Source organism: Coffea arabica, chromosome 7c, assembly GCF_036785885.1.
Source record: "Coffea arabica cultivar ET-39 chromosome 7c, Coffea Arabica ET-39 HiFi, whole genome shotgun sequence".
Lineage (NCBI taxonomy): Eukaryota > Viridiplantae > Streptophyta > Magnoliopsida > Gentianales > Rubiaceae > Coffea > Coffea arabica.
In genome coordinates this window covers 36,611,188-36,683,276 of record NC_092322.1, presented here as the reverse complement: position 1 = coordinate 36,683,276, position 72,089 = coordinate 36,611,188, and the positions used below count along the sequence as shown (strand labels likewise).

At 36.6% G+C, this 72,089-nt stretch overlaps 1 protein-coding gene and 1 long non-coding RNA gene across 12 annotated transcripts; both read left to right on the top strand.

Annotated features, from left to right (window-relative positions):
* Nucleotides 1–30,232: 30,232 nt before the first annotated feature.
* Nucleotides 30,233–61,392, top strand: LOC113698963 (uncharacterized). 11 transcript variants are annotated; one of them, XR_011817516.1, is made up of 11 exons: nt 30,233–30,616; nt 31,628–33,053; nt 38,117–40,061; nt 40,393–40,568; nt 42,588–42,648; nt 42,738–42,836; nt 43,436–43,564; nt 44,296–44,406; nt 45,363–45,641; nt 60,515–60,575; nt 60,868–61,392. XR_011817516.1 is itself a non-coding variant. In XM_072056765.1 (7 exons), the coding sequence occupies exons 3-7, from the start codon at nt 40,386–40,388 to the stop codon at nt 44,313–44,315; spliced, it is 492 nt and encodes a 163-aa protein (XP_071912866.1). In that variant the 5' UTR covers nt 30,234–30,616; nt 31,628–33,053; nt 38,117–40,385; the 3' UTR covers nt 44,316–44,912. The 11 variants fall into 11 exon arrangements, 1 of the variants encoding a protein (XP_071912866.1); XR_011817517.1 differs by having other exon boundaries at nt 30,234–30,616; nt 38,117–38,842; XR_011817510.1 differs by having other exon boundaries at nt 30,234–30,616; nt 38,117–39,855; nt 39,953–40,568.
* A 6,091-nt stretch (nt 61,393–67,483) lies between these two features.
* On the top strand, nt 67,484–69,204 carry LOC140010223 (uncharacterized). The gene is made up of 3 exons (XR_011817518.1): nt 67,484–67,638; nt 68,272–68,509; nt 68,982–69,204. It is a non-coding gene; the product is annotated as an uncharacterized lncRNA (long non-coding RNA).
* The last annotated feature ends 2,885 nt before the right edge of the window (nt 69,205–72,089 follow it).

The following is a 72,089-nucleotide window of genomic DNA, read 5'->3' as shown; positions in this document are numbered from 1 at the left end:
AATGCCACCATTGATATTACTCTCCACTTGACGTCTTCCCAATGCGTTTCCTATCCGAGAACACCGACTTCTTCGTCACCGGTAAGGTACATGATTCCCACTTGCTGTGGTTCAATCTCAACATAAAGATAAATATGCACGGCATGCCTCCCATCTCTTCTGCCCGAAAATACATTCCGCCAAAAAGACATGGCCAGACTAAAGTTCGAGTGGGGAGTATTGGAATTCATGAAGTCACGAATGAAACCGACCATTCGTCTCCAGAATGGTAATGTTTATCCAAATACTATTCCAGTCTCCCATCAAGTTTTCGTCGAAAGAATCGGAGAAGGAAAAAAATAGGGAGATGGAGCGATTGTCTTTTTCAGGCGACAAAGGACTTGGTCGGCAGAAAAAAAAGAGAGGGAGTATGGGTTTGTTTTGCGTGTCGAACTTGAAGAGTTTTTTCGTTTGTAAAGGGATTTCAAATAGGTAATGACAATTCAGGACAACACAGGAATTAGAATCTTTCGAGAAAAAAAAACTATATGTAAAAAAGAATAGAAAGTTGTTCCTGTGAATGGAATTTTTGAAACCTATTCCAAGTTTAAAAAAAACTAATAGCATATTTTAAGATTGTATCGATCACAATCTGCTGTATTTAGCCAGGGATCTAATATGCGTGAGTCTCACCGCAAATGCAAACAATGGCCCTGCAAGCTACTTTCTCAAAAAAATGGCTGGACACATTTGTAAAGTATGCATCCCACACATCTTATCATCCTTGCTTTTTCTTTCTGCCACTCAATCGAGTAATGCACGGAAGGGGTAGCGTTGGGATTTAGACCAAAATTCGACACTGTTGAAAAGAAACTCAAGACCCGAAGCGCGACATTCATTTCGGGACGGAGGGAAAAGTATTTTGGAAAAAATGTTAATGGAGTGTCAGCGAAAGTCTGATCAAATTGGTTGAATATGCTCTTGAATGCCCCGTATCTTTTTATATGGCAATGTAAATTCTTAATTGTCGAGTACCTACCCAATGTGAACTTGCATTATGGTTGTGAACTATGGTTATGTCGCATGAATATGATATTATTGTTGAATGACTTTCTTGGAACCTCATGGGACAAAAGCTCACCGTTTAGATTTGTTTTCCTTATAGAGGCGAGTACCTGGGCAAGTGAATAGGAAGGGCCGGGTCTTGTCGGAATCTTTTGCTGTAATTTAGCTGTACCAACTTTTAGTTTTGCTTTTGTAAGTTGGGAACTCAACTTTTGTAAGTTGAACTAGTAGTGAAAAATTATGGACACAATGGAAATAAAATCTTGAAAATTCTGGTCCTAAAAATCGGGAAAACTCTAAACATTCAGCCCCTGACTAAAGATTCGGTAGTGCTTCTCGCCAATCAAACGGTACGTCATGAGAAAGTGATGCCCACCAATATTAGCTAGTTGCAGTAAATTAGTTATCAAGACATTAACATTGGGGATGTCATTTCTGGCCATGCGACCCACGTGAATTCTGTTCGGCTGTCCAAGGGGACTACTGTTCCGTGTCAACTCTGCCCGAATCACTGCATATCTGAATAATTCCGGAGGAGGTAGCGTCCTACATATTCGTAACAAACAGCTCAGGGGAAATGCCACCATTGATATTACTCTCCACTTGACGTCTTCCCAATGCGTTTTCGATCCGAAAACACTAACTTTTTCATCACCGGTAAGGTACATGATTCCCACTTGCTGTGGTTGAATCTCAACATAAAGATAAACATCCACGGCAAGCCTCCCATCTCTTCTGCCCGGAAATACATTCCGCCAAAAAGACATGGCCAGACTAAAGTTCGAGTGGGGAGTGTTGGAATTCATCAAGTCATGAATGAAACCGACCATTCGTCTCCAGAATGGTAATGTTTATCCAAATAGTATTCCAATCTCCCATCAAGTTTTCGTTGAAAGAGTCGGAGGAGGAAGAAAATAGGGAGAATGAGCGATTGTCTTTTTCATGCGGCAAAGGGCTTGGTCGGCAGAAAAGAGAAGAGAGGGAGTATGGGTTAGTTTTGCGTGTCGAACATGAAGAGTTTTTTCGTTTGTAGAGGGATTTCAAATAGGCAATGACAATTCAAGACAACACAGGAATTAGAATCTTTCGAGAAAAAAAAAACTATATGTAAAAAAGAAGAGAAAGTTAGTCCTGTGAATGAAATTTTTAAAACCTATTCCAAGTTTAAAAAAAAATTAATAGCATATTTCAAGATTGTATCGATCACAATCTGCTGTATTTAGCCAGGAATATAATATGCGTGAATCTCACCGCAAATGCAAACAGTGGTCGTGCAAGCTACTATCTCAAAAAAATGGCTGGACACATTTGTAAAGTATGCGTCCCACACATCTTGCCATCCTTGCTTTTTCTTTCTGCCACTCAACGGAGTAATGCACCAAAGGGGTAGCGCTGGAACTTAGACCAAAATGCGATACTGTTGAAAAGAAACTCAAGACCCGAAGTGCGACATTCATTTCGGGACGGAGGGAGTAGTATTTTGGAAAAAATGTGGATGGAGTGTCAGCGAAATTCTGATCAAATTGGTTGAATATGCTCTTGAACGCCCCGTATCCTTTTATATGGCAATGTAAATTCTTAATTGTCGAGTACCCAATGTGAACTTGCATTATGGTTGTGAACTATGGTTATGTCGCATGAATATGATATTATTGTTGCATGACTTTCTTGGAACCTCATGGGACGAAAGCTCACCGTTTAGATTTATTTTCCTTATAGAGGCGAGTACCTGGGCAAGTGAATAGGAAGGGCCGGGTCTTGTCGGAATCATTTGCTATAGTTTAGTTGTACCAACTTTTAATTTTGCTTTTGTAAGTTGGGAACTCAACTTTTGTAAGTTGAACTAGTAGTGAAAAATTATGGACACAATGAAAATAAAATCTTGAAAATTCTGGTCCTAAAAATCGTGAAAACTATGAACATTCGGCCCCTAACTAAAGATTCGGTAGTGCTCCTCGCCAATCAAACGGTACGTCATGAGAAAATGATGCCCACCAATGTTAGTTAGCTGCAGCAAATTATTTAGCAAGACATTAACATTGGAGATGTCATTTCTGGCCATGCGACCCACGTGAATTCTGTTCGGCTGTCCAAGGGGACTGCTGTTCCGTGTCAACTCTGCCCGAATCACTACATATCTGAATAATTCCGGAGGAGGTAGCGTCCTACATATTCGTAACAAACAGCTCAGAGGAAATGCCACCATTGATATTACTCTCCACTTGACGTCTTCCCAATGCGTTTCCTATCCGAGAACACCAACTTCTTCGTCACCTGTAAGGTACATGATTCCCACTTGCTGTGGTTCAATCTCAACATAAAAATAAACATCCACGGCATGCCTCCCATCTCTTCTGCCCGAAAATACATTCCGCCAAAAAGACATGGTCAGACTAAAGTTCGAGTGGGGAGTATTGAAATTCATGAAGTCACGAATGAAACCGACCATTCGTCTCCAGAATGGTAATGTTTATCCAAATAGTATTCCAGTCTCCCATCAAGTTTTCGTCGAAAGAGTCGGAGGAGGAAAAAAATAGGGGGAGGGAGCGATTGTCTTTTTCAGGCGACAAAGGACTTGGTCGGCAGAAAAGAGAAGAGAGGGAGTATGGGTTTGTTTTGCGTGTCAAACTTGAAGAGTTTTTTCGTTTGTAGAGGGATTTCAAATAGGCAATGACAATTCAGGACAACACAGGAATTAGAATCTTTCGAGAAAAAAAAACTATATGTAAAAAAGAAGAGAAAGTTGTTCCTGTGAATGGAATTTTTGAAACCTATTCCAAGTTAAAAAAAAAACTAATAGCATATTTTAAGATTGTATCGATCACAATCTGCTGTATTTACCCAGGGATCTAATATGCGTGAGTCTCACCGCAAATGCAAACAATGGCCGTGCAAGCTACTTTCTCAAAAAAATGGCTGGACACATTTGTAAAGTATGCATCCCACACATCTTGTCATCCTTGTTTTTTCTTTCTGCCACTCAACGGAGTAATGCACCGAAGGGGTAGCGCTAGAATTTAGACCAAAATGCGATACTGTTGAAAAGAAACTCAAGACCCGAAGTGCGACATTCATTTCGGGACGGAGGGAGTAGTATTTTGGAATAAATGTGGATGGAGTGTCAGCGAAATTTTGATCAAATTGGTTGAATATGCTCTTGAACGCCCCGTATCCTTTTATATGGCAATGTAAATTCTTAATTGTCGAGTACCCAATGTGAACTTGCATTATGGTTGTGAACTATGGTTATGTCGCATGAATATGATATTATTGTTGCATGACTTTCTTGGAACCTCATGGGACGAAAGCTCACCGTTTAGATTTGTTTTCTTTACAGAGGCGAGTACCTGGGCAAGTGAATAGAAAGGGCCGGGTCTTGTCGGAATCTTTTGCTGTTGTTTAGCTATACCAACTTTTAATTTTGCTTTTGTAAGTTGGGAACTCAACTTTTGTAAGTTGAACTAGTAGTGAAAAATTATGGACACAATGGAAATAAAATCTTGAAAATTCTGGTCCTAAAAATCGGGAAAACTCTAAACATTCAGCCCCTGACTAAAGATTCGGTAGTGCTTCTCGCCAATCAAACGGTACGTCATGAGAAAGTGATGCCCACCAATATTAGCTAGTTGCAGTAAATTAGTTATCAAGACATTAACATTGGGGATGTCATTTCTGGCCATGCGACCCACGCGAATTCTGTTCGGCTGTCCAAGAGGACTGCTGTTCCGTGTCAACTCTGCCCGAATCACTGCATATCTGAATAATTCCGGAGGAGGTAGCGTCCTACATATTCGTAACAAACAGCTCAGGGGAAATGCCACCATTGATATTACTCTCCACTTGACGTCTTCCCAATGCGTTTTCGATCCGAAAACATCAACTTTTTCATCACCGGTAAGGTACATGATTCCCACTTGCTGTGGTTGAATCTCAACATAAAGATAAACATCCACGGCAAGCCTCCCATATCTTCTGCCCGAAAATACATTCCGCCAAAAAGACATGGCCAGACTAAAGTTCGAGTGGGGAGTGTTGGAATTCATCAAGTCATGAATGAAACCGACCATTCGTCTCCAAAATGGTAATGTTTATCCAAATAGTATTCCAATCTCCTATCAAGTTTTCGTTGAAAGAGTCGGAGGAGGAAGAAAATAGGGAGAAGGAGCGATTGTCTTTTTCATGCGGCAAAGGGTTGGTCGGCAGAAAAGAGAAGAGAGGGAGTATGGGTTAGTTTTGCGTGTCGAACATGAAGAGTTTTTTCGTTTGTAGAGGGATTTCAAATAGGCAATGACAATTCAAGACAACACAGGAATTAGAATCTTTCGAGAAAAAAAAAACTATATGTAAAAAAGAAGAGAAAGTTAGTCCTGTGAATGAAATTTTTAAAACCTATTCCAAGTTTAAAAAAAAATTAATAGCATATTTCAAGATTGTATCGATCACAATCTGCTGTATTTAGCCAGGAATATAATATGCGTGAATCTCACCGCAAATGCAAACAGTGGTCGTGCAAGCTACTATCTCAAAAAAATGGCTGGACACATTTGTAAAGTATGCGTCCCACACATCTTGCCATCCTTGCTTTTTCTTTCTGCCACTCAACGGAGTAATGCACCAAAGGGGTAGCGCTGGAACTTAGACCAAAATGCGATACTGTTGAAAAGAAACTCAAGACCCGAAGTGCGACATTCATTTCGGGACGGAGGGAGTAGTATTTTGGAAAAAATGTGGATGGAGTGTCAGCGAAATTCTGATCAAATTGGTTGAATATGCTCTTGAACGCCCCGTATCCTTTTATATGGCAATGTAAATTCTTAATTGTCGAGTACCCAATGTGAACTTGCATTATGGTTGTGAACTATGGTTATGTCGCATGAATATGATATTATTGTTGCATGACTTTCTTGGAACCTCATGGGACGAAAGCTCACCGTTTAGATTTATTTTCCTTATAGAGGCGAGTACCTGGGCAAGTGAATAGGAAGGGCCGGGTCTTGTCGGAATCATTTGCTATAGTTTAGTTGTACCAACTTTTAATTTTGCTTTTGTAAGTTGGGAACTCAACTTTTGTAAGTTGAACTAGTAGTGAAAAATTATGGACACAATGAAAATAAAATCTTGAAAATTCTGGTCCTAAAAATCGTGAAAACTATGAACATTCGGCCCCTAACTAAAGATTCGGTAGTGCTCCTCGCCAATCAAACGGTACGTCATGAGAAAGTGATGCCCACCAATGTTAGTTAGCTGCAGCAAATTATTTAGCAAGACATTAACATTGGAGATGTCATTTCTGGCCATGCGACCCACGTGAATTCTGTTCGGCTGTCCAAGTGGACTGCTGTTCCGTGTCAACTCTGCCCGAATCACTACATATCTGAATAATTCCGGAGGAGGTAGCGTCCTACATATTCCTAACAAACAGCTCAGAGGAAATGCCACCATTCATATTACTCTCCACTTGACGTCTTCCCAATGCGTTTCCTATCCGAGAACACCAACTTCTTCGTCACCTGTAAGGTACATGATTCCCACTTGCTGTGGTTCAATTTCAACATAAAAATAAACATCCACGGCATGCCTCCCATCTCTTCTGCCCGAAAATACATTCCGCCAAAAAGACATGGCCAGACTAAAGTTCGAGTGGGGAGTATTGAAATTCATGAAGTCACGAATGAAACCGACCATTCGTCTCCAGAATGGTAATGTTTATCCAAATAGTATTCCAGTCTCCCATCAAGTTTTCGTCGAAAGAGTCGGAGGAGGAAAAAAATAGGGGGAGGTAGCGAATGTCTTTTTCAGGCGACAAAGGACTTGGTCGGCAGAAAAGAGAAGAGAGGGAGTATGGGTTTGTTTTGCGTGTCAAACTTGAAGAGTTTTTTCGTTTGTAGAGGGATTTCAAATAGGCAATGACAATTCAGGACAACACAGGAATTAGAATCTTTCGAGAAAAAAAAACTATATGTAAAAAAGAAGAGAAAGTTGTTCCTGTGAATGGAATTTTTGAAACCTATTCCAAGTTAAAAAAAAAACTAATAGCATATTTTAAGATTGTATCGATCACAATCTGCTGTATTTAGCCAGGGATCTAATATGCGTGAGTCTCACCGCAAATGCAAACAATGGCCGTGCAAGCTAATTTCTCAAAAAAATGGCTGGACACATTTGTAAAGTATGCATCCCACATATCTTATCATCCTTGCTTTTTCTTTCTGCCACTCAATGGAGTAATGCACGGAAGGGGTAGCGTTGAGATTTAGACCAAAATGCGACACTGTTGAAAAGAAACTCAATACCCGAAGTGCGACATTCATTTCGGGACAGAGGGAGTAGTATTTTGGAAGAAATGTTGATGGAGTGTCAGCGAAATTCTGAACAAATTGGTTGAATATGCTCTTGAACGCCCCGTATCCTTTTATATGGCAATGTAAATTCTTAATTGTCGAGTACCCAATGTGAACTTGCATTATGGTATGAACTATGGTTATGTCGCATGAATATGATATTATTGTTGCATGACTTTCTTGGAACCTCATGGGATGAAAGCTCACCGTTTAGATTTGTTTTCTTTACAGAGGCGAGTACCTGGGCAAGTGAATAGAAAGGGCCGGGTCTTGTCGGAATCTTTTGCTGTTGTTTAGCTGTACCAACTTTTAATTTTGCTTTTGTAAGTTGGGAACTCAACTTTTGTAAGTTGAACTAGTAGTGAAAAATTATGGACACAATGGAAATAAAATCTTGAAAATTCTGGTCCTAAAAATCGGGAAAACTCTAAACATTCAGCCCCTGACTAAAGATTCGGTAGTGCTTCTCGCCAATCAAACGGTACGTCATGAGAAAGTGATGCCCACCAATATTAGCTAGTTGCAGTAAATTAGTTATCAAGACATTAACATTGGGGATGTCATTTCTGGCCATGCGACCCACGTGAATTCTGTTCGGCTGTCCAAGAGGACTGCTGTTCCGTGTCAACTCTGCCCGAATCACTGCATATCTGAATAATTCCGGAGGAGGTAGCGTCCTACATATTCGTAACAAACAGCTCAGGGGAAATGCCACCATTGATATTACTCTCCACTTGACGTCTTCCCAATGCGTTTTCGATCCGAAAACATCAACTTTTTCATCACCGGTAAGGTACATGATTCCCACTTGCTGTGGTTGAATCTCAACATAAAGATAAACATCCACGGCAAGCCTCCCATATCTTCTGCCCGAAAATACATTCCGCCAAAAAGACATGGCCAGACTAAAGTTCGAGTGGGGAGTGTTGGAATTCATCAAGTCATGAATGAAACCGACCATTCGTCTCCAAAATGGTAATGTTTATCCAAATAGTATTCCAATCTCCCATCAAGTTTTCGTTGAAAGAGTCGGAGGAGGAAGAAAATAGGGAGAAGGAGCGATTGTCTTTTTCATGCGGCAAAGGGTTGGTCGGCAGAAAAGAGAAGAGAGGGAGTATGGGTTAGTTTTGCGTGTCGAACATGAAGAGTTTTTTCGTTTGTAGAGGGATTTCAAATAGGCAATGACAATTCAAGACAACACAGGAATTAGAATCTTTCGAGAAAAAAAAACTATATGTAAAAAAGAAGAGAAAGTTGGTCCTGTGAATGAAATTTTTAAAACCTATTCCAAGTTTTAAAAAAAATTAATAGCATATTTCAAGATTGTATCGATCACAATCTGCTGTATTTAGCCAGGGATATAATATGCGTGAATCTCACCGCAAATGCAAACAGTGGCCGTGCAAGCTACTATCTCAAAAAAATGGCCCACACATCTTGTCATCCTTGCTTTTTCTTTCTGCCACTCAACGGAGTAATGCACCAAAGGGGTAGCGCTGGAACTTAGACCAAAATGCGATACTGTTGAAAAGAAACTCAAGACCCGAAGTGCGACAATCATTTCGGGACGGAGGGAGTAGTATTTTGGAAAAAATGTGGATGGAGTGTCAGCGGAAATCTGATCAAATTGGTTGAATATGCTCTTGAACGCCCCGTATCCTTTTATATGGCAATGTAAATTCTTAATTGTCGAGTACCCAATGTGAACTTGCATTATGGTTGTGAACTATGGTTATGTCGCATGAATATGATATTATTGTTGCATGACTTTCTTGGAACCTCATGTGACGAAAGCTCACCGTTTAGATTTGTTTTCCTTACAGAGGCGAGTACCTGGGCAAGTGAATAGGAAGGGTTGGGTCTTGTCGGAATCTTTTGCTATAGTTTAGTTGTACCAACTTTTAATTTTGCTTTTGTAAGTTGGGAACTCAACTTTTGTAAGTTGAACTAGTAGTGAAAAATTATGGACACAATGAAAATAAAATCTTGAAAATTCTGGTCCTAAAAATCGTGAAAACTATGAACATTCGGCCCCTAACTAAAGATTCGGTAGTGCTCCTCGCCAATCAAACGATACGTCATGAGAAAGTGATGCCCACCAATGTTAGCTAGATGCAACAAATTATTTATCAAGACATTAACATTGGGGATGTCATTTCTGGCCATGCGACCCACGTGAATTCTGTTCGGCTGTCCAAGGGGACTGCTGTTCCGTGTCAACTCTGCCCGAATCACTACATATCTGAATAATTCCGGAGGAGGTAGCGTCCTACATATTCGTAACAAACAGCTCAGAGGAAATGCCACCATTGATATTACTCTCCACTTGACGTCTTCCCAATGCGTTTCCTATCCGAGAACACCGACTTCTTCGTCACCGGTAAGGTACATGATTCCCACTTGCTGTGGTTCAATCTCAACATAAAGATAAATATCCACGGCATGCCTCCCATCTCTTCTGCCCGAAAATACATTCCGCCAAAAAGACATGGCCAGACTAAAGTTCGAGTGGGGAGTATTGGAATTCATGAAGTCACGAATGAAACCGACCATTCGTCTCTAGAATGGTAATGTTTATCCAAATAGTATTCCAGTCTCCCATCAAATTTTCGTCGAAAGAATCGGAGAAGGAAAAAAATAGGGAGATGGAGCGATTGTCTTTTTCAGGCGACAAAGGACTTGGTCGGCAGAAAAAAAAGAGAGGGAGTATGGGTTTGTTTTGCGTGTCGAACTTGAAGAGTTTTTTCGTTTGTAAAGGGATTTCAAATAGGCAATGACAATTCAGGACAACACAGGAATTAGAATCTTTCGAGAAAAAAAAACTATATGTAAAAAAGAATAGAAAGTTGTTCCTGTGAATGGAATTTTTGAAACCTATTCCAAGTTAAAAAAAAAACTAATAGCATATTTTAAGATTGTATCGATCACAATCTGCTGTATTTAGCCAGGGATCTAATATGCGTGAGTCTCACCGCAAATGCAAACAATGGCCCTGCAAGCTACTTTCTCAAAAAAATGGCTGGACACATTTGTAAAGTATGCATCCCACACATCTTATCATCCTTGCTTTTTCTTTCTGCCACTCAATCGAGTAATGCACGGAAGGGGTAGCGTTGGGATTTAGACCAAAATGCGACACTGTTGAAAAGAAACTCAAGACCCGAAGCGCGACATTCATTTCGGGACGGAGGGAAAAGTATTTTGGAAAAAATGTTAATGGAGTGTCAGCGGAAGTCTGATCAAATTGGTTGAATATGCTCTTGAATGCCCCGTATCTTTTTATATGGCAATGTAAATTCTTAATTGTCGAGTACCTACCCAATGTGAACTTGCATTATGGTTGTGAACTATGGTTATGTCGCATGAATATGATATTATTGTTGAATGACTTTCTTGGAACCTCATGGGACAAAAGCTCACCGTTTAGATTTGTTTTCCTTATAGAGGCGAGTACCTGGGCAAGTGAATAGGAAGGGCCGGGTCTTGTCGGAATCTTTTGCTGTAATTTAGCTGTACCAACTTTTAGTTTTGCTTTTGTAAGTTGGGAACTCAACTTTTGTAAGTTGAACTAGTAGTGAAAAATTATGGACACAATGGAAATAAAATCTTGAAAATTCTGGTCCTAAAAATCGGGAAAACTCTAAACATTCAGCCCCTGACTAAAGATTCGGTAGTGCTTCTCGCCAATCAAACGGTACGTCATGAGAAAGTGATGCCCACCAATATTAGCTAGTTGCAGTAAATTAGTTATCAAGACATTAACATTGGGGATGTCATTTCTGGCCATGCGACCCACGTGAATTCTGTTCGGCTGTCCAAGAGGACTGCTGTTCCGTGTCAACTCTGCCCGAATCACTGCATATCTGAATAATTCCGGAGGAGGTAGCGTCCTACATATTCGTAACAAACAGCTCAGGGGAAATGCCACCATTGATATTACTCTCCACTTGACGTCTTCCCAATGCGTTTTCGATCCGAAAACATCAACTTTTTCATCACCGGTAAGGTACATGATTCCCACTTGCTGTGGTTGAATCTCAACATAAAGATAAACATCCACGGCAAGCCTCCCATATCTTCTGCCCGAAAATACATTCCGCCAAAAAGACATGGCCAGACTAAAGTTCGAGTGGGGAGTGTTGGAATTCATCAAGTCATGAATGAAACCGACCATTCGTCTCCAAAATGGTAATGTTTATCCAAATAGTATTCCAATCTCCCATCAAGTTTTCGTTGAAAGAGTCGGAGGAGGAAGAAAATAGGGAGAAGGAGCGATTGTCTTTTTCATGCGGCAAAGGGTTGGTCGGCAGAAAAGAGAAGAGAGGGAGTATGGGTTAGTTTTGCGTGTCGAACATGAAGAGTTTTTTCGTTTGTAGAGGGATTTCAAATAGGCAATGACAATTCAAGACAACACAGGAATTAGAATCTTTCGAGAAAAAAAAACTATATGTAAAAAAGAAGAGAAAGTTGGTCCTGTGAATGAAATTTTTAAAACCTATTCCAAGTTTTAAAAAAAATTAATAGCATATTTCAAGATTGTATCGATCACAATCTGCTGTATTTAGCCAGGGATATAATATGCGTGAATCTCACCGCAAATGCAAACAGTGGCCGTGCAAGCTACTATCTCAAAAAAATGGCCCACACATCTTGTCATCCTTGCTTTTTCTTTCTGCCACTCAACGGAGTAATGCACCAAAGGGGTAGCGCTGGAACTTAGACCAAAATGCGATACTGTTGAAAAGAAACTCAAGACCCGAAGTGCGACAATCATTTCGGGACGGAGGGAGTAGTATTTTGGAAAAAATGTGGATGGAGTGTCAGCGGAAATCTGATCAAATTGGTTGAATATGCTCTTGAACGCCCCGTATCCTTTTATATGGCAATGTAAATTCTTAATTGTCGAGTACCCAATGTGAACTTGCATTATGGTTGTGAACTATGGTTATGTCGCATGAATATGATATTATTGTTGCATGACTTTCTTGGAACCTCATGTGACGAAAGCTCACCGTTTAGATTTGTTTTCCTTACAGAGGCGAGTACCTGGGCAAGTGAATAGGAAGGGTTGGGTCTTGTCGGAATCTTTTGCTATAGTTTAGTTGTACCAACTTTTAATTTTGCTTTTGTAAGTTGGGAACTCAACTTTTGTAAGTTGAACTAGTAGTGAAAAATTATGGACACAATGAAAATAAAATCTTGAAAATTCTGGTCCTAAAAATCGTGAAAACTATGAACATTCGGCCCCTAACTAAAGATTCGGTAGTGCTCCTCGCCAATCAAACGATACGTCATGAGAAAGTGATGCCCACCAATGTTAGCTAGATGCAACAAATTATTTATCAAGACATTAACATTGGGGATGTCATTTCTGGCCATGCGACCCACGTGAATTCTGTTCGGCTGTCCAAGGGGACTGCTGTTCCGTGTCAACTCTGCCCGAATCACTACATATCTGAATAATTCCGGAGGAGGTAGCGTCCTACATATTCGTAACAAACAGCTCAGAGGAAATGCCACCATTGATATTACTCTCCACTTGACGTCTTCCCAATGCGTTTCCTATCCGAGAACACCGACTTCTTCGTCACCGGTAAGGTACATGATTCCCACTTGCTGTGGTTCAATCTCAACATAAAGATAAATATCCACGGCATGCCTCCCATCTCTTCTGCCCGAAAATACATTCCGCCAAAAAGACATGGCCAGACTAAAGTTCGAGTGGGGAGTATTGGAATTCATGAAGTCACGAATGAAACCGACCATTCGTCTCTAGAATGGTAATGTTTATCCAAATAGTATTCCAGTCTCCCATCAAATTTTCGTCGAAAGAATCGGAGAAGGAAAAAAATAGGGAGATGGAGCGATTGTCTTTTTCAGGCGACAAAGGACTTGGTCGGCAGAAAAAAAAGAGAGGGAGTATGGGTTTGTTTTGCGTGTCGAACTTGAAGAGTTTTTTCGTTTGTAAAGGGATTTCAAATAGGCAATGACAATTCAGGACAACACAGGAATTAGAATCTTTCGAGAAAAAAAAACTATATGTAAAAAAGAATAGAAAGTTGTTCCTGTGAATGGAATTTTTGAAACCTATTCCAAGTTAAAAAAAAAACTAATAGCATATTTTAAGATTGTATCGATCACAATCTGCTGTATTTAGCCAGGGATCTAATATGCGTGAGTCTCACCGCAAATGCAAACAATGGCCCTGCAAGCTACTTTCTCAAAAAAATGGCTGGACACATTTGTAAAGTATGCATCCCACACATCTTATCATCCTTGCTTTTTCTTTCTGCCACTCAATCGAGTAATGCACGGAAGGGGTAGCGTTGGGATTTAGACCAAAATGCGACACTGTTGAAAAGAAACTCAAGACCCGAAGCGCGACATTCATTTCGGGACGGAGGGAAAAGTATTTTGGAAAAAATGTTAATGGAGTGTCAGCGGAAGTCTGATCAAATTGGTTGAATATGCTCTTGAATGCCCCGTATCTTTTTATATGGCAATGTAAATTCTTAATTGTCGAGTACCTACCCAATGTGAACTTGCATTATGGTTGTGAACTATGGTTATGTCGCATGAATATGATATTATTGTTGAATGACTTTCTTGGAACCTCATGGGACAAAAGCTCACCGTTTAGATTTGTTTTCCTTATAGAGGCGAGTACCTGGGCAAGTGAATAGGAAGGGCCGGGTCTTGTCGGAATCTTTTGCTGTAATTTAGCTGTACCAACTTTTAGTTTTGCTTTTGTAAGTTGGGAACTCAACTTTTGTAAGTTGAACTAGTAGTGAAAAATTATGGACACAATGGAAATAAAATCTTGAAAATTCTGGTCCTAAAAATCGGGAAAACTCTAAACATTCAGCCCCTGACTAAAGATTCGGTAGTGCTTCTCGCCAATCAAACGGTACGTCATGAGAAAGTGATGCCCACCAATATTAGCTAGTTGCAGTAAATTAGTTATCAAGACATTAACATTGGGGATGTCATTTCTGGCCATGCGACCCACGTGAATTCTGTTCGGCTGTCCAAGAGGACTGCTGTTCCGTGTCAACTCTGCCCGAATCACTGCATATCTGAATAATTCCGGAGGAGGTAGCGTCCTACATATTCGTAACAAACAGCTCAGGGGAAATGCCACCATTGATATTACTCTCCACTTGACGTCTTCCCAATGCGTTTTCGATCCGAAAACATCAACTTTTTCATCACCGGTAAGGTACATGATTCCCACTTGCTGTGGTTGAATCTCAACATAAAGATAAACATCCACGGCAAGCCTCCCATATCTTCTGCCCGAAAATACATTCCGCCAAAAAGACATGGCCAGACTAAAGTTCGAGTGGGGAGTGTTGGAATTCATCAAGTCATGAATGAAACCGACCATTCGTCTCCAAAATGGTAATGTTTATCCAAATAGTATTCCAATCTCCCATCAAGTTTTCGTTGAAAGAGTCGGAGGAGGAAGAAAATAGGGAGAAGGAGCGATTGTCTTTTTCATGCGGCAAAGGGTTGGTCGGCAGAAAAGAGAAGAGAGGGAGTATGGGTTAGTTTTGCGTGTCGAACATGAAGAGTTTTTTCGTTTGTAGAGGGATTTCAAATAGGCAATGACAATTCAAGACAACACAGGAATTAGAATCTTTCGAGAAAAAAAAAACTATATGTAAAAAAGAAGAGAAAGTTGGTCCTGTGAATGAAATTTTTAAAACCTATTCCAAGTTTTAAAAAAAATTAATAGCATATTTCAAGATTGTATCGATCACAATCTGCTGTATTTAGCCAGGGATATAATATGCGTGAATCTCACCGCAAATGCAAACAGTGGCCGTGCAAGCTACTATCTCAAAAAAATGGCCCACACATCTTGTCATCCTTGCTTTTTCTTTCTGCCACTCAACGGAGTAATGCACCAAAGGGGTAGCGCTGGAACTTAGACCAAAATGCGATACTGTTGAAAAGAAACTCAAGACCCGAAGTGCGACAATCATTTCAGGACGGAGGGAGTAGTATTTTGGAAAAAATGTGGATGGAGTGTCAGCGGAAATCTGATCAAATTGGTTGAATATGCTCTTGAACGCCCCGTATCCTTTTATATGGCAATGTAAATTCTTAATTGTCGAGTACCCAATGTGAACTTGCATTATGGTTGTGAACTATGGTTATGTCGCATGAATATGATATTATTGTTGCATGACTTTCTTGGAACCTCATGTGACGAAAGCTCACCGTTTAGATTTGTTTTCCTTACAGAGGCGAGTACCTGGGCAAGTGAATAGGAAGGGTTGGGTCTTGTCGGAATCTTTTGCTATAGTTTAGTTGTACCAACTTTTAATTTTGCTTTTGTAAGTTGGGAACTCAACTTTTGTAAGTTGAACTAGTAGTGAAAAATTATGGACACAATGAAAATAAAATCTTGAAAATTCTGGTCCTAAAAATCGTGAAAACTATGAACATTCGGCCCCTAACTAAAGATTCGGTAGTGCTCCTCGCCAATCAAACGATACGTCATGAGAAAGTGATGCCCACCAATGTTAGCTAGATGCAACAAATTATTTATCAAGACATTAACATTGGGGATGTCATTTCTGGCCATGCGACCCACGTGAATTCTGTTCGGCTGTCCAAGGGGACTGCTGTTCCGTGTCAACTCTGCCCGAATCACTACATATCTGAATAATTCTGGAGGAGGTAGCGTCCTACATATTCGTAACAAACAGCTCAGAGGAAATGCCACCATTGATATTACTCTCCACTTGACGTCTTCCCAATGCGTTTCCTATCCGAGAACACCGACTTCTTCGTCACCGGTAAGGTACATGATTCCCACTTGCTGTGGTTCAATCTCAACATAAAGATAAATATCCACGGCATGCCTCCCATCTCTTCTGCCCGAAAATACATTCCGCCAAAAAGACATGGCCAGACTAAAGTTCGAGTGGGGAGTATTGGAATTCATGAAGTCACGAATGAAACCGACCATTCGTCTCTAGAATGGTAATGTTTATCCAAATAGTATTCCAGTCTCCCATCAAATTTTCGTCGAAAGAATCGGAGAAGGAAAAAAATAGGGAGATGGAGCGATTGTCTTTTTCAGGCGACAAAGGACTTGGTCGGCAGAAAAAAAAGAGAGGGAGTATGGGTTTGTTTTGCGTGTCGAACTTGAAGAGTTTTTTCGTTTGTAAAGGGATTTCAAATAGGCAATGACAATTCAGGACAACACAGGAATTAGAATCTTTCGAGAAAAAAAAACTATATGTAAAAAAGAATAGAAAGTTGTTCCTGTGAATGGAATTTTTGAAACCTATTCCAAGTTAAAAAAAAAATTAATAGCATATTTTAAGATTGTATCGATCACAATCTGCTGTATTTAGCCAGGGATCTAATATGCGTGAGTCTCACCGCAAATGCAAACAATGGCCCTGCAAGCTACTTTCTCAAAAAAATGGCTGGACACATTTGTAAAGTATGCATCCCACACATCTTATCATCCTTGCTTTTTCTTTCTGCCACTCAATCGAGTAATGCACGGAAGGGGTAGCGTTGGGATTTAGACCAAAATGCGACACTGTTGAAAAGAAACTCAAGACCCGAAGCGCGACATTCATTTCGGGACGGAGGGAAAAGTATTTTGGAAAAAATGTTAATGGAGTGTCAGCGGAAGTCTGATCAAATTGGTTGAATATGCTCTTGAATGCCCCGTATCTTTTTATATGGCAATGTAAATTCTTAATTGTCGAGTACCTACCCAATGTGAACTTGCATTATGGTTGTGAACTATGGTTATGTCGCATGAATATGATATTATTGTTGAATGACTTTCTTGGAACCTCATGGGACAAAAGCTCACCGTTTAAATTTGTTTTCCTTATAGAGGCGAGTACCTGGGCAAGTGAATAGGAAGGGCCGGGTCTTGTCGGAATCTTTTGCTGTAATTTAGCTGTACCAACTTTTAGTTTTGCTTTTGTAAGTTGGGAACTCAACTTTTGTAAGTTGAACTAGTAGTGAAAAATTATGGACACAATGGAAATAAAATCTTGAAAATTCTGGTCCTAAAAATCGGGAAAACTCTAAACATTCAGCCCCTGACTAAAGATTCGGTAGTGCTTCTCGCCAATCAAACGGTACGTCATGAGAAAGTGATGCCCACCAATATTAGCTAGTTGCAGTAAATTAGTTATCAAGACATTAACATTGGGGATGTCATTTCTGGCCATGCGACCCACGTGAATTCTGTTCGGCTGTCCAAGAGGACTGCTGTTCCGTGTCAACTCTGCCCGAATCACTGCATATCTGAATAATTCCGGAGGAGGTAGCGTCCTACATATTCGTAACAAACAGCTCAGGGGAAATGCCACCATTGATATTACTCTCCACTTGACGTCTTCCCAATGCGTTTTCGATCCGAAAACATCAACTTTTTCATCACCGGTAAGGTACATGATTCCCACTTGCTGTGGTTGAATCTCAACATAAAGATAAACATCCACGGCAATCCTCCCATATCTTCTGCCCGAAAATACATTCCGCCAAAAAGACATGGCCAGACTAAAGTTCGAGTGGGGAGTGTTGGAATTCATCAAGTCATGAATGAAACCGACCATTCGTCTCCAAAATGGTAATGTTTATCCAAATAGTATTCCAATCTCCCATCAAGTTTTCGTTGAAAGAGTCGGAGGAGGAAGAAAATAGGGAGAAGGAGCGATTGTCTTTTTCATGCGGCAAAGGGTTGGTCGGCAGAAAAGAGAAGAGAGGGAGTATGGGTTGGTTTTGCAGGTCGAACTTAAAGAGTTTTTTCGTTTATGGAGGGATTTCAAATAGGCAATGACAATTCAGGACAACACAGGAATTAGAATCTTTCGAGAAAAAAAAACTATATGTAAAAAAGAAGAGAAAGTTGTTCCCATGAATGGAATTTTTGAAACCTATTCTAAGTTAAAAAGAAAAAAGAACTAATAGCATATTTCAAGTTTGTATCGATCACAGTCTGCTGTATTTAGCTAGGGATCTTTTGTATTGGCCGTGTAAATGTGACTTTTATTTTGAAAGGACTTGTTATTTAGCTAGTGCTTGAGTCCTGACGAGACTTGGGCAGGCGCCCTGCTGAACCCTTTGGTTCGCCTTAAGAAGAGGTGGAGTCATCACAGATTGTGAAACAATCAATTGCTAGTTCTAAATGCACAAGACAAGGATCTTCATGCTCCCTAACAAAATGTTTCCACGATTTACTATCTTCTGGATGCCGCATTGCATTATCATTAATGCATTTTTCTTTATGCCACCTCATATCAAAGGCTATTTCCTTGTGTACATATAATTTTCATAGCCTCTGTTTCAAAGGAAAATAGCACAGCACCTTGCATGGAAGTTTAGTGTACTTTGATCTATAGCGAGGTTCCTTACATTTTTCATTGGACAAGTGTCTAACCTCTCATACTCCTTGCGAAAGGGGATATAATCATTCGTACAAGCATGATTTTTTTCAAATTTAAATCTCAAGTCTCTAATTATTTTCTTAGCCTCAAAAAATGACTTAGGAACTACAGTTTTGAGGGGTAATACATTCTTAAAAACTCTAGGTAATGAATCAAAGGAATTAATAGTCAAACTCTAGGAACTACTCATTATTTTTAAATGTAGTAGGGTCACAACAAATGATAATTTGGAGAGAAATTTATTACCAGGATACAAATTTTGTTTTGCATCTTTGAACAACCTAATAAATACATTTGCTTCAGTAACTTTCCCATCTGGGGTATTCATTATTGTTTCTTGTTTGTCCCTCCAATTCTCCCCCTAATTAGCAGCACAAATGTCATTTAACATATCTTCCAAATCATCCTCATCCCTATCACTATCTTCTTCTAGGTCTACCTCACTTGCATTTTCATTGATAGTTTCATTTTGAATCCCTTACCCTAATATATCCATCTAATAAAACTCTTATGAGTACCAATAGTATTTAAGTGATCATTCACACCACATTTTGGCTAATTCCGGAAGTTATTGCATTCTCTACACAGGCATGGGATTTTGATATGTTCCTCATTATTAGAATATGCAAATTTCACAAAGTTTTTTGCCCCATCTAAGTAAGTTTCATCCTTTGTATTTGCTATTTTCATCCAAGTCTTGTCCATCGCCTAAATGTATATGCAAAATATAAAGGAAAGAAAAGAAGTGGAGAAATCTCAATTAGTGACCTTGCAAGCCTAACAAGTTTCCTCACGACCCATAATTTTATATATATCAATTTGCTAGAAACTTAATACAAAAGGAACTTTAGATCAAATCTTTGTTCAAACTTTAGACAAATGACGAGTGCGGCATATAAATATAACAATTAGTTCATCCACAGTCAAGTTTTACATTTATAAATCCTAAATATCTCACACGCAATTTGTCACAAATATACGAATCGTTTATTGAGTATAGGGGCATTAGGTGTCGATCCTACAAGGAATATTGTCAACTACTAATGATTTTTTAATTTCTTTATTATTTAAACTATCACAAATGCAAAAGATTAAATCTATACTACAAACATGAAATAGAAGTAATAAAAATAACAATACAAAACTCTTAAAGGTATGAAATTCCTAACTACTATTGTAAATGAAATTACCGGTTAATCGAATGCTATTATCTTGGTTAGTTATGATGTAATTTCCTAATATATGTGATACCCGCTTTCATTAGTGTACCAACTATACCTAAAGTTAATTCATATCTACTTTCATAGTTATGAAGCTAGCTACAAGTTCATTTCTTTTATGAAATTATATAAAACAAGTCGCTAAAGCCACAAAGGTGCATCTCTACATTCGTAAGTGTACTCCCTAAATTTATCACCTCCTTGAACTCGGGCTAAATTTCAATTTTCATTGTAAATTTAACACCTTAAAATTATCACAATTAATGATAGGTTAATCATGATTAGAAAGAAAAAGTGATAAAAAAAACTTGCTCAAAATAGCATCATCAAATAAACATCACTATCAAGATACAGAAAGTTCATCCATACTCTAGACATAAATTTTAACTAAACATGAAAATAAACACAAAACTTATATTATAGTTAAACATAAAATCAAATACAAAAGAGAAAGTGATAGGAGAGAACTCACCCTTGTCACATGTGTTTCAAACTCTCCATCTTTGCTTTTCAAATCTTCATCCAAATCTAACTACAAATATAAGAAGGATAAATTACACTAACTATACTATACTACCCTAACTAATGAACTAAGAGAATTCTAGTGAAGACTACATTTTTGATGAGTTTCTCTAACCTTCCAAAGTTGTGAAAATGTTCTCCAAGGCCTCTATTTATAGAGGAATTCAAACTCAAGGTGAGTTGTTAAAGTTGATGTAAATTGCTCCATGGAATCACCAAAAGATGCTTCTTGAATTATCTGCACTTGCTTGCTTAGTTCCAGTTAAATTTCTTGTAGATAAATTAGTCAAAAAGCTTGTGTAAATAGAGCACAAGTTGCAGAGCAAGTTGCAGAGCCGCAATTGGGAATCCGAGGGCAAGATCCGAGATCAGATCGCTCAAAATACCCCTCGGATCTCATTTTTCTTCATTTTTATCTTTACTGCACATTAGGATCCAAGGCCTATAACATGGGGATCTAAGCTTGGATCATCCTCTCGGACGTAGTCTCTGATTATAGAAATTTATCCAAGGTCGGATTTAGTACAAAACCGAACTCAGATTTACTTGCTTTGTTTTTCCCAACTTCCACTGATCTTTTCTTGATAATGAAGGCTGAATTAGTTCTTGCATAAAACATGAAAGTTGTACTCTTTGAGTTAGCTTTCCAATGCATCAAGAGTCATCTAATTTGAATTTTTGTGGATCGAAAAATGATCAAAATACCCAGCTTTCGACCATAAAAATGCACTTCTGTATTTTGACTTTTTAACTAAGAAAACGACTAAACTGGACTTCAATGTCTTTATACTAAATGTAGATCTATCTCTTACCTTCAAAATGGTATAACAATCACCTCAATCTAATACTTTTAGTTCAAGATATTACCGAAATACCACAAGATATCAAAGCTGAAAAACTTCCTTTAATTGCATTTCATCTCTTGCACTTCATATTCCCTTTTTATCACTTCAAACATAATCAATCATCCAATTATCTTCTCAATCACTTCCTTTGATGATTGAATATTTAAATCTATAAAAACATAAAGTTTTCACCATTAAAATCTATAAAAATGCAATTTTTACCACTTGTCGCACCCCATTTTTTGGAAAAAATAATTAAATGGTTAAAAAAATGAGTTTTTATTAAATTTGATTTATGTTGTTTAAAAAATGAATTTTTATTAAAGATGAGTGAAAAACATGAGTTTTTTTATTTTATAAAATAAATAAAAAGGCCTAAACGGGACTTAAAATATGCGACGATTTGAGCCCAAAATAATAGTCTGAAAAGAGTTTTAAAGAAAAATAGGAGTCGCCACTTGGTATCGACTTTAGACGTACCAAGTCACCTAAAAATGTATTTTTAATAAAAAAATTAGATAAAATCCTTTTTAGACGACTCTAGATCTTTGAAAATAAGATAAAAGGGTTCAGAAGTTACGGTTGAAAAAAGAAAAGACAATAATTTGATCTAAGGCACCCTTTCAACCTAATCAAGATTAGTGGCGAGATTTAGTCGAAAATTTTTTTAGTCTAACTTATAGACTTATCACATTTGGATGTTTCTATATGAATGTAAATCTAAACCTAATGGATGTTGAGAGAGTCGAAATGCATCTTCAAAGTTTAATTCGCGCAAATCACATTAATTGTGATATTCAAAATGATTCTTAGAAGAGGTCACGAATATGCAAAAGATGAGACTCGAAAAAAAAAATATATGTGACCTAAAAGAGAGGAATGCAACATAACGGATACTGAAAACTAAGATTTGTAGTTCAATTGTCCTTTTTATAGAAGGGGATACGAGCGTGCTAAGGTTAAGAAGCAATGTTCGTTCATTTCCCATATTGGAAGGTTGACTTACCTAACCTAGTCAAGTAAATGAACTAAATTATTTCTAATTTTCTAAATGGAATGCAAGTCTAAATGTCATGTTTCGCGCACATAGGGATAAGGGACATAGTTTATAGGAAAAAATCATGCAAAATGAGAAAAATGATCCTAAAAGTAAAAATATGCATGAAATGTAATGAATGTCACGAAAACATGTGATTCTAGTGCGAAAACGGCCTAAAGAGTCTAGTGTTGGACTAGCTCATGTCTATAAGTTCTTACTAGGGTTGGACTAGTCAGAAATTGAGGAAAAAGACCACAATTAACGTTGGACTAGTGTGGTCACACATGCATTTATTATGACTTAATAAATCATATAAAATATAATTAAAGCAAGTAAATACATAAACACATAGGGCACATAACACTTAAGCATAATATCTAGATGCAAAAATTCTAAAGAAAGTAAGTAAACACGTAAGCACATAAACATGCAAGCACACAAGTAAATAAATGCACATAAAAAATCTAACTATTACATTTGGGGCCCTAACTACAATCTAAGGGGGAAATTTAAAAAATAATAACCTAACTATTACATTTATCTAATTAATTACATTTTTGACAAAAGTCAAACCTATGTATTACATAACCTAACTAAATACATGTCTTGAGCACCTATCTATTACAATTTGACATTTAAATGTCTCTCAAATAATCATCAAAATTAAATTAAATATATGAAAGTTGAAATAAATAAAATGAGTAAATAAATAAAAAAACACTCAAAAACATGCAATTACACATAAAAAAACACATAGGAACACATAAAAGAGTTTAAAATAATAAAAGAAGATACCTTCCTTGAAATACTAATTAATTGGGGTTGAATTTGTTCTATTTATACTCCAAAATCAATGAAAAGGTCAAGGTACTAATTTAATTAACAAATAAAAAGAATAGCATATAAATATAATGCAAATTCACTTTATCGTTATAAAGAAATGAAAATAATCATGAAATCTATCAAATAAAATATTTAAATAAGGTAAAATTAACAATTAAAGAAGATAATTAACTTATATTTGAGAAATTAAAGTTGTTAGAGACCTAATTGCAAAATTATAAAAGTTTTTAGGATCAAAATATAATTATAACAAAAAATAGGGATTAAAATTAAAGAAAACAAAGTTTAAGGACTAACATGAAATTAAATTAGAAACCTAATTGAAAGAAAGATAAAGTTTCTATAGTCATAATATAATTATATGAAAGTACAGGGACTCACCTGCAATTTATGCTAGCACATATTGAGATAAATGGGCCATTGTGCCGTTTTATTTCTTATTTGGGCCAAAGGCCCTTAGCCCAATCGAAAGCCTTAAGAAACAAAACGGGCCAAGCCATTCTTTTTCCATTTAAGCCCAACAGAAAATACATAAGCTTCGGCTTCCAAGTCCATGTCACAAACCCAGAAAAATAACCAACATCCACTTCCTAAACCTAACTACAAAAATTCTAACCCAAATTCTAACTATTTTACTAAAATCCAACAAGATAATAAATCAACTAAAAATTACAAAACCTTAATTATGTCCTAAAATCTAGAAATAATTCACTGAAAAACATGCTTAAAACATGAAAGAGAAGATTAAAGTTTAAAAAGGGGGAAAATGATTTATGTACAAAAGTTTCGGGGCTATAGTGAAATTATGTAAAAATTGAAGGGCCAAACTATAATTATTTTGGAATATCATGTAAAGCTTCAGCTTTTCTGCAACTTGAAGCTTATTCAAACCAATAAACATTCGAATTCGTTTATGCAATTTAGACGAAATCTTTCAACCCAAACATTAATCATCGAATATCCTTCCCCAAGGACAAGATCAAGTAGCAAAATATGTGATAAATCCCCAACTAATAGGTTGCCATAAGAGGAAGAAAACAGCAAAAATATAGGAAAGAGCAAAAATGCAGCAAGCAAAATTTGAGCATTCTTGATACAAATCCGATGATATGTGGCCGGAATAAGATGGAAAAGAATTATCTTTACTACTTTAACACCCAACAAATGTGAGAAATATGAAACAAACACGCTCGGAAGCTAAATTTGTCCCCTCGAACTTGCCGCAGGAATCCTCAAGAATTGGTGAGCTAGCTACGTTGACCCGAAATTAGAGGGATCTGGGAGCGTTTTTTTGATAATCTTTTCTGAATGAAAGTTGTTGCTTGGTGAACGTATAAGGTGCAGCAACAAAAAAAATAACCTAAAAAACTAAGATCTAGATCGGATTTTGAGCAAAAGGTAGGGCTAAAAATCAGCCCTGGCTTAATTTTTTAGAAATTTTTTCGGCATTTTTTTCTTCTTCCTTTCTCTCTGTTTTCTCTCTTTTTTTGCTGTTTTTTTTTTTTTTTCATTTTTCACTGCCTCCCCTCTATCCTCTACCTAATGGCTGCAATTTTATTCCTTTATATGGAACCCAAAACCTCCTCCAAACCCTAGCATCTAAGGTGTATATTTGTTACAAATATGAGCATTCTTGATACAAATCCGATGATATGTGGCCGGAATAAGATGGAAAAGAATTACCTTTACTACTTTAACACCAATAAATGTGAGAAAATATGAAACAAACACGCTCGGAAGCTGAATTTGTCCCTTCGAACTTGCCGCAGGAATCCTCAAGAACTGGCGAGCTAGCTATGTTGACCTGAAATCAGAGGGATCTGAGAGTGTTTTTTTGATAATTTTTTCTGAATGAAAGTTGTTGCTTAGTGAACATATAAGGTGCAGCAACAAAAAAATAACCTAAAAAACTAAGATCTAGATCGAATTTTGAGCAAAAGGTAGGGCTAAAAATCAGCCTTGGCTTAATTTTCTAGAAATTTTTTCGGCACTTTTTTCTTCTTCCTTTCTCTCTGTTTTCTCTCTTTTTTTGCTGTTTTTTTTTCATTTTCACTGCCCCCCCTCTATCCTCTACCTAATTGCTGCAATTTTATCCCTTTATATGGAACCCAAAACCTCCTCCAAACCCTAGCATCTAAGGTGTATATTTGTTACATTTTCTTAGCAATATATGAGCCATTTGATCAATCTTCCAAGTGTCAAAATAAAAGATTAGATACTTAGTACTTGTTTAGACGTGTAAGGTAACAAAAATGAGAGCGAAAATGAGCTAAAAATGGATCAAAAAAATTGCCAGCTGGAACTAGCTTCCTGCTTCGTAGAATACGTGCGTTGCACACGCCCGTGGGTGAATTTTTTTTTTTAACAAAAACTAGTTTCAATTGATTTTCCTTTTCTTTTTTGCCTTTCTTTTTCTTTCTTTCTAATGCCTTTTCTAAAAATGAATTTGGGATGATTTTCTTTAAAAGGTAGGAAAAAGAAACAAAAAAAAATAATAATAAAAATAACATAAAATAAAATAAATGAAACTAAATTTTTTGGTGTCTACACTACGTAAACCATAAAATGTATATTTTCATTAGAATCCTAGTTAATTAGTTATAAAAGTAGTTAAAATACACCAAAACTAATTAATAAAACACACTTAAAACACGTAAAATGTGCACTTATCAACAACAAAGTCCTAAACTAAAGAACAATAAAAATAGGATTAGCAAAACTACCCAAAGAATAGAGGACCTACTATCACATAAAAATAGTATTTCTAATTCAAAAAACAACATGCATACCGTAGTATTAGCATTGATTTCAGACTTAAACAATTGAACTATGGTATTTCGACTTTAGCATTTGTCAAAGGAACAGCAAGGGCAAATATCATTAGCAAACAATATACAATTCAACAACAAAAACACATTTCCACGGCCAAGCCCCTATAGCAGTAGCTAGCTACTACCAAGCTCAAGTTTTGGCCTTAAGTACAATACAAATTCTATACCAAAAACACCAAAACCTTAGTAATTATATTATTAAAGACATGGATGCAAGTAGCCACCACAAAGAATGTGTACATGGAACTAAAAAATTAGACATAGAAGGCATTATTAACTCAAGTTAAGCCTAACTTCAACCGCAACTTTGGTTTCCCCCAAACCTCAAACCCTAAGTTTTGATTTCTTGCCACCAGCATAGATGTGTTGAGTGTTTTAGCGCTGTATAGTGAAGATCAAGTGTTCATAGAAGGATTTAGTGAAGAACCATTGAGGTCAAAATGTAGTTACTGAAAAATGCTTAATTTATATTTGAGGACTTTTAAGCTCTTTTTGCTTGAAATCAAGAAGGGAAGCGTTTGTGGCGATTAAAAGTTGATGCGTGAATATTGTTGATTAATGATATAACTTTTGTCTCTTTTTATGTGTTTAATTTAGTTGTTTTGTGGGGAAAGGGGCAAAATATTTGAACAAATAGCGGTTGCCAAGTCAAGCAAAGAAACGAGAAAATTGTCAAAGAGAGATGCAGGAGAAGGTAACTGGCCCAACAACCCAAGAGGCAAGACTGGCTACTGGACGGGTTACATGGCAGACTATTGGCTAAAGTTGTCGTGAAACACGACAAACAACTAGCCCTGTAACCTTAACAGCATGAGTCGGTTCTAAGGCTAAATATCCAACTGTATTATCTGAGCCACTTACACAACTTGTGCAACTTGGTTTCTTGTGAGATACTTTTTCCACGTGCTTTAAGTATTGACAAGACATTGTAGTGGCTAAAAAGAGAGTTCAAGCATCAACAAAAAACACCTTTCATCACTTCAAATCTTCTTGATTCTATTGGAAATTGTTGACTTTTGCAGCTAACTTTTATCAAATATTCACACTAAAAGAAAAACACAAGTAAAAGGGCTTAAAAACTTCTTTATAAATAGAAGCTTTACCATTAAGGAGAGTACAAGCATCAGCAAGAAACACCTTTTGTCACTTCAAATCTTCTTGATTCTATTGGAAATTCTTGACTTTTGAAGCCAACTTTTATCAAATGTTCACACTAAAAGAAAAACACAAGTAAAGAGGCTTAAAGACTTCTCATTAAGGAACTTTTAGAGAGTCAAGACTTTATCACAAAAATGTAGTTCTCATATTTTCTTAGTTTAGGCTAGTGTAAGTTAGTTTGGATTTAGTAGTTCATCCATTCTTGTATGAAACTAAACAAGGATGAAGTTGGAGAGTGATGAAGGCGAGGAGGAATGCTCATGTGATAAGGGTTACTTTTCCTTTCCAACTCTTTACCTTTTGTAATTGATTCTAAGTTTGATTATTATACAAGTTTGTACTTTATTTCCATTATGTGCTTTTAAAACTTATGTCTAGAGTTATGAATGAACTTTCTATATCTTATTTGCGATGTTTAATTGATTATTTGATGCTATTATTTTGAACTAGTTATCTAGCACTTTTTGCTTTTATAATCATGATTAATTAGCTATTAATTATGATAATCTTAAGGTGTTAAGTTATCAATAAAAATTGGGATTTGATACTAGTTTAAGGAAGTGTTAAACATAAGGAGGATACTCACGAAAGTAGAGATACACTTTTGTGATTTTGATGACTTGTTCCATATAATTTCATAGAAGTAAATGATACTATAGTTAGCTTCATAGCTACGAAAGTAGATATGAAATAGTTATAAATATGGTTGATTCACTGGTAAAAATGGGTTTTGACATGTTTTAGAAAATCATGCCATAACTAACCAAGGTAACAACATTCATTTAACAAGTAATTTCACTTGTAAGAATAGTTAGGAAATCCATGACCCTAGGAACTTCCTATTATTATTTTTACTACTTTTATTTTATGTTTGTAGGTAAAATTAATTTCTTGTATTTGTGATAGTCTAACTAATAAAGGAATTCAAAAACCATGGTAATTGACTATCTTTTCTATGGGATCGACATCTAATATATTCTATACTTGGTAAATGATCTGTATACTTGTAGAAAATGAGGTGTTTAGATTTTTAAAATTTGAAGAGAAGAAAAAATCTCTTCAAGTTTTTGGAGTCGCTATTGTGGAAGATTCGATTCAATATCGATGCTACGAATGAGTTTATTAATCTAGATATTTTACTTGTTTTTGTGTATTTGTTGAGTTTATGTATCTTGTATTTTTGTTTTTATGTATGTGTTATATCACCAATTTCTCTTGACCAATCTTGCTTTTGACGTGTTTAAAAACATTTTTAGGACATAAAAATGATAGTTCAATTGGATGGACAATTCTTGAGAGAAGAAAAAAATACTGCAACATTTTTTTCAAGTTCTATGTCATCTAATACAGGCTTGTCCTACATAACAATATATTCTCAAAAGCTTTTGGAGGATGGCAAAATTGTCCTTGCAAAGTTTTTTAAAAAGCAAAAATCCATCCCATTAAATGAAGATATAAAATATCAAAACTTTTATTTTAGTTTATTGTAGAAAGTTAAACAATATATGTTAATTTTAATTTTGAAATACGTAAAAGAAAATATTTTCAAAGTGTGAGAGTTTTAAAGAAAGTTAGCTAAGATCTTCTAAACAAAAATAGAAAAAAAGAACAAATGGAATAACAAAGATCTTTAAAAGCTAAACAAATTAGAAAAAAACTACACAAATTATTTTAAAAGCTAATTTGTGAGAGTTTTAAAGCTACACAAATTAGAAAAAAAGAAAATTTTCTTATATTTTTCTTTCCAATTGAACCACAAACCTTTTCTTGATTTCTTTGTTTTAGAGAAAGAGTTTTTTTACAAATTATTGAAAGATTAGCGATAATTAGAGGTGAAAGAGATTTTCAATGAAAATGGAATTTTTGGAAAATAAAAATATAAAAAATAACAAGAACAAAAAATAAAACTCTCGAGACTTGGCAACATAATTGATCGTACCAGTTTGATATGAATGCTTGGCTTTATCATTCGTACTACTACCACCCCACTTGGCTACTAGATGCTAAACTAAGTAACAAGAAGAATAAAATTCTAAATATTTTTTCTTTCACATTGAACCATGTGAACAAATCCAGAATTACCAATATGCCCAATCCTACCAATTTAATCCTTCACTATAATTCAATTTCTCTTCAAATTAAAATCTAATCAAATTAACAAGAAGTAAAAGTCTATATAGGTCTCCCTCAGATTGTACCATACGAAGAACATTAAGAATTGTTAATGAAACCAGTCCTACTAATTCGGTTTACTTGCTTGATTTCATATTTCGTCCAACTACCACCTCTCATTATTATATATCCTTTCCTATTCGGATCAAACTAACAGCAAATACCACATATTTCTCTTCCAATTGAACCTATAATTAAATTGAGAATTGCCAAGCGAATCAGTTATACTGATTTAGTCTCATTACTTGGTCCCATATTTCATATGACTACCACCCCTCGTCATTATACATCCTTTTCTCTTTGGATCAAATTAAAAACAAATAACTAACAAGAAGAAAGAAATTCCACGTATTTTCCTTTTCAATCGAACGATATAATTAATTCCAGAATTGTCAATCAGTTTAGATATAGAGGTTTAGGCTTCATTTGGATCGAGAGAAAAGGACAAAAAAAAAGTATCCTGGGAGAAAGCCGTACCATGTCATTCCTTTGGGAGTTTTAACAAGGAGGAAAGAGAAACGAAATGAACGGATAGAACTCTCTCTAATTGATGAAAATTTTTCCGTCCAAGATTGAAAAGAAAAGGACTAAAACTTGTTGGGCGCCAAAAGATATTTTTAATATGACAATTTCATCCTTTAAAAGCTGATACAAAAATTTATTATTTTCAATATATCTTAAAGTTGTTCTTTGCAACTTTACGTATTTGTCATAAAATCCTTTTTTTCTATATCTCCAACTCTCAAATAAGGGAAAGATATTTCTTTTCTTTTCTTTCATTGAACTCCCAATCAAAATACGCATCTTTTCTCTTTTCTTCTTTTCTCTTTCTTCGTCTACTCCCAGGCTTTCTCGGGTCACATAGTTCATATTGTTACCACCCCGTATCGCTATAAGTCCTTTACTATTCGGGTTAAATTAAAAGTTAAACTAATTAACAAGGAGAAAAGAATTCCACATAATTTCCATTCCAATCAAGCCATATAATTAAATCGCGAATTGTCAATTGGACTGGTTCTACCGCACGTTAAAAAAATCTCAGATTGCAAGAGCCAAAAACAAAAAATACGAAACGGAAACCCAAAGTCTCAAAACTCACTCTTCAGCGCTTCCCTTATTTCTCCCTGGCGGAGAGAGAGAGAGAGGAAGAAAAGCTGCAGAACTGAGAGGTAATTCAAGAAAAATTCCCTAAAATTTCGATTAATTTCACCTGTATTTCGGTTAATTTCTGCTCTGAACTCTATGCTGATGTATTAATTGGGTGAATTTTGCACTGGATGGAGCACACACGCGCACACCATAAAACACACAGTTCCGCACGTTTTGATTGTATCAGGTGAATTTTTTTTTGCGCTGGAAAGCTTTTTGGTGTCAAATGCCTTTTTTTTTTGTAGTTGTTCTTTCATTTTTTTTCCTCTTTTGTTATTTGAAAATTTTGGGGGGCTTTCTTCTTAACATAAATGAATGTGGTAATTTGATTTCCCTTTTCTGGATTATTTCGATGTTACTTTTAGAGATAGGTAGTTGAATTTGAGTTTTTACTGTGAATTCGGGTTTTTTCTGTTTATACCTGGGAAGGTTTTGAATTTGGTTAACAAAGATTGAATCCCGAAGTCTGGAAAAGACTGTACGGTTGAGAATTTTCTGTCGCATTTGAATCTTCAATTTACTATTTGTAGTGATTTTTTTCCATTTGTTGATGGAATTGTTGTAAAATATTTATGTAACCTAGGGAGTATTTAGAACTTTGGTTTTGAGGGTTCACAAGAATTAAGTTGTCCGGTTGTTGATTGTGCTGTGCAGTTTTCTTGACCTGATTCTTGTTAAGGATATACAAAACGATATTCTTACTTTTTGCCTATCGGTATGATTGTGTTATTTGCAAGGTCCGATTTGGTAAAAATTTTTACAAGAAAAACTAGGGTATGCAAGTAGCGTATTTTAGAGGATGCGTTGTTAGAGAAGCTAGGAAAGCTTGACTGGCTTCTTTTTTAAAATGTAAACTTTTAGAAGTGTTTAACATGTGCAAATGCTATTCTCATCCGGGTTACTGCAAGGTAACAAATAGCATGGCATTTGGATTTGGAATGCTATCATAAGTCTTGCCAAATTGGCCCCGGCTGAAGATCTAGTTATTTTGTGCTTTGTAAATTGGAAAACTTTAAATTATTCTTTTGCAGGTGCTGACCAGCAAATGATAACAAGTTCTACATTTTTATAGCTTTGCTTTTTGGAACAGCAAGAACATGAGTGCTCTGCCTAATAAAAGGTCGCATGAGGAGGGCGGAAATGGAAGTGGTGGTATTAGTGGCAGTCATGGAAGTGCTCTGCTCCAAAGTTCCAGCATGAGGATTCCAGCACGTTCCCTGGTGTGATGGGTAGACTGGAGTCTTCAACCTTGGGTGATTACCATAGTCATTATGACATAGGGCAGGATGCTTGGATGCCTAAGCCTCCTGGGACTGAATCTCATGATGCAGATAGAAGATCACCTTTGCTTCCAATGTACCGAGTGCCATCATCTTCAAATGACTTTTATTCGGATCACCCTTCAGGTTTTGAAAGCAGGTTGGAATTTTGAGATACCAAGGATGGAACTAAGGACCCTAAATTTGAGAACTGTGAAAGTAATGTTGAGCAAAGGGAGTTACATATAGGCAGTAGGCTTGATAAGGATGTGAAGTTTGACAGCAGAGGAGATGACAATAAAGCAACCAAGCATGAAAGGGAAACATATCCAGAACACAGAGCTGACATAAATGGTGGGGCAAGCAACCATCCGAACTGGAAAAATGCAAATTAACAACACGGGCAAAAGGTATCTGATGCCTCTGGAGGGAATGTGGATCCATGGAAAGCATCACGATCCAATTTGCATGGCCCAGTTGAGGGCATAAAGGAATCCACAAATGTGGAGGAGATGGAGTATGCTGAAGCATGTGAGGCTGTTGCAGAGAACAAGGTTGATTTTAAAGGGAAGGATAAGTTGAAAGAGAGAGATATGAAAAGGAAAGAGGTAAAACAAAGGGACTGGGGAGAAAGGGATAAAGAAAGAAATGACTGGCGAAACACTTTGCAGTTGTGCAGCAATAGCATTAGTGAAAACAAAGAGCCAATGCGGGAAGAGAGAGAAGCTGAGAGGTTGGAAAAGGAGAGGATAGATCTTTTGAGAGAAAAGGAGAAAGTAAATGAAAGAGAAAACGATTTTATGAAAAAGGAATCGGGGAATGGATCTGAAAAAGAAAGTCCTCGCAGTGATAAGGAAATGTTAAGACATCCCCAGCAGAGCTGCAGAGCAAGAGAATCTAACATCAGAATTAAAGAAATAAAAGGATAATGATAGTTGGAAAAATGTTGACAGGGATCCTAGAAAGATGAAAAAGGAAAGAGATGCAGAGGAGGAAGGCGAAAGGTATGACAAACTCAATAAGAATCATGACAAGGAGTCAGACGAAGGATGTGGTGAAGATGAAGGAGGTGCAGAAAGGGAGAGAGAAGTTTTTAATATGGAGTTCAGCAGTGTAAGAGGATGCTTAGGCCAAGGGGTAGTCCTCAACGTACTCATCGTGATCCTTGTTTTAGGTCTCACAATCAAGATAATGAAGGGTATGGATTTCAAAATAGTTGTGTGGATGCCTATTATTTACTTGGAGATGACAATATACCATGCTTTGTTTCTTTAGATGCATGTTTTGGGATATTTTGATACTTCAGGTCGTGACTTACCGAAGCTTTTTTTTTTCCCTGGTTTTGGTTATTACTCTTATACTTTTAATAATTTACATATCAACAATCTTTTAATTGTTGCTAAATGCCACTTGTCATGGTTATTTAATTTATTCTTTTTTATTTGAAAATTTTAAAATAAGTTACAATGATTACATGCCTAATATATAAGGGTGTACTTTGATCTGTTGCGAGTATTTAGGTGCTAAAGAAGAACAAGATCTTTCTTGTAGATCTGGGTTTTTCTTAATCTTTGTATTGACGACTCAGGATGAAGGGTGTTATTTAAAAGGGAAATGCATTTTAATGTGGTTCCTTCATGGAAGTTTCTCCAAGTGTCTTGGGAAACTAGAAATACTGAAGTTTGAGGATTTTATGAAAAAGAGTGCAAGGGAAAATCTTTTGCATACACGTGCATAATCTCGGATCATATCTGAACTGGTGTTTAGATTAAATACTAAATGCCAGAAAAAGAATGTAATGAAATGGAGATATTGAACAACATGAAAGTTAAGTGTGCTTGCACATTGATCATGCATGTCTCCTACATTATACTTGTAATTCCATATTCAAAGTTATAGGTGAGCATGCGATTACTAGGTTTATTATCTTGTGAACCACATGATAGAATTTCAAAAAGGAATTGCCATTTTTTATGAAGAATAAAAGAACTGGTATATGAGTGCTTAAAAGAAAGAAAATCAGAGTAAGTGAGCGAGTGAGACATTTAAGAATCAAAAAGAGGATTGCTCACTTCTTTCGCCCATTCAAGTTTGTTCATAATAGGTTCACCTTTGTGTCTAACAAGCGGTACTTTTTTCTGTCAGCAGTTAGCATGTTATAATCATTGTGGACAAGTGGCATTTCATAAAGGGCCTCAACATAATTTCTGGATACCAAATAGCACAACAGTGGATTGTGTTAGAGCTCACCAACATGTCATTGGTTTATGTATTATCTATCACAAACTATAGATATGGTAAGGCAGATATATTGCATTTTGAAAGCTTGGTATTGTTGCATTATATTGCAACTAAAATTTTTTCACAAGAACAAAATGACTCTAGAAATAACTATAGGTGCTTTAAAAAAAAAGTCTCTGGTGGAAACAAGATTTTCTATTCAACAACATGATAAATGGCCAATATCAGAATTGGTGCTGTTACGTGTCTACTTAAGACTAATAAAGGAGAACAACTTCAAAATGAAATGCCAGTCATATAACTCATTTTAACTTGACCAAATTAGGTAAAACAAATCAGGAAAAAGAATTTCAGAAATCTCACTGACATTGGGTTTTAATTCAAAATTGATTATCTCATTAAGAAATTTCCTTGTAGTGATTGATTGTATCAAATTGTTTAAAACTTAATTCTATGTTAACCATAAGTAACGTATTTTTGTGATATACAAACTTTAAATGTAGCTTTTACTATTGTAGAGTGCATAGTATTGTCAAATTTCATGTGATACAGGTAGTAACTTTGCTAGGCGCTTCCCTTCCAAAGCCAAATTAGTCATACTTGGGTGTCATGTCACAGCTTGTCTAGTGTCTGCGGGAAAAGAGGCTCAGGATATGACGAACTGGACTCATTCATCACTTGATTGAGTTTTTTAATCCATTTGACTCGCCTGCCTAGCTTTATTGATTGGGTTTGAGTGCAGTGTTTGACCATGTATCCTATCATACACCTATTGTTTTCCTCTGTAACTCTATAGTTTTCTTTAGCTTTTCTAAATTTGCTCAGAAATTATGTCTTGAAAGACTGTTAAGAGAATCCCAATTCCAAGAATTTGTTTGTCAGAAAAGCTTGAAAAGCTAAAGATGTAAGCAAAAGAAAATGAAAGTGTGCTTGAGAGTTTAGATTGTTTTAGCTAATATTAGCTAATAATAAAAGTGAAAAGCAGCAGGATGCCCCAAAAAAGCTTTTAAGCTACAATGAGCTTATTTTGAGCAAGGACAGCCTTTTAAATGCGACTAAATAATGTCAAGCAAAAGAGAATAGCCGCTGACATGTGTTTCAATTATATGATAGATCATATGTAAAGGTTTTCTGTGTTACTACAGCTTGGGATTGGATAAGTGCACCATATAAGCATGTGAAGCTTATGGAATATGCTCAAGGATAGAAGGAAAAAATGTTATTATGTAATTCTAACACATTATTTATGACATAGATTCTGATTTTGCGAAAATTAAAAAGAAGTCAATCTGAAATTCTTGAATACAGGATTGTTAGGATCTTCTTTTGTTTGGGCTGGAAAACAATTTTTTTAGATTGTTGACATTCATCATTTCAACGTTAGGCGAGGGTGGGATTAATCTGAGACACACACCCAGTATACACTGCATTTCATCTTCATTAGTTTCAGCATTGTATGCATGGTGCGTTTTGCTGAAGGCTTGAACCCATAAGAGTAACCATCTAAAAACTTGTGAATGAATTTGATTGTATAGGTTTGAAGTAATTTGTATTGCAATTACTTGACCCTATTAGACTCCCATTTTCTTTTTTTGTGTGACTTGAAGTGCCATAAGGTTTATAGGTATGAGCCATTTGGCATTTATATCGGTCAGTTAATTTTGTTCAGAATCAACAATTGTGAATGGATATAGAAACTCTGTTAGCCAAATGGCAATATTTGAAAGATCCGGCGTTATATTCTATGTTATAAATTGAGAAATACCCTGGTTCAATGGCTGTGCAGAATTTGTGCAGAATCAATGGCTGTGAATGGATATAGAAACTCTGTTAGCCAAATGGCAATATTTGAAAGATCCGGCGTTACATTCTATGTTATAAATTGAGAAATACCCTTCTAGTTCCCTGATTGATCCTGATGCTGACCTAATTCTAAACATGACCCTTGATAGGCACATTGGTCCTCCAAAAGATCTTCCATCTAGAACAGATCTCACTGATCTACTTGTTTCTCTTGTCACTGAGATGCAACAGTAAGTTAATTTTCTCAATTTTATTGTGGGTCAAGTTGTATAGCACAGGTAGAGTTAGGTTTTGCATCTGTATGTGTGTTGATCTGCATCTAGAAATTTGTTTAACTTTTGAGAGCATCTGGTCTTGGCACAAATCCTTGATGAATGTGGAATTTAGAATACTTTTTCCTACTTTATCTTTAAAACATAATTGAACCTTCTTGAACTTTAGAGTTAGAAGACTGATTTGGACTACCTTTTGGGATGTGTCATAGCTATTAAATAGAAGCTTAGCTGCGCCTACTATATGCTTGATTAATTTAAAATCTGGTGCTTTCCTATTTTAGGGGGAAATGGAGTTGGGAGGGTTGAAATCAATGCATATTTATCCTAGATCCATACCTTGTACTAGTATATAGTGCTAAAGTTACGAGTTTTAATGCATGGAAGGGTGTGGATTTAATGGGTGAGTATGGATCAAGAGTCTCCAATTAAAGTTATATGTAATGGTTTCACAGCTTGTGATAATTTCTTTTGATATTGTTTTCAAGATCCTTATGTGCATGTAATGGTATGAATATGACACCAATATTTCTTAGTATTATATAAGATGGACACTCTTACCATGTTGTTTGTCGATTAGTACACTTGATCATAAGAGTAGATGTGCCTTGCTATTTTAAGAAGAAGAAGTTAGTTTTGTGCATGTTCTCTTCTTGTATAGTAGTACTTTCAATCCCGTGACAAAAAAAAGGTTATTTCTGTGGAATACTTTCTTTTGTTGCTGTACAGAGCTGATAACAAGGCTTACATTATGATGGTCAAATGTGGTAGAAATTTGAGTAATTCTGTAACTACTGATCTGGCGGTTAGCTATTTTGACATGCAATTTGAAGTCATTGCACTTGAAGTATGTCCATTTGAGGCATATATGGCATATTCAGCTATTTGTCGTGTGGCTATTATTTTGAAATCTTATATCAATGACTTCAGTTTTCTATCAGTTTGAGTAAAAGTGTCAATTGCCTGTGTTTTAGTTTGTTGAACTCCTTTACGCCTCCCCAAAAGAGTGACTTTCTGTCTGTTTCTTTTTTATTCAGTGCTGTAGTGTAGGAGGACTAGTACTCTTAATGTTGCCTTGTACTCAATCTGGCCCAAGTTTAGATTTGCCTACTTGATTTACTGATACCTTTTAGTCTCCCAGAGGGTGTCCATTATGTGTATACCATTTTGTAAAATCAAATAAATGCCACCTCTCACAAGGTCTTGAAAAACTGCTGAGACATGATGAGCTAGGGAAAAGTTTGGTAAGTGGTGGTAGATATAATATTTTGCATTAGTGATGCAGATTTTGTTTAAAAGGTATAGGTAGACTAAAAGTATTAACCTTTGTAACCTTTGGTTTTTGCGTGCACTTCCTTACCTGCTTCTAACATATTGTTACAATTTCTAGGGTGAATAATTACCTATGGAGTACCATAACCTCTATTAACTGTTTGAGGAATTATATATCCCACCCACGATAAAGCTTCTCTGGACCTTCCATTGAATTCTGAAACTAGAAGAAAAATCCTTGCTTAGAAATTTTGAGCATGACTTGAGTTGTTAAATTGCGGAAAGGTAGCACAGTGCCACGTTAAATGAGGTCCACTTTATCAACACTAAGTTTGTACCAAGGAATGAAAAATTGTATTTTATATGATTATTTGCTCAATTATTTACTGCATAATGGAAACACTTGACAAGTCAGCGCATGAGTAAAGGTTAATATTGCAACGTACAATTATTTCTGTGACAATGATTTGATGTTAGTGGAGCTATGGATTTGCATTTATCATTAATACTGATGACAAATTTTATGTATTCTGAGTGGTCTACCATCTAGTAGATAGTAGTTTGCATGCTAATGTGAAAAGGAGACTTCGAGTTTACTTGTACAATGTTACTTATTACTGATTGGTTCAAAGATATAGGTTACTTACTGCCTTTTGCCCTTTGTTTTTTGCAGGTCTCAAGGTAAGCTGTTACGTTGATTCATGCAACAGAGAATTAAGAAGTTGATTTATAGAAGAGGAGTATTTGCATATAAATGTTGGCATAACTTGACTATTTTTGTCTTTGCCCATCTGTACTTCTTTTTCATATGCTTTCAGACCCTTTGATGACTATACAAAACATAGAACATGTGAACTGTGGCTTATCATGTAAATGGGACATAGTTTGGGACAATGCAGAAGAAAAGTGCTTCATAGTTTGGGGACAAGTCAGAAGAAAAGTGCTTCATACTTGGATATATTTTCAGCTTGAATTTAATGAATGCTTTACTCTGTGAATCATTTATTCCGTGACGCTATGTAGGAAATTTCGTGTTAGATTGCTGGTGTTGGGCTACCGAGTTAGTTATATGAAAAGGTTACAAACATTTGCTTTGCCTTGTAAAAAGTCTGCATTGATATTTTACATGAAAAATTTTTGGGCTTTTTGATGTTATTTTCTATTGTATTGAATGGATAGAAAGTTATACTTGATATGTGCCCCTTCTGGCTTAAGATGCTCGAATTGGATTATGCCTGATATGGTTTGACTAATTTAATCAAGATTTGATTGACGTTTTGTTCTGCTGTTATAGCATCTCATGGAAGCACCTCTCTCTCTCTCTCTCTCTCTCTCATTCATGAAGCCACCTATACAAATGTGTGTCCGCGTGCACGCTTGTAATGTGTCTGTTGTTCAGGTTGTTCTCTCAGCTCTCTCCCCTTTGCATGCCTCTGTTTTGTGAAATCCTCGTCCATTATAAGCATCCATATTGTCATAGTCTCAGTGCACTTAGCGCTGCTAAGGAGCTAGTTTTCATGCATATGTTCTACTTCCTAAGCAGCATCAACATTTCTTCCATCTAGAACGGCAATTGTTTGTAAAGCCACTGTTATTATTTTCAGACTTTTGACTTGCTTTAACAGACTTCTGAGATCACACTTTTTAACCTTTGGTATAGAAAAATGGCTCAGAAATTATAAATCATGAGGGAAGTATAAGATTGTAACTCATCCATTGTCTTAGAAGTGTCCCAGTTTGTAACCATTCAGAATATGCTTTGATAATTATTTCCTAGCAAGTAAATTTACAGGAATTTATATTGAACAATGGTAAGATTTACTGTCAAACTTATTTTCGGGCTTTTTACAATGGTTTATCTCAAATGCTTTCTTTGAATGTGGATTGTTTGGAGTCAGATGTGGATTGTTTGGAGTAGTGATTTTCTGTGTTTTTTAAGTTGTGAAAAAGTAGTTGAAGAAATAACAAAATTTGAATTGAAACAGGCATGTGAAATTACAGATATAGAATTACCATGTGGAAGTGAATTCTGAAAATGAAGGGGGAAAACGGAACGGAAAGAGTAGTTAGTTCCCATACCTGGAATTTAAAGACATTGAAGTTTGGTTGGAGGGAGTATCTCTGCTGCATGGGGGAAATGATTAATTTTGTAGAGTCTAATGGTTCAAAACTTTCCCCTCCTGGATGCAGAGAGGGGTGAACCAGTAGGTTCCCTGGTGACAAACTGGCAGTGTGATTTCATCTAAGATCCCATCTTGCAGATTATAATACCTTTTTCAAATACACTTTGATGGATTATTGGGTAATGAGAATGCTGATGATATTAATTCAGTTCATGGCTTGCTTACAAATGTGGTACCATGCTGCTTCACCTTTACTCAGCAGTGCAGTCAGGACCTTTTACCATACTAGGTTCCTTTTTGTACGATGTTTCTTCATTTGGAATTGGTAATACATTAAGGACCTTTGACAATATTAGTTTCCTCTTTTTTTATCTTCCAAATTCAAGAAAAGACTTCCTGAGCAGTTCGTGGTATGCTTAGAGATGTGATACCTTGCTTCTTCATATCTACTCAGAAAAACAGTCAGGAGCTTTGGCCATACTAGGTTTGATTTTGGTATGGCACTTCATTTGTACTTGGTAATGCATTAAGGACCTTTGACAATTTTACTTTCCTCTGTTTCCATCTTCCAAATTCATGAGAAGAATTCCCTGAGCATCTTTAGACTCTGTCTGAAACATGTTTGCCAAAGACTTAAAAATTTTAAGGTGCTTATGTTCCTCAGTTTTTGATTGGACCTTCTGTGTTGTTCGAATACGTTCAGTGGATTGTGATAGGCTTTTTTCACTTTCATGGTCTTCTTTGTGTAAATTACTCAATCATTGGGCTTAGATTTTTTATCATCTTCTGTGTCACAATTTGTATATTAAAGTTGTCTTGATGGCAGGTAAACCTGATTTGTCCACCAGTGTTTATAAAGTTGGTGAATGTGTGCAAGAGCTAACTAAAGGATGGAAAGAATATGAAGCATCTCAAGCAGATAAGATGTCTGAAAGTTCTTCAAATGGTCCTACTCTAGATATTTGGATACCATCTGAGCATGTTTCTGCAGCAAACCGCCAGGTGATTGTTTGAGTTGTTTTCGACCCCTCTTTTGTGTCAAGTAGGCATCATAATCCAAGTATGAGGTGTGTGCTCCAAAATGAATGGCTGTACTTGAGGAACTGGAAAAGATGATGAAAAATGTATTTCTGCATTTGGCCAAAATTTTCTGTGTGGACAAAAAGTGAAAGACTGGATAACATATATGAGGTATTCAGTTTAAGTTGGGCTAGGTTTAACTTTGAGTAAAAACCTAGGGAGCCCTTGAACTATTGCTGTTGTCTGCTTTTGGAACCTAATCTAAATTTTGTCCGATTGGCCCTTGAACAATTAAAATTGCATACTTTAAGGACTTTCGGTGACTTTAGGCATAACTTTGGCTGGATTTAAAGGGTATATTTGTCCATTCGTAATTTAAGTTTCGGAACCAGCATCAAAAACCCTAAAAAGAGGTAACCCTTCAATTTCTTAAGCACACCATTAGATTTTTCTTTACAAATCCTCTGAAAATTGAGTTTTACCAAAAGATTTTGATAGTGAAGCTTTTAAATGACTGGAAAAAAATTACATGCGAGGCATGGTGCAAAGCTGAAGCTTTTAAATGACTAGAAAAAAACACCACATGTGAGGCATGGTGCAAAGCTTTTTTCTTATGGGTAAAACTCGATTTTCAGAGGATTTGTGGAGAAAAATCTGATGGTGTGCTTAAGAAATTGAAGGGTTACCCTTTTTTAGGGTTTTCGATGCTGGTCTCGATGCTTCAGTTATGAATGAACAAAAATGTCCTTTAGATCCCGCCAAATTTATTCCTAAGTCACCGAAAGCCCTCAAAGTGTGCAGATTTAATTGTTTAAGGGCCAATCGAAAACAAAATTTAGATGACGGGTCAAAAGTAGACAACAGCAATAGTTTAAGAGTTTCCTTGGTCTTTTACCCGTTTAACTTTTGATGACTAGAAGAGGTCTATTGTTGGGTTTCATAAATAAGACCTTGTGGAATAGCTGGCATCTTGGAGCAAAAGTCGTTGCAATTATAGTTTACTTTGTAGAATGCATTTTTCCAAAAATATCTGTGTTGGTTCTTGTTGCTATTCTTTTAGTTATGAATTCTGGTGATCTTCTCTGGCAGCATTTCTGCCCTTTGCTTGGTTCTAAAGCCATCAAATCTGCTCTGTATCCACTGCTCTCTCTCTCTGGTTCCTTTTAACTAGATAATTTATTTGTACAAATCTCGAGTGAGGATGTTGCTCAGCTCTGGAATGTTCGCTCTTTTTTTTTTCCCGCTTTACGAGACATTATGGTATCAAATTGATTGCCTACAGCAAAAGGTACTTGTTTCTGGTGGTATTTTAAACTAGATATTACAGTTGTGAAGTGGTTTGTATGGCACTTTTCTGTTACTGAGTTATATTAATTGCCTTTACAAGATCTACTTCTTTTCTGAGCTTGTGATACTGAAAGCTACTTTCAGAAACATATAAAAAAGAATCAGGGAACACATTTGGTTCCCTTGGACGAACCTTCTGGTTTGTTTAAGCTCTTAATTGGCTGCACTTTGCAGACTTTATTCAGCATGGCGTTTGACTAGCCATTGGACTGAATAGGTTTGCTTTTGCTTCTTTATACCAGTTCACTGGCAGCATTCTGACTATAATGTTGGAGATTCGCTGGACACTATAAAAAGTGCCTTAATTAACATGGTTTCCATTATTGTATGAAAAAGGTTATGAAACCGAAATGCTAATTTGCATGTCAATTTGATAGTAGGAGATCTAGAAAAATGAAAAATGTTAAATTGGGTATTAATATCATGAACTGTAAGAATTAAATCACCTTTAGGGAAAGTATGGAACATATCAGAATGTATACAAATAAACGTGAATTAATTGATTTTACTCTTATTTTCTTGTCGTCAGTCAGGTTAATCTAATTCCACTTTCTTTGTGAGGTTGCCATCTCTCCTGACTGATTTTTTGTTATCACTACTTGCTTGCATCTAATTGTATACTGATTGAATTTTCTTGACACTACATATGCTCAGGTAAGAGGTAACCAGCTGTGGGGAACAGATATATACACTGATGATTCGGATCTTGTTGCTGGTATGTGGTTTTGTATTTTATTTGCGTTTTGATATTCTGATGACCATTTTGGGAATTATAGATTGCATGATATGCTCCTTTCTCTCTAGTTCTTATGCACACTGGCTATTGTCATGCGACTGCATCACAGCCTGAAGCTACTATTCAGGAGTTACGTGTCGCTATCAGAGTGTTACCTCCACAAGAATGTAAGTCAGGATGAAACTCGATATCTACCATTTCTGGTGTTGAGTGCTTGCAAAGCTAGTTTAGATTGAAATTTGCATCATATGAATGCTTACTGTTTTGAAAATCTTAATACTAATTTATGTCATGTTATAGAGTACTCAAAAGTCACAATTTGCAATAGAAGTCATTGACGTTATTTATTCAGTTTTTTTTTTTTTTCCATTTAACTTGGATAACTGACTTTACAGCAATCATCTCTACCATTATATGGTTTGTATTTAGAATATGAGGGTCATGTGTATCTCACTGATTCAGGGGGTTGCTTGCGTGTATATATTCAGAAGATTAGCTGTTGCATCGTCAGGCAGCTTTGGAACATTTTGCTTGTCTTACATCTTTGGAATATGTAACACCAACTCTATATGATTACAGAGTGATTACTGAAATTTATATTCATGCTCTTGGTCCCAAAAATAGTAGGAAACCTTGCAAAAATATGATAACATAGAAGCATGGATGAATAAGGATCTTGATAGTTCTATAGCTTATCACCTAGCTTCTGTGTGGTCAACCGAGCTAAAATTGTATCCTGTCATAAAATGAGAAACTACTACTGCAGCTTGCAGGAGGACTATTTATCTGGCTGCAAAAGCCCAATATTGCCCCAGAAGGTGCAGTGACCAAAAAATATCCCAAATGAAGTGCATGCTGACAATGAATGATTTAGATATAGATTTTGAGCTTGAGCGTAAGCATCTTTACCTAGTTGACTGCTTGCTTTGTCTCTCATCTTGGATTCCATATACCATAGCTTCTGCTATTTTCTAATAGTATTAAATTAAATAAAAATATTATATCTATCTTGCCCATAGCTTTTAAAAATACCAGTTGCTATATTTTTGACTTTTGTAACAAGTTTTTGGGGTTAGCAAGTTGTCATGTCAAGGGAAATTAAACTGTAATTGTGATAAACAACATTTTCTCAATGGGATTGACCCCCGGTGTTTGGAGATATTTGTGCATAAAGTCGATTGTTCATTTCTTATTTCTACATCAGTCGAGATATGTCTAATTGGTAAGTGAATTATGTTAAAGGCTATGTTTCAACGCTGAGAAACAATGTTAGATCGCGTGCGTGGGAGCTGCCACTCGCTGCAGTTACCGTGTTGATCGTTGTTGTGTTGTGAAGCTTTGAGTTCTTACTTCAGTTTTTCATTTCTCCTATGCTTTCCTTTCTTTATCTGCGACACTCACTACTAAGTTTTCTCAACTTTAGAAGTTGCGTTGTATGAATCTTTTGTCTCAATCATTCTCTAGCAATTGTATTTGTTAACTTTGTGATTGTCAATTGCTTGCTAACAATAAATGACTTGGTTTAAGATCTATGTTTAATTGGTTTACTCTTTGGGCTGAGAGAGCAGGGAAGTTTTATTTGATGGGACATAATTTAATGTTTCTTCCACCTTACATGTGCTTCAGAAAGGAGGGTCAATTTCTGATATACAGCGGTGTCCTACACATTCATCTTTTATGGAGCCTACTCTTGCCCCAGTTGCTGTTGAGCACATGACTACAAGGGCTACAGCTTCGGTACTTATTCAAATCTCAGATTAAACTCTTTCTGTGTGAACATTTGCTTTCCACCTTCCTGATTTTGCATTATCTTTCCTGGCTTTGTTGTTGTTACGTGTCAAACTTTATTTGATGCTTCTGGGAAAAACAAACACACACAGGAATGATAATTCTTCTGAAAGATTTAGAAAAGATGCTCCCTGTAAGGTGCTAAATACAATGCAGCTAACTTTATATTTGGGAGTTTAATAGTTAGGGCACTTATTTTCTTTTTTTCACTTGCTCTATATTGGTTATGTTGTTAGCTACGGATCTGAAAAAGCTGCTGTGTTTATTCTGGTATTCCTCCCTACTTTGGTTTCAACTAAAGAGCTGGTCTTACCATGATGCTCCAGGATCATGTCCTAGAGCATATCATGTCTTAGATTTGCCATTTTCTTGGTCATTATAGTTCAAAATTTTTACATTTAAATGGGATTTGGTGGTCATATTGTTGTACTTGGGGTCCAATGTATGCTTGAAAATGTTGATTTTCCCTTTTTCTGGGTGAACTTTTGACAGCTGCTATATTTCTTTGTTTATGTGATTCCATCATCTTACAAGAATATTCAATTTTTCATTTTTGTGATGGGGAGGGACGGGATGGTGGGAGCTGTAACTGCAAGCTTTTTATTGTCTTGGGTTGGACTTGTGCATTTGCTGTGGCAAACATATACCAGATTATTGGCGCTGTGTTATGGCAGCTAATAGTTATCAAATGCTAATTGAATGGGCAGGAAAATTTTTTTCTTATCTTATTTTCTTCACCTTCTTTTTCATTTTCCTTCAACTGGTTTTGCTTTCCTTATATATTCATTCTTTTTTTCGAGAGGAAGGAGAATTCTTTAAGAGCATTGAATAGATGTTTTAAGTTCTTGTAAGCTATGGGTTCTCAAAATGTTCTGAATAGATGGATTACCCCTTATAAATTTCAGGAGACACTAGATGTGCTCAAGGAGCATTGTTGGCTTGCTGAGTTGTATCTAACAGATTGCAATTGTCAAACATGCATATCATGTTTGGTTTACTGAGGATGCTGCTATTCTATACTTTTTCCTGTTATTTTTAACTAACGCTTTTGGTTTCTTTATCCCCCCCCCCTCTCTTTTTCCCACGCTCTCTCTCTCTCTCTCTCTCTCTCTCTAGAATGCATTACAACAACAAAGATTTGTACAAGAAATTACTGTACAGTTCAACCTATGTGGTGAGCCTTGGTAAGTAATATGAAACGGACTGTTCTAGTTTGCTTCTTTTGAAGGATTTTATTTTTGCTTTTGGGTACTGATTATTGGTAAGTATTAGAAGTTTTTTCGTTAGCAATTTGAATAGGAAGATTATGGATGCCGGGGGATGGGACCACTGGCTTAATTACTGAATTTTGTAGTAAGATTTTCTCTTGTTTTTAAAGCTACGAAAAAGGGTGCAATCTGACACTTCTCCAGTATTGTTGTAAATTCCATTCGTTATCCTTTGTTTTTGGCCTTAGTAGATTGAAAACTAAAAAAAGGAGAGAAAGCACACTTCTTCATTATCCTTTTAGACTATACAATGTAGAAATATATACACAAGTGTGACCTGATTTAGATCCTAAAATCATGCTAATCTAAATCAATCTATAATCTAATCAAATCTTCTAATATTTGATACTATAATTAAAGCAAAGTAAATCTAATCCAATCTAATCCTTCCTAATATCTAGAATATCAAATCAAATCACATATCTATAACACTCTTCCTCAAGATGGAGCATAGATGTTAACCATGTCCATCTTGCCACAAATATAATCAATTCTTGGACCACTTAGAGATTTAGTGAAAATATCAGCTAACTGTTCTCTAGTTCTCACATGATTGGTTGAGATCAGGTTTTGTTGAATTTTTTCACGAACAAAGTGGTAATCAACTTTGATATGCTTTGTTCTCTCATCAAAAACTGGATTTGATAGTAGATGAAGAGCAGCTTGATTGTCACACCATAACTTCATTGGAAGTGAATTATTGATTTCCACGTCACATAATAATTGATGTATCCATATAAGTTCACAAGTGGATTGTGCCATAGACCGGTATTTAGACTATGCACTAGAGCAAGATACAATTTTTTTGTTTCTTACTTTTCTCTGACACCAAATTATCTCCAAAAAAGACACAATATCTAGTTGTAGATTTTCGATTAATTTTAGAACCTGTCCAATCTGCATCTGATAAGCATTCAACATGAGAATGACTATGGTTATCATATAGTATACCACGTCCTGGAACTCCTTGAAGTTAGGGGCGGGCAAAAATACCTGCCGACCTGAAAAGCCGAGAAACCCGATTCGACCCGAACCGAAAAATAAAATACCCAATCCGATTTCTCTCAGCCGATCAAATAGGGTCGGGTACCCGAAATATTCGGATACGGATATGGATCGTAAAAGCAAAAACCCGCTGGTACCCAATCCGGGGTATATTATGTAACTATTAAAAATATAGGGGCAATTTTATAATTTTATAAGTTATTAACCCTAACCTAAAGAGTTCAGCCGACATTTTGATCGACTGCAACATAATTTACCTGTGTTCATCCTCGCTGCTAAAGCCTTCCCTCATTTTCCCCTGCTGAAAATCCTCCCTGGGCGGCTCCGCCCTTTTGTTTATGTTCTTTACTACGGGAAAATTGCTTGATTTTATATATAATGTATTATCATTTGATTTTTTGTTGATTAGTATTGTTTTTTTTTTCTCAAATTTTCTATTGCCCAATGATGGAAAAAATTGTTAATATTGAGCGGATTGACAGGGTTTAAAATTCAACGGTTGCCTTTGCACTTCACCGGAAAAATTAGCCGCCACCCACCTCTGTCCAGGCAATCCCTTTGCGCCGCTCCTGATATGATCTTGAAGCCTTGCCTCCATGGTTAGACTTGCTGCTAAAGCCTTCCCTCATTTTTCCCTGCTGAAAATCCTCCCTCGGCGGCTCTGCCTTTTTGTTTATGTTCATTACTCCAGGAAAATTGCTTGATTTTATACACACACACTGGTGCTTGGCTTGGCTGATTTTTTTGTCGGTGATCTGTAAAAGGCATCTGTTGAATTACCTGTCAAATTCTGTCTATGATTCATTGAAGCTATGAGATCTGAGGGCTTCTGTGAGGCCCCAGTCAATTCGTAAGTTAAGGGCAAGAGTAGAATAAAAGCTAAGTTGAAGTGCAAGGGTTACAAAGCAAATAAAGCACTTTTATGTGATTGGTTAGCCTAATAAATATTTTGTTTTGTCTCGTGATTATCTTACAATCCTAAGGTAATAAATAGTCAAAGACAATTGTGAGGCCCCGGTCAGTTCGTAAGTTGATATTAGGGTTAGGGCTAAGAAGAAAACCCTAATCTCGGTTAAGATTGAAAACCCTAGTTTATGTATTATTCGGAAGTTCAATCTATAATTTATATTCGGTGTTCTAGTGTGTGTTTTGGCATAAGTAAATCTAGGATTCGTTTTAGTTTACAAAGATTTAGCAAGTTTGAATTGGTTAGCAAATCCTAGAGTAGCAAACCTCTAGTGTTATAATTTATTAGAAAGTTTAAGATGGGTTTAAAAACCCTAAATTTGTCAATGTTCTAAAGGTTGTTGTTTAATTGTTTTTATTATGAAAAAAGTATGTTTAAGTATAGGTGATTAAGATAAGAGAGTGATTAGTAAAGTAATTAAGTGTGATTACATGTTTTAGACTAGATTAAATTATGACCTATGGAGTTAATTGAAACATTACCGAATGTTTGAGGGCAAGAGTAGAATAAAAGCTAAGTTGAAGTGCAAGGGTTACAAAGCAAATAAAGCACTTTTATGTGATTGGTTAGCCTAATAAATATCTTCTATTGTCTTTGACTATTTATTACCTTAGGATTGTAAGATAATCACAAGACAAAACAAAACAAAACTTGGAGAGAAAGAGAGAGAGGAGAGCCGAGATTGAGAGAGTAAAGAAAGGAAAGAAATTCTTCAAGTTCTTCATCTTCTAGCCTTTCATCTTGCTTTTGAAACTTGAGGGAACAACTTAGAAACTTGATTGTTGAAATTTGATCATCCACCAAACTTATTTGAAGGTATGTCATCTTTTTTAAAAGATAAATTTTGGGGTTTTTAATCTTTAAACTATGGAAGTGATGTATTTTGTTGTGATTATGGATTTGTATGGTGGATTTGATGTTTATATTGAAATTTCATGGTTAATTTTAGTGTTTTGTGGCTGTTGGAAATTCGGTCAAAAGAGAAAAAATTAAGGCTTCTTGCTTTAATGCTTTCCTTAGTTGCTTTGATTGAGAAATTGACTTGTAGATGGAATTTGTGGTGTGTTGATTGTTCTTGTATGATTAGATTTTGGTAAAATCAGATTTTGATTATGAAACCCTAGACTCCATTAGGTTAGTTTGGCTTGGCTAATGACTAGTGAGTTGGGGTTTAGCTAATTGACTTTCATTAGTGCATATGAAGTGAGGATAGGGATTTTGGTTAGTGTTTGGTAATTTTGTGGTAAAATAAGGAGAGAATTTCGGACCACTCCTAGGCTGATATACCTATGGTTGTTTGGTATTAAATTGGTTAGAAAAACTTGTATAAGAATCATAAAAACGGACTGTGCGGTTGCGGCGCGCAAAATCGGCAAATCTGGAAAACTTGGGCAGTTCAGCATCCGAACTTTGGCTTCATTTTTCTTGATGTTACGTACGGATTCAGAAGTTCCTCAAAACATGAAAGTTGTAATCTCATAAGTTCTGAATATGCCTGTAAAATTTCAGGTCAAACGGATTAGTGTATTCTGAGTTATAGACAAAACACTCAAACCTGTTTTAGACACTAGTTTGTGCTGCGTTTTGAAGTTAGCCTCTGACCGTGCATTTTTTCGTTTTGATAACGTACGATTTGGGTGTTGACTCCTTCATAAGAAATGTAGATCTTGGTTTTAGCTTCGAAACGGTATAAAGTGCGTCGAAATCCGAGTTCCGTAGCTCCTGTTATGACCAAAACAAGATCGATCGTCAGAACTGCCTTTGAATATGGACAGTTCTGACGGGTACTTTGACACTCAAATTTCGTTCTGTTCTGAGTGGATTCAGGTCTTGGCCAAAACATCAAAATTTTAGCCTTATGTCTCAGCTTTCTAATGCCTTTGGAATTTTCTGATTTGGATTTGTGAGCTGGGAGTTACGGTCCAGCAAACATACCTTGTCCGTTACTCTAGAGTGCGAATTTCTGGAACGGTTTTTTGCACTTTCGACCTATTTCCATTTAGATCCGGATTGAGGTGTCTTCATGAAAATTGTAACCCTTCCTCTTAGATTTGCAACGGTACCTCATGTACCTTGATCCGACACTCGTAGTTTCAATTAGGCTCAAAACAGTTTTGACGGTAAAGCGATGAGGTTACCATTTCCGATTTCCGTATGCCGTTTCCGCACTCGTATGTGCCGATTTTGCCGTGTTGCTTGTTTTAAGTATGTTAGTAACCGTTTGTGATATATTGTGACACAATCTTCTATTTCAGACGTTGGTGAGTTAAGTGGAGCCGGTGGGACCTAATAGCTACTCCTCGCGGCACAAATTTTGAACTTTTGCTCTTTTGTTCGTTGAGTAAGTATTCGGGCCGCTCTTGTGTGTTAGTTGCTTATGTGTTTCGATATGTAGGAAAAGGGTACCTAGACGAGGGTGTACTTTATCGCACTCGATCTAAACCTTAATTTGCGCACATGTTTGTATATGGCATATGTATATAAATCATTTTGGAGCTAAAACCCTTGAACTTGTGGCTCGGGGTGACTTTTGAGAAATTTTGTGAAGTTCGTGAAATTTGTGAGTTTGGGGCCAGATCTCATGACCTAGATGGACTATTCGAGCCGGTTAGGGTTTGGTCGAAAACATTCCAACTTGGTTTGAGTTCACCAAGTTTGTAAATCCGATTCACCGATTATGTTGACAAAGTGTTCTAATTACATTTTCCAAAAGTATCTACTCATACTATTACATCCTTATAATTATAACCAAGACCAAAGAGTAGACCCTAGGGAGGGTCCTTATACAAACCACTACAACAAAAACAAACATTCTAATTGTCAAACTATTACAAGCAAACCTAACTATACTAGTGTATGCGTCGCAATTTCCCCGCGTCGACCCCTGCTAAGGAAAACAAAAGAAAAGGGGTAAACTATATGCTTAATAAGTAAACAGGGGCAAAAGCGTAAATTTTCACGTATCAACCAATTATACGGTAAGAGTAAAGCAAAAGCAGAAAGATAACATCACATAGTAAGGATACGGGTGGTTCCAAAGCCAAATCATCTGTCATGCATGATCTCCTGCCGACACTCCGTCGATCACAAATAATGGTCCGTAGAACTCCACTTGTACTCCCACCGTACACCTTATCACCCTCTCTAGCCAGACACCTCACAAACTTGCTCGAGCGAACGAAATTGAGCTTGGTTCACAAGCTCGGATCACAAACTTGGTGCACATAATCGGTGAACCGGATTCACAAACTTGGTGATCTCAAACCAGGTTGGACTGTTTTCGACCAAACCCTAACCGGATCGAATAGTCCATCTAGGTCATGAGATCGGGCCCCAAACTCACAAACTTCACAAAATTTCTCAAAAGTCACCCCGAGCCACAAACTCAAGGGTTTTAGTTCCAAAATGATTCATATACATATGCCATGTACAAACATGTGCGCAAATTAGGATTTAGGTCGAGTGCGATAAAGTACACTCTCGCCTAGGTACCCTTTTCCTACATATCGAAACACATAAGCAACTAACACACAAGAGAGGGTCGAATACTTATTCAACGAACAAAAGAGCAAAAGTTCGAAATTTGTGCCACGAGGAGTAGCTAGTAGGCCCCACCGGCTCCACCTAACTCACCAACGTCTGAAATAGAAGATTGTGTTACAATATATCACAAACGGCTACTAACATACTTAAAACAAACAAAATCGGCACATACGAATGCGGAAACGGCATACGGAAATCGGAAATGGTAACCTCATTGCTTTGCCGTCAAAACTGTTTTGAGCCTAATTGAAGCTACGAGTGTCGGATCAAGGTACATGAGGTACCGTTGCGAAGCTAAGAGGAAGGGTTATAATTTTCATGAAGACACCTCAATCCGGATCTAAATAGAAATAGGTCGAAAGTGCAGAAAACCGTTCCAGGAATTCGCACTCTAGAGTAACGGACAAGGTATGTTTGCTGGACCGTAACTCCCAGCTCACAAATCCAAATCAGAAAATTCCAAAGGCATTAGAAAGCTGAGACATAAGGCTAAAACTTTGAAGTTTTGGCCAAGACCTGAATCCACTCAGAACAGAACGAAATTTGAGTGTCAAAGTACCCGTCAGAACTGTCCAGATTCAAAGGTAGTTCTGACGATCGATATTGTTTTGGTCATAACAGGAGTTACGGAACTCGGATTTCGACGCACTTTATACCGTTTCGAAGCTAAAATCAAGATCTACATTTCTTATGAAGGAGTCAACACTCAAATCGTACGTTATCAAAACGAAAAAATGCACGGTCAGAGGCTGACTTCAAAACGCAGCACAAACTAATGTCTAAAACAGGCCCGAGTGTTTTGTCTATAACTCAGGATACACTAATCCGTTTGACCTGAAATTTTACAGGCATATTCAGGACTTATGAGGCTACAACTTTCATGTTTTGAGGAATTTTTGAATCCGTACGTAACATCAAGAAAAATGAAGCCAAAGTTCGGATGCTGAACTGCCCAAGTTTTCCAGATTTACCGGTTTTGCGCGCCGCAACCGCACAGTCCGTTTTTATGATTCTTATACAAGTTTTTCTAACCAATTTAATACCAAACAACCATAGGTATATCAGCCTAGGAGTGATCCGAAATTCTCTCCTTATTTTACCACAAAATTACCAAACACTAACCAAAATCCCTATCCTCACTTCATATGCACTAATGAAAGTCAATTAGCTAAACCCCAACTCACTAGTCATTAGCCAAGCCAAACTAACCTAATGGAGTCTAGGGTTTCATAATCAAAATCTGATTTTACCAAAATCTAGCCATACAAGAACAATCAACACACCACAAATTCCATCTACAAGTCAATTTCTCAATCAAAGCAACTAAGGAAAGCATTAAAGCAAGAAGCCTTAATTTTTTCTCTTTTGACCGAATTTCCAACAGCCACAAAACACTAAAATTAACCATGAAACTTCAATATAAACATCAAATCCACCATACAAATCCATAATCACAACAAAATACATCACTTCCATAGTTTAAAGATAAAAAACCCCAAAATTTATCTTTCAAAGAAGATGACATACCTTCAAATGAGTTTGGTGGATGATCAAACTTCAACAATCAAGCTTCTAAGTTGTTCCCTCAAGTTTCAAAGGCAAGATGAAAGGCTAGAAGATGAAGAACTTGAAGAATTTCTTTCCTTTCTTTACTCTCTCAATCTCGGCTCTCCTCTCTCTCTTTCTCTCCAAGTTTTGTTTTGTTTTGTCTTGTGATTATCTTACAATCCTATGGTAATAAATAGTCAAAGACAATATAAGATATTTATTAGGCTAACCAATCACATAAAAGTGCTTTATTTGCTTTGTAACCCTTACACTTCAACTTAACTTTCATTCTACTCTTGCCCTCAAATATTCGGTAATGTTTCAATTAACTCCATAGGTCATAACTTAATCTAGTCTAAAACATGTAATCACACTTAATTACTTTACTAATCACTCTCTTATTTTAATCATCTATAATTAAACATACTTTTTTCATAATAAAAACAATTAAACAACAACCTTTAGAACATTGGCAAAATTAGGATTTTTAAACCCTTCTTAAGCTTTCTAATAAATTATAACACTAGAGATTTGCTAATTTAGGATTTGCTAACCAATTGAAACTTTCTAAACCTTTATAAACTAAAATGAATTCTAGATTTACTTATGCCAAAACACACACTAGAACACCGAATATAAATTATAGATTGAACTTACGAATAATACATAAACTAGGGTTTTCAATCTTAACCGAGATTAGGGTTTTCTTCTTAGCCTTAACCCTAATATCAACTTACGAACTGACTGGGGCCTAACAATCTCCCCCACTTAGGACAATTTCGTCCTCGAAATTGATTCTTTTGTTCAAAGCGTACCTTCGAAGGATTAGTCACCTCACGTTGACCCATTGCATAGACTCTTGCTGGCCCTTTGGGTCGATTTTTCCCTGCATTTGACGACTTAGTTGTAGTCCTTTCAGTCGGTGGTTTGAGTCCTTCCTTCTGCATCTTAGGGCATCGGGCAATCAGATGTTCGGTGCTATCACATTTGAAACATTTTCGTACCGAACTATTTTTCCAACAATTTTCATCGGTGTGTTTGCCCCCACAGAAATCACAGGTTGGCTTAGTGGCCGTACTTGACCCTCCACGCTGGGCACTCCTCTGGGGCTCTTGCACTATCTGATCTCGCCCAAAGTTGTTCAGAATTCTTACAGGTCGTGGACCGTCTACGCCTTTACTCGCCTTAGCGGGTGGCTCGATTCTCGAGTTCTGTCCAACCGTGAAATCATTCGAGTTGGGTTGCCTTCTTTTTCGATCATGAAAAGCTTTAACCTGTCCCCTGGCAGTCTCAATCCGCTGTGCTTTTTCTAGCGCCTGGCTAAACGTATCCAACTGAGCAGTTGCTAGTGCCTCTTGGATCTTCACATTCAAACATTGGGTAAAGCGGCGAATTCGCTTTTGCTCCGTTAGCACCAGCTCTGGGGCAAAACGAGAGAGTTTTGTAAACTGAGTTTCATACTTCGCCACACTAGATGCCCCTTGACGCAGGCGGATAAAATCATCTTCTCGTTTCTCTTGCACAATGGGCGGCAAGTATTTCAAGATATTTAACGACCACTGAGACTGTGAGATAAGGATTATACGGTTGGATCTTGGATTGCGATACATAGAATGACTAATTCTTGAGATAATCCTTATCACTACTGATGAACTCATTACTAAGGTATTCGAAGATTCTAACCTTTAGCTCGTTGATTGCAATTTCGAGGACGAAATTCTTTGAAGGAGGGGAGATTGTGATACCCCAACTTTTATGATTATCTTTTGTTTAGTCTCAAAGAGGATATTACGGTTTCTTTAGTTGATTTTTATTTTAAAACATTATTTTGTTTCAAAAGAAGATACTAAAGTTATTTCTTTGGGTTGGATTTAAAACCTTGTTTGTTTTAACAGACTAGAAACCCTAAAATCTAATAAAAACCCTAGTTTCACTTGTGACTGGCCGTTTCCTTAAATTTTTCATATTTCAACTGAAATCCTAAATTCAATTTATGGAATTGTAAAACCTCTCATGTTTTACTTAAAAATACCCTTGTATTTGAAAATTACTAATTTAAAATAGTCTTACTACTCAATCACCCCACAATAAGTGCAAATAAATCTAGAAAGTAGGGTTTCACTTTTGGTTTCAAGATTGGAGCAAAATTAGGGTTTTCGCGATTTTTCACCGGATGAATTTTCGGTACGGAGCAAGGATCAAATTTGGTGATTAAAAGTGACTTTTAAGTGAGAAACAATATGTGATTAGGGGCAATGATGTAAGGTTAGTGAATAGGAAGAAAAACCCTAGTACTTGTGTTTTAAAGAAAAACGGTGCGAACTGACGTGTATCGTGTACTACCGATTGAACACACCACTTGATCACCATTTTCTTACCACACAAGCTCATTACTAATTGAACAAAATATCTTCCCTCTCATGGCTATCTCTTGGCCGAAAATTGGGACAAAAAAATGCAAGGAAAGAGAAAATTTTTTGTGGTTGAGCTTGAGCCAAGTGTTGGCAAGCTTATGGCCTAAATTCATCCTAATCCTCTTGCCTTCTTAACACCATAAGAGCAGCCTTTCTTCTTCATTTTTTTCTGCTCTTGGCCGAAAATAGAGAGAGAGAAAGAGAGAGCAAGAGTTGCACCATTTTCTTCTTGAGTTACACCAATCAAGTGAAGAATCAAAATTCTAAATCGATTAAAGTGTGGGTTGTGAGTTGGGAAGCTTGTGGAAAAAAAAAATTTCTAAAGGAGGTGAAGTATCACTCTTTCAAGCTTTGTTTTTGAGGTATAAAGTCTGATTTATGGCTTTGATTCTTTTATTTTGGTTTAAGATGCTATCTAGTTCATGTTTTGGCTTGATTACAAGATATGCAAGTTGTTGTGATGAATTTTGGATGATATAAGTAAGTTAGGGTTTGATAAATTTTCTGCCTACATTTGTTGTATAGTTAATATATGTTGAAAATAAGATTATATAAGGGGCTTTGGTAGTGATTGGAACAAGAAATTTAAGAAAGTTTCATTGAAGACAAAAAATTCCAGATTTCTGGAAATTTCCTAATTCAGTTCTGCCCGATTTTAGTACTCATAGTTAGAGGCCGAATTAGGCTTGGCCTAAAACATGAAAGTTGTAGAGAATGGTATTTTATAGGTGCCTACAAAATTTCAGCTCAATCGGAGCAACGTAGCTTGTGAAAAGACGAAAATACTCTCACTGTTCTAGGTTACATTCCAGAGTTCCGCGTGGACAGTTTAGTCTATTTGGTTGTGTTTATTCACTATAATCCATTCGGATTTAGCCTTTTTCCAAAACATGAAAGTTTTAGTACGGTGGTGATCAAGTGGTGTGTTCAATCGGTAGTGTACGGTACACGTCGGTTCGCACCGTTTTTCTTTAAAACACATGTACTAGGGTTTTTCTTCCTATTCACTAACCTTACATCATTGCCCCTAATCACATATTATTTCTCACTTAAAAGTCACTTTTAATCACCAAATTTGATCCTTACTCCGTACCGAAAATTCATCCGGTGAAAAATCGCGAAAACCCTAATTTTGCTCCAATCTTGAAACCAAAAGTGAAACCTTACTTCTTAGGTTTATTTGCACTTATTATGGGGTGATTGAGTAGTAAGACTATTCTAAATTAGTAATTTCCAAATACAAGGGTATTTTTAAGAAAAACATGAGAGGTTTTACAATTTCATAAATTGAATTTAGGGTTTCAGTTGAAATATGAAAAATTTGAGGAAACGGCTAGTCACAAGTGAAACTAGGGTTTTTATTAGACTTTTAGGGTTCTAGTCTGTTAAAACAAACAAGGTTTTAAATCCAACCCAAAGAAATAACTTTAGTATCTTCTTTTGAAACAAAATAATGTTTTAAAATAAAAATCAACTAAAGAAACCGTAATATCCTCTTTGAGACTAAACAAAAGATAATCCTAAAAGTTAGGGTATCACAATTTGCTCTCCTTCAAAGAATTTCATCCTCGAAATTGCAATCAACGAGTTAAAGGTTAGAATCTTCGAATACCTTAGTAACGAGTTCATCAGTATTGGTAAGGATTACCTCAAGAATTAGTCATTTTATGTATCGCAATCCAAGATCCAACCGTATAATCCTTATCTCACAGTCTCAGTGGTCGTTAAATATCTTGTAAACCGGGTAGAAGAAAATCTCAATACAATGGAAAATAGGGAAGGTACCTTCGGTGATTGCCAATGGGTCTGTCACCTCTTGGCTTCCCATTACATAGGTCCTTGCCGGCACTTTCGGTTGATTACCTATTGCATTGGTCGGCTTAGACGTGTTCCCTTCTACCCTTGGCAAATTTCCTTCTTTTAGCAGGTGACGGCACTGAGCAATCAGATGCTCAGCACTACCACATCGGTAGCATTTCCGTACTTGTCCTTTCTTCCAACAATTATCTCCTACTATCTCCGATAGTTCAGATGATGCCTGTTGGTCCAAGGCGTACACTCTAGCGGGCACTCTTGGCTTAGTCCCTCCTATATTTGCTTGTTCAGGGTTTAGGTGTGATCTACGGGGGCAAGTTGCAAGCTGGTGTTCAGTACCACCACACCATAAACATTTTCCTGCCTTTCGCCAACAATCATTCTCCGTATGATTGGCCTTCCCGCAGTGTCCACAAGCCAATCGAGGGGCTACTGCTTGACCTTTTCGAGAAATGTCCATTGATCCTATCTGACTTCCTTTCGTAGATCTTGCATCCAATGCTCTTAATGTCCAAGGTGGGCAAGGTAAGTGGTTCACTTTTTGTACTTTAGAGAGCATTATCTTTTCTCCGGATTCCTCAAATATGCTGCTGGATGTATCTCTTTGTGACACAACTTTTAGTTGTCCTCCTCCACCTGAGGTTCCTCGCGAAATACCTTCTTTGGGTGTCCCCAAAATTTTCACACCACTCGCTCCTCGACCTACCTTAAAGGTGGCCTATCTCGTTCACCTTGTTCTTGACTTTGATTTTCACTAGGTGCACCCCTTTTCTTTGCATGGAAGCCCTTTACTTGTGCCCTTGCAATTTCTATCCTTTGGGTTTTTTCTAGATTCTTCGTAAAAGTTTTACCTTGTGCCATTGCTAAAATCTCTTCAGGAATCCCTTCGTATTGCCTTTTTAGTGCTATGTTCTCGTGCAATATCTCAAGTAACTCCGAATATTCGTGCAATAGCTCAAGATCTCCGAATAACAGTCACGTAAAAGCAATACTTCGCAACTGGATGGAGCTAAATCACAAGTAAATAAAAGAGGGAAACGAACTAGTGTATCGGCAAAGGTTTATGCTTTAGACAACCGACAAGTTCCGGACTCGTCTGAGGCAACTGAAGGTAAAATTTTGAGAACGAAATTCTCTTAAGGGGGAAAGAGTGTGAGGACTTGCAAATTCCTTACATATTTCTTGAAAATTTCCTTTTATTTGAAAATTATTATTCTATACCATATTGCTACTTAATCACCCTAGAAAAAGTGCCAATGATCATAGAAAATTAGGGTTTTCCTTTCCGATTTCAATTTGAAGTGAAATAGGGTTTTTCGTGTATCCGTCGTGTAATTATCCGGTACGGAGCGAGGATCAATTTGGTGCTTAAGAGTGACTTTTGGATGAGGAAATATTATATGATTAGAAGTGATAATAATAAGTTAATGATTAGAAGTTAAAAACTCAAGTATATGTGATTTAAGGACAAACGGCTTGGACCGACGGGTGTTACGCGCTACCGATTTAACCACTACTTGATCACTACTTTCTTGCCATACAAGCTTATCATTAATTGAGCAAAATATCTTCCCTCTCATGGTTATCTCTTGACCAAAATATGTGGCCAAAATGCAAGGAGAAGAAAGAAATTTTTGTGGTTGTAATTAAGCCAAGTGTTGGCCAAACTTGTGGTTTAGATTAATCCTAATCTCTTGTCTTCTTAACTCCCTAAGAACAGCTTTTCTTCTTCATTTTTTCTGCTCCATAGCCGAGACAAGAGAGAGAGAGAAAGACAAAGAGAGTTTATCTTGTTCTTCTCCAAATCTTGAAAAGTTTCTTCTATTCGCGCAAATCTACTCCGATTAATTTGTTATCTAGCACAAGGGTTACCTACCGGTGTAATTTTCTTGAGGAACAAAGGCCTTAAACACTTGTCTCTAGTCTCCTTGGAAAGGTATACATGCTAGAACCTTGACTCTCCAATTAAATTCGCGATTAGCTGCTAAATATGTCACATATGGTTGGATTATTGATGTATGTGGTGAAATAGAGGCTTGGATCATGATTTTTCATTTTTATTGGAATTGTTACAGCTTTCCTATAATTTTTCTAGTGCTTAAAAATTGGGGCTTTGATGTTTATAATCTGATATGGGAAGTTAAGGTAGTGAAGCAAGCCAAAAATAAGGAAATTAGCAATTGATTGCAAGAATCCCAGATTTCTGGAAAATTTCAGTTCAGTTCTGCCCGGTTTTAGTACTCATAGTTAGAGGCCGAATTAGGTTTAGTCTAAAACATGAAAGTACAAAATTTCAACTCAATTGGAGCAACGTAGCCTGTGAAAAGACCAAAATACCCTTGCTGTTCTATGTTACATTCCAGAGTTCCGCGTGGACAGTTTAGTCTATTTGATTGTGTTTATTCACTATAATCCGTTCGGATTTAGCCATTTGCCAAAATATGAAAGTTTTAGTACTCTGTCTTAGCTTTCCAACGCCATCAAGAACGTCTTAAACGGACCTCGGTAGACTGAGATATGGTCATTTGAATGCAGTATGGTTGATTAGCCGAATAGTTGGGACCAGGTTATATGAATTGGGAATTTGAATAGGTTACACTGAAAATTAGACTAAGTGCTCTTCATGAAAATTGTAGGCTTTCGTCTTAGTTTCGAATTGGTATAAGTTTCACCTCAATCCGATAAGCGTAGCCTCGGATGTGCCTGTTCCGTAAAAACCCGTCAAATCTGTCTTCTATAAGCTTTGTTTCCGCACTTGATATTAGTTTAATCTTTGTTCTTGTATTGTTTTAAGCCTATGGAATGGCTATTGAACTGACTTTGAGTTATGGATAACTTTGGGTTGGATTGAGTAAGTTAATGAAGCCATAAATAGCTGAAAAAATAGGTAAATACAAAGGGCGTGCTGCCCAAATTTTCGCTTGAGGGCTAAGTTTCTATTTGAATTTGTATATTTTCGTTTGGCAAATACTATGACCGTTTTACCATTCCGTTTTACCATTCCAAAACATGATACCTCTTCGATTTGAAACGCCAGATGTTTACTTACTCCGTACCCAAAATATAGAGGTATGATTTAAAGTTTTCTCGGCCACAAGTGAACCACGTTTAAGTGAGGTTTTAAGTGTGAACGTAAGGCAGTATTGTCCTTTTTTTCACATGATTTTATCATGACGTGTAGTCTATACTAGCTGCTTGGGTATGAGGTGATTTTGAACTATCTAAACGATACCTAAAACAATATTTTTAGCCTATCTCGTTGGAGTCCGAGTTGTCTTTGATCCAAGTGTTTTCCGCCGGACATTTTATAACCCGCTTGAGTTAGTTTTGTGTTTGATTTATGAAACCCTAGTTATTTTCGTCCTCCGATCCAAATATCCCCTTTTCACTATAAAGGCGTCTTTATACGTTTTACTTATCAATTGCCGATTTTTCTTTGATTTCACTTACTTGTTTGTGCTAGATAGATTGTAATATTCTTTCTCATTTACTCTTAGGTTTTCTCGGTGACTGAAGTAATATTCGGAAGGATATTTGCACGTTGTTTTACGTAAATAGGTGAGTGTTCCTTGTTTGCACGTTGTATGAATGATTGATAACATGTTAAATGTTTTCAATGATTGTTAAAACGAGTTTTCTAGGCGAGTGTGCACTTTATCGCACTCGGTCTAAATGATTAAGAAGTTTTCAATGATTGAACGATTGAAACGTTATTTGTGCATGAATGTAAGCCTTTTGGCTGAATTGGCCACTGCCCTTTGTTACCGGTCGTCTCGAGCCAGAAGCGGACTCGGTCGGCCGATTACGGATCTGGATGAACGTTTTGATATACTCGAATATTACCTTGTAGGTTGGTGGAGCCTGGACAATGTCCGGGATGTGGTGAATGAATGAATGAACGAATGAATGAATGAAGGGTTTTATTTATACAAAATGCATTTTCAAATGATTGAAGGTATAAGAGAATGAAAGGCGAATGAATGAACGAACGAATGAACGAATAGCTCCATGTGAGCCCGTATCCTTTTAACGAATGTGTTTATCGCTTTATCTTATCTTTGTATCTTGAATTATTGGCTACGTGTAATGAATGCATTGAACTTCTTGTTTGCCTATGTGATTGGAACTTCACTGAGCTTTCCAGCTCATCCCTTTAGTTTTGTTTTCCTTAACAGGGGAAAGCGAGCAAGGACGAGAGCCTGTATAGACTAGCTTGGTCTAGCTTTTGATTTTCTGTTGTAATGGTTCTCGCCCTAGTGCTTGGCACGGGTTGGTTGTATGGTGAATTGAGAACCTCGGTATATTTGACGGTTGTACTTCCTCTTGAAATAGCAATGTATATAAGTTCCGCTTTAAGTTTTGATTTCTCGTACTATTTATTCCTGTGGTTGAATTCGGGTTTTGATTAAGGACTGTATTGAACTGGACCCTTGTTTTACTCTTCTTGAGGTTTTATTTCTGATTTGTTTGAGTGAACGACTGAGTTCCGGCGAGAGTTGGGCAGGCGATCCACCGAACCTTGGGGTACGCCCTAGGAGGAAGGTGGGGCCGGGCCCGCCAATACCCTTGGGTTCGCCCTTGGAAGAAGTGGGGTCGTCACAGTTTCTTACGAAATATGTTTGAAATTTTTTGCATTTTTGGGATATTTATTGCTTTAGTTTCTTATTTAGTTGTGGTAGCTTTCAAACCGTTTGATTCTTTTTGGTTTTGTATAAAATTGAGATTATTTATTTTTTTCATGTATATCTATTAAATAATTCTTGATTTTTGCCTAGTGACGAAAATTTTGTGGCAAAAGAGCAGTTCTTTTGGTTGCTATTTATTGTTAGCCTTTTGTGGTGCCATTGCCTGATTTCCTCAAGGGAGCAAAGTGTAATTAACCCTTTTTATTTATTCATTCATTTATCCATTCATCCATCCATTGATCCAGATGATCTTCTATTTATCCATCTATCTAGCTGTGATGAAAAATCATATCAGAGTTGCCATACAGATGGTACCAAAAGTGATTGATAAATGTCACTACTAGTAACCTTAATCTGCAAATGATGGTTTTTGATTAAATATAGTCCTAAAATAGCTGTCAAATCTGAGGACTTTTGATTTTATATCTTGTTGTTCAACATCTATTCAGTTGAACTTTCAGGCTTTGGCTCATAGGTTTTGTGCATAGTATTCATTTATGGGGGATTTAAGTTGTTGTTTTGGAATTTTTGCCCAGTGATGTTACTCAAGCAATAACAAAGAAAGGTTGCTTTTGATTTTCACAGTAAGTCTCCCCAAGCATCTGGACGTACAGGCTGCAGCAGGTTCATCTTATGAATGCAGAATTTGCATTCTTTAAATAGGGGCGGGTACCTGATGTCCCGCCCTTATTTTTCGGGTATCCGAGGACAATTGGAGTGGATTATGGTCAAAAAAATAGTGACCCGACATCTTAGGGTCGGGTAGCCATTTGCCGTTTGGAGCAGGTACCCAACCCGTGCTCACCCCTACTTGAAGGTAGCATAAGATTTGCTCTAAAACTGTCCAATGAGTGGTTCTTGGTGAGGACATAAATTGACTCATAGTACTAACTGGATATGTAATGTCCGGACGAGTCATAGTAAGATAATTCAACTTTCCTACTAATTTCCCGTACATTTCAGGATCTGAAAATAACTTCTAATCATCTGCTGTAAGTTGCATATTGGGGATCATTGGTGCACTACATGGCTTAGCACCTAACTTTCTTGTTACTTTTAAAAGATCAAGAACATACTTCCTTTGGTATAAGAAGATACCTTGTTTACATCTTACAACTTCAATACCCAAAAAGCATTTCAACATACCCAAATCCTTTGTCTGGAAGCGTGATTGAAGAAAATTTTTGAGAGTTGCAATACCTACAGTGTTACTTCCAGTGAAAACAATATCATCAACATAAACATAAAGTAGGATAAGATCAGTTTCAGATTGTTGGTAGAAGACAATGATCTGAATTACACTTTTTCATGTCAAACTCTTGAACAGCCTCACTAAATCTCCCAAATCAAGCACGAGGACTTTGTTTTAAGTCATATAATGACTTTTGAAGTCTACAGACCTTACCAGACTCCACCTGACCAACAAACCCTGAGGATTGCTCCATATAAACCTTCTCTTGCAAATCTTCATGACGGAAAGCATTCTTAACATCTAACTGGTATAAAGGCCAATTATTAGTAGCAGCAAGGGAAATAAATAATTGAACAGAGGTGAGTTTTGCCACAGAAGAAAACGTGCCTGAGTAATCTACTCCATATGTTTGAGCATACCTTTTTGTAACAAGACGGGCTTTGAGGCAAGTAATAGAACAATCAGGATTAACTTTACCAGCAAACATCAATTTACAATCAATAGGTTTCTTATCTGTTAGTAAATGAACTAAGTCCTAAGTACCATTATTGTCTAGAACTATCATTTCTTCCTCCATAGCAATCCGCCAAACTGGATGTTCCAAAATCTCAGATAAGTATTGAGGAAGAGATATTGAATCTAAAAAAACAGTAAAATAACCCAAGGAGGGAGACAAATCATCATATGAAGCAAATGATGAAATTGGGTAAATGCACCGTCTTTTACCTTTTCTTAAAGAAATAGGAAAATCAATACTAGAATTTGTTAATTGAGAAAGCGGTGGATCAAAACTCGGATCTGTAGACGGAGAAGGTGGTGGACGATGTGAGTCTATGTGTAGGATGATGAGAATACGCTTGAGTGATTGGTGGTCTTGTAGGAATAGTTGTTGTAATAGTGTAAACTAGAATATCATCTTCCTTCCCTTTACTATTGTAGACATTAGATTCAAGAAAAAATAGATGTATCTCAAAAAATGTAACATCAGTATAGATTAAATAACAATCTAAAATTGGAGAATAACATCTATATTCTTTTTGAAGACGTGAATAATCCAAAAACACACACACTTGAGAGATTTGGGATTTAATTTAGACACTTAAGGACGGGTATCATGAACAGAACAAGTATATCCAAATATACGTGGCTCAATGGGGAATAAAGATTGGGTTGGAAACAAATTGAATAGGGAATCTCACCAGCAAGACAGAAGATGGCATGCAATTAATTAAAAAACAAGCTGTTGTAACTGCATCTGCCCAAAATTACTTAGGACTTTTATGTGGAACAGAAGGGTTTTAGTAATGTCTAATAAGTGCCTATTTTTTCTTTTAGCAACAACATTTTGTGGTGGTGTGTCAGGACATGAAGATTGGTGAGAGATTCCATTTTCTGACATATATGAATTAAAGAATTTAGAAAAGTACTCTTTTGCATTATTACTTCGTGAAATATGGACAGACACATTGAATTGTGTTTTTATTTTAGTACAAAACGAACAAAAGATACTAAATAAATTTGAACAATTTCTTATTAAATATAACCAAATAACATGAGTAGTCATCAATAAAGGTGACAAAATATTTAAAACCAGACTTAAATACTATTGAATAAGGGTTCCATCTATTAGTGTGTATTAATTCAAAGGGAGACGCAAGCCGTTTATTGACTCTAGGCAAGTAAGGCAAACAATGATGCTTGGCAAATTGGCATGACTCACAATCTAAATGGGATAAATTTTAAAAATTTGGAAACAACTTCTTGAAGGTGGGTAGAGATGGATGATCTAAACGACAGTGAACTTCAAGAGGATTCAAGGTGGATGAACATGCAACAAGTTTCGGTGCTTTCATTGAAGGGGTTTCAAGTGGATAAAGACTGCCAGACTCACGTTCTTTACCAATAATCTTCCTTGTCATAAGATCTTGAAAAACACAGTATTCAGGAAAGAATGAGATAGCACACTTGAGAGCTTTTGTAATTTTACTGATTGAGAGTAGATTGAAAAAAATTAGGTAAACATAAGACTGAAGATAAGGGGATAGATGACATAAGAATTGTTACACCAGAACCCACAATTGAAGCACATGACCTATCAGTCAAAGTAACATTCAGATGATCTTTGTTAGGATTAAAAAAGGAAAGGATACCTTTATTACTGGTCATATGATCTGTTGCACCGTAATCGATGATTTATTTGTTAGAAGATAACACAAGGCATGTAGTAGGATTACCTGAGTGATCAATAGAAAGAGGATTGGTACTAGAAGATGGGTTAGTAGATTTTTGTGACGCCTGAAACTCAGTAAAACGGGAAAACTTATCAGCCGAGATGAGTATGGATTTGTTAGAAGGCACATAATTATTCTTCTGGGTTACAAACTTGCAAATGGGGATGCTGTTGAGGTCTACTATGAAGGTCCCAACCCATACGTATGGTATGGCTTAGTTTCTTTCAGTGATAACAGACTTGTTGATTTGAGTTGTATTGTTCATAACTAGCAGTCCCACTTTTACCACTGTTTCTACTATTATTTCCTTGACCAGTTTCACTTCGACCCACAAGGGCACTGTTAACATTACAAATAGACAAAGATCTCTCAGTTCTAAACACTCGTGTGAAAGTGTTATGGAGGGAAACAATCTCTGGGTTAGAGAGAATTTGTGTTCAAGCAGCATCAAACTCAATTGGTAATCCTGCAAGAAAACTTATTACAACCATTTGTTCCCGTTGAAATTGTTGAGTTTTTATATCGGTATTGAACGGAAGGAGAGAGGTCAATTCCTAATGTACTCGTTTAAAATCCATAAAATATTCTATAAGAGATTTTTGTTGTTTTTTCGGACGGTAAAATTTCTTGCAAACGTCATATATATGATTTAAATTACCTTTACCAGAATACAAGAAAGCCAAATCTCTGTTTTTAAACTCGGACCGGACCGGCCGGTTCGATCGATCGGACTGAGAACCCGTCAATTGGCTGGTCCGAGTTAATCGTAAAAAGGGGAAAATCAAAAACTCGGTCAAACCAGGTCAAAACTCGGGTTTGATCGGGTTTTGGCCCGGTTTGATCGGAAAAATGAACCCGATTTTTTTTTTAACTTTTTTTTAAAGGTCAGAATATTTTTAATATGATATTTTGATCCTTAAGTTGTTAAAAATTATTAAGATACCTCAAATATTTCATACTTTATAAATGTTGTTTTAAAGTTTAGTATTATTTTTCAATTAAGTCCATAATTTTAATTCTAAACTTGTTAATGCTTATTAAATAATATAAATTGCTACTTGATTGCTCTAATTTATTTGTATTTTCTTATTAAATATATTTGAAACATCAAATATATATATGAATATACCTTTATTAATATTAACATATTATTAAGTATTTTACATATAATATTTTAATTTTTAAATAAATTTTATTTATGACGTCATCCGGTTCAACTCCTATCGAATCCGGTTGAACCCATTGACCCCTGACCCTTGAGCTCGGCCGAGTCGATATCCGGTTTGGTTCTAAAACATAGAGCCAAATAATTCATAAGACCTTTAACATACTCACAATAATTGATGAGACTGACTATCTCATTATCAATAGAGTTTCGGATCTGCAAAAAATAGTTTCGCATCTTCTCTTAGCCAAGCCTTCGTTTCTTCCCTATTAACGGGTGGGTTATCAATAAGATGATTAACTCTATCGATGCTGCGCAGATATATCCGGATAGTTTTACTCCAATCTAAAAAAATTTTTCCACTCAATATGTGTTTAGTAATCTTTGATGTTGTAGGAATAATATCAGAAATCAATGTTTCATCTCTTTACTATTACCTATCTTATCTGCCATTATAGTTCACACAAGAAAGAAGTAAAAGTGACTCAATAGGATCATGTAAAAAACAAACTGATAATCAAAGTCTAAAGCTCTGATACCATGAAAACTAAAAAAAAAGGAGAGAAAACACACTTTTTCATTGTACTTTTAGACTATATAATGTACAAATATATACACAAGTGTGACCTGATTTAGATCAGAAAATCATGCTAATCTACATCAATCTATAATCTAATCAAATCTTCTAATATCTATTACTAAAATCAAAGCAAATCAAATCAAATCTAATCCATCCTAATATCTATATATAATATAAAATCAAATCATGATCAGATCACATATCTACAACATAGATAAAGACGGGCATTTGGTGGTGAAACATCCTATGCAATACAGACAACTAGCAATGACTTTCAGTTATTGGATTGTGCTCTTAGTTGGCAAAATTGGTCTTGTCCTTCAAATCAATAATCTTTGGCTTACAAGTAGTACAAACTGAATGGTTGAGCCCGTCTTGTACTTAGCCAGTAGAAAACTTTTTTCGTATGTGCATTCTAGTGATAATTTTGCATGTTTGTCTTGTGTGTGCTGCAGCAATGAATTTATAGTGACTGAGAATCCAATAGAGTTCATTTACACTATAAATAAAGATAAATGCTTGTGTAAATCTGTTTACCTGAACTGATTAGAAAATGACCAGTTTCTCGTGAAACTTCATGGTGATGCTTCCTTTAAGGTCATGTATATTCACTTATTATGTGGCCTTTTGATCAGTCTATTTCCTTTTGTCTGTCTAGGCTTAAATACAGCATAGCGTGGTTGCAGACAAGGGGCTTAAGAAACCCCTGTTTACAGCTTCACGCTTGAAAAAGGGGGAAGTGCTCTATTTGGAAATCCATAGCCGCAGGTAATGGTGGTTGGTGGTATTTAACAAATGTTTTCTTCATGCTTCTGGTTTAAGTCAATGTATTTTACTAGTTCCATGTCATGATGCAACCTTTTGAGAAAAATCAATTCTTCATTTTTTATAGAATCTATAGACAGGAGAAAGGTGGTGCTAATCAAACTATTTGAGATTTGTTGGTATTTTTTAGAAGATTCACGTGTCATATTATGCTCAGTTTTATTGTGAGCATTCTTGGTGAAATTATTTTTCAGTATCCGTTTTGACAAATAGGAAAGTAAAGTTTCTACTGGGGGCCTTTTCTTTTTTTTTTGGTTTTTTAAGGACAACGATAATCGAGCTATACACATCATTTTTTGTTATGATGAGTTTTGTTTTAGCATTTTCTGATTAGCCTGGATCAAAATTTTCTGAGTTATTTGTTTGTTGGCTAGAGGCGTTGAGAGGGGAAAAGAATGTTTAAATCTTTTTCTTTTCCTTTTATTTTACATAAAAGCAAGCTGTTAGCATTTTTATTTATCTTGATGCATGGGATTGTCTTCTTTCTTCTTTCTTCTTTCAAGATGCAACCTGATAATTGCTATTTCCTCCCTGGCAGCTTGCTGTTCATTTACTCTTTAACTTGTGTAAATATAGGTTTGAGCTTTGCTTTGCTGGAGAGAAGATGTTCAAGGCTACCTCAGTGTCTCAGGCCCATGGAGCAGAAACTGAAAAATCTTTGACCCATGACTTGCATGCTTCAAATGATGAAAAAGGTTTGGTGGATGGTGAAAGTGTTGTTATAGATGCATTTCGATGGTCTCGTTGTAAGAATATCCTTCACGAAACAAAGATGATATCAATTGGGATCCCACTGCCCCTTGAACATGTGGAGGTATTGAGATGTTAATACATCTTTGTAGGGTCGTTCTGCTGCATCCATTATGAGATTGACCTTTTTTAGGATACACTGAAAGTAGATCAGCCACCTTTTGGGGTTCTTGTCTTCTCTTTCCTTGTATTATTAGTTAATCTGTGAATATTTAGTTTGACATGAAGAGTTCACGACTAAAAGCATAATGCAATTTCTGTAATCACAAGTTTTGGTTTCTAAGGATTGTTGTCGTTTTCTAAAATTATTAAGCTTTTAGTTTTTTCGAAAAACTTGTAAATGGTATCCCTTGCAAGTTTAATGGACAAACCAATGAAAGAGAGTAACAAACAATTGTACATGAATGTGTAAACAAAATGAAATGACTTGGGACTCTTAACCTGGTAGTGTTGTCTAGGAAAAACTAGCACAATGTCTCTGTTACAGAAGGTCCATTTTTCTGAACTTCTGTTGTGTTCATGAAATTATTTAACAGGTATTGGCAGACAATCTAGAGTGGGAGGATATCAATTGGACGTCTACTGGTGTTGTGATTGCTGGGAAAGAATACCATCTTGCCCGGGCACGGTTTATGTCTCCTAATTGGCTGGTAGAGTCAAATTATCATGAACTTTTCGTCATGTAATAGACTTCAGAGTTTATAGACTGATGGTGGATGCTCCAAACCAATGCTATACAATGAACTTTAGACTATTTTGGAGATTGCTGTTATTAGCTTGTAGTTGTTTTTAATATTCCTCCTATATAACCAGAATTTCTTCAAAAAATGCTCGTGGACCACACGGGCTTATAGTTGCAAAGAAGCTGATTTATTTGGGGTATGTAGTGAAGTAACTTGTGAAGATTATTACTAGATATTTGTGATAGGAACTTAGAAATTATTTTCGACTGGGTTGTGTTGATTTTTCTGTGAACTTGCATTATGTTTAGGCTTGAAAAAGTTCAAGTAATTTGCCACAGGATATTCAGGAGATTTAGCTTGTACCAAGTCTCTGAAAATGTGTGCTACACTGGGTCGATATGGTTGAAGTGCAATTATTATAAGTAGGCATCAGGGTTTGTTGAAACATCAATTTATGCGCCAACCCTGAATTGGTTTTAGGGAATGGGGAACTTGAAGGACTTGCGGTAGCTTTTGAACATAATTCCTTAAATGAGGCACCAGTGTCATAACAGAAAAGCAATGCCATAAATGAACATGTAAGTACGAAAATTCTAAAGAATGATAAGAGTGGTTTGAATCAATTCAGTGGTAAAGCTGTTCGGACAAAGTATATGAATGATACGAAGACAAACGCTGAAGTCAATGTAGCTTTGCACGGACTGTGCGCCGGAGCTGTTGTCTTGTGGTCTTCTTTTTTTTTTTTTTTTGTCAAATATCAACTTCAATATATGGGTAAAGGGTTACAAATTAGTCTGCACAGCAGATTTTCAAAAGACTGGCAACTGCCAGGAAATCATTGTGGGCTTCTTTGTTAAGCCACACAGGGAAGGATTGCTTCCACCTAGTTTCTTGTACCAAGTTAACTGCTAACTTAGCTAACTTGTGACTACACAGGTTCATTTCTCTCCTAATGTGAAAAAAGGAGCATTTTCAGAATGAGCGACTCAATTGCCTTATGTCTTCAATTAGCATGTTCAGAGAGTTTAGACCTTGACATCCTACATTTATTTTGTCCACAACAGCTTTGCAGTCAGAGAGAATCAATAAGGATGTCATGTTTTCCTCTATGACCTTGCTCAAAGCTGTTCTAATAGCAATAGCCTCCAATTCTGCCGCATCTCTAGCTCCTGAATACGGAATGGACCAAGTTTCCAGGATCCTGCCATTGTTATCTTTAGCTATGATCCCCACTCCAGCTTTCTTTCTGGCCTGATTCATTCCAGCATCCGTGTACATAATGGAGCTATGCTGTTCCACCAGACCAGTTAACATGCCCTGCCTGTCATCTGGTTGGGAACTAACTTCCTTGTCCCTCTCAGCATTGCTACCTTCTTCCTCATATTCTAACCGTTCATCCATTGCTTTTTTGGCTATCGGTGCCCCTCTGTCCATGCCTGGTGAAAGTTTCCCTCATTTCTTGCCTTCCAGATTTGCCAGAGAAAGTTTGCTGTGATTTCAATGTGTTTAGTTCCATCTTCCCTTGATCTGGCCTCCTGCATATATTCCCACCATTTCCAAAAGTTCCATCTATAGTCTTTAATACCGTCCCATGAAATAGGGAATGTTGCCCAAGCCATCTCTCTAGCTTTGCAGAGAAGTAATGCATGTTCAGTAGTTTCTTGTTCTTCCCCACAGCATTTACAAAGCGGATCACCCTTGCTCGTCCTTCTAAAAATTTCCTCATTAGTTGGAAGGATGCAATGGAGGCATTTCCACAAAAAGTGCTTAATTTTGTGTTTGATGTTCAGTCCCCAAAGCTGGTTCCAGACCTTGGATCTTTCTTTGTTTGTGATGGAGTTAACTTGTGCCTTATTCTTCTCACTGATCTCTTTGATTCGCTCTTTGGCCCTAGCGTATCCAGATTTAGTATAATAACAGCCATTTGCTGTATATTTCCATTTGAACCTGTCCTTCATTTGGAATACACTGAGTGGAATTGACATGATTGCCTCTGCCTCCTCCTTTGCGAACAGTCCTTGAATGATGTCCTTGTTCCATTGCCTCCCTTTAATCAAATTGCTAACTTTGGTCAATTGGTAACCATTTGGTTTAGGAGAGGAGACTCTTCCACTTTTTGAACACTCTACCCATCTATCTTTCCAGATTTCCACCGTGGATCCATCCCCAACTTGCTTCCACATCCCACTATCCAGCATCTCTAATGAACTATGCAAACTTTGCCAAATCCAAGATGCCCCAGCCTTTACCTTGGATTCAAAGATATTAGAGTTAGGGAAGTACCTACTTTTCATAACTTTGCTAACTAACAAGCTGGGACAAGTGAGGATTCGCCAAACTTGTTTGGCTAGCAAAGCTTCATTGAAGCATAGTAAGTCCCTAAACCCAAGTCCACCATTCACTTTCCTCTCAGCTATGTCAGTCCATTTCTTCCAATGCATTCTTTTTTCCCCTTGATCATTTCCCCACCAAAATCTGGCCATTAACCCACTTAGCTCTTTGCACAAGTTTTTGGATAATCTGACCACAGACATGGCATAGGATGGGAGAGCAGTAGCCATTGATTTTAGCAAAACCTCTTTCCCAGCATTATTCAAAAGTTTCCCTTTCCAACTTTGGATTTTAGTCATCATATTTTCTTTAATAAACCTGAACACACTATTTTTAGACCTTCCAACAACTAAAGCTAAACCCAGATACTTCCCTTGTGTAACCTATTGGATTCCTCCTAGCCTTTGTAGTACCTCCTCCTTCTCTCTACTGCATGTACTTTTGCTGAGGAAGATTGCAGACTTGTTGATGTTGACTTGTTGCCCCGATGCTTTCCCATAACACTCCAATATTGCTTTTATATGTCATGTTTCATCACCATTAGCTTTGCAAAAAATAGGTGGGAAACTTTGGGTCCTTGTCTTGCAATCTTGACTCTTGTGATTTGTTTATTACTGATAGCTTTATTAA

Bases quoted from the DNA above. Each gene is read 5' to 3' on its own strand.
- LOC113698963 (XM_072056765.1), top strand. From the start codon at position 40,386: ATGGCAGGTAAACCTGATTTGTCCACCAGTGTTTATAAAGTTGGTGAA. The intron at 40,569-42,587 runs GTGATTGTTTGA...ACATATGCTCAG, and splicing joins TTTCTGCAGCAAACCGCCAG to GTAAGAGGTAACCAGCTGTG. The intron at 42,837-43,435 runs GTAAGTCAGGAT...CTACTACTGCAG, and splicing joins AGTGTTACCTCCACAAGAAT to CTTGCAGGAGGACTATTTAT.